The 72,089-nt window shown below is 45.4% G+C and overlaps 2 protein-coding genes and 1 long non-coding RNA gene across 24 annotated transcripts in view; 1 reads left to right on the forward strand and 2 right to left on the reverse strand.

Moving 5' to 3' along the window:
- The first annotated feature begins 14,302 nt into the window (after positions 1-14,302).
- Positions 14,303-23,129, forward strand: LOC118387062 (galectin-3-like). 2 transcript variants are annotated; one of them, XM_052523957.1, is made up of 7 exons: positions 14,303-14,443; positions 14,722-14,794; positions 17,274-17,347; positions 17,636-18,328; positions 18,447-18,535; positions 18,838-19,009; positions 22,538-22,685. In XM_052523957.1, exons 3-7 carry the CDS (start codon positions 17,282-17,284, stop codon positions 22,562-22,564), a joined length of 1,047 nt encoding a protein of 348 aa, XP_052379917.1. In that variant the 5' UTR covers positions 14,303-14,443; positions 14,722-14,794; positions 17,274-17,281; the 3' UTR covers positions 22,565-22,685. The 2 variants fall into 2 exon arrangements, with proteins under 2 accessions (XP_052379917.1, XP_035631076.1); XM_035775183.2 differs by having other exon boundaries at positions 14,305-14,443; positions 22,561-23,129.
- LOC127931404 (uncharacterized) lies at positions 19,023-22,525 on the reverse strand. Of its 21 annotated transcripts, none has more exons than XR_008141000.1 (7): positions 22,219-22,525; positions 21,331-21,490; positions 20,865-20,964; positions 20,697-20,768; positions 20,246-20,449; positions 19,667-20,010; positions 19,023-19,451 (listed from the first exon to the last, which is right to left on the reverse strand). It is a non-coding gene; the product is annotated as an uncharacterized LOC127931404 (long non-coding RNA). The 21 variants fall into 21 exon arrangements; XR_008140994.1 differs by having other exon boundaries at positions 20,246-20,383; positions 20,697-20,805; positions 20,858-20,964; XR_008140997.1 differs by having other exon boundaries at positions 20,246-20,405; positions 20,697-20,805; positions 20,858-20,964.
- A 38,142-nt stretch (positions 23,130-61,271) lies between the features above and the next one.
- LOC118387063 (uncharacterized) overlaps positions 61,272-72,089 on the reverse strand; it is a 14,889-nt gene continuing 4,071 nt past the window's right edge. Inside the window, exons 6-14 of the mRNA XM_052523958.1 lie at positions 71,931-72,089; positions 70,956-71,845; positions 70,728-70,822; positions 70,585-70,624; positions 66,310-66,480; positions 65,993-66,104; positions 65,696-65,839; positions 64,896-65,048; positions 61,272-64,664 (exon numbers count right to left, since the gene is read on the reverse strand). The exon at positions 71,931-72,089 is cut by the window's right edge and continues 165 nt beyond it. Of these exons, the coding sequence (XP_052379918.1) occupies positions 62,989-64,664; positions 64,896-65,048; positions 65,696-65,839; positions 65,993-66,104; positions 66,310-66,480; positions 70,585-70,624; positions 70,728-70,822; positions 70,956-71,845; positions 71,931-72,089 (3,440 nt within the window). The 3' untranslated portion in view covers positions 61,272-62,988. The remainder of the gene's footprint in view (positions 64,665-64,895; positions 65,049-65,695; positions 65,840-65,992; positions 66,105-66,309; positions 66,481-70,584; positions 70,625-70,727; positions 70,823-70,955; positions 71,846-71,930) is intronic.

Here is a 72,089-nt window from a genome sequence, read left to right on the forward strand (position 1 = left end):
GCTTCCTGCAATCCTGCCAACAGATAGCCATTTGTCAGTGCTGCTCGTCAAGCACTATCATGAAAGAGTACGACACCAAGGACGTGGAATGACGATCAATGAGCTGCGATCCAACGGTATATGGATCCTAGGATGCAGCAGTGCAGTTTCCTCTCACATCTACAAATGTGTGAAATGCAGGAAATTCAGAATATGTACAGAAGAGCAAAGGATGGCAGATCTTCTGAAGGAACGCATGGAAACCACGCCTCCCTCTCGAGCAGTTTACATTGAAATGCTTGATGACTTAACCACCGATGCCTTTATCAATGCCCTTCGTTCATTTATTGCCATATGTGGTAATGTTCGTCAAATCAGATGTGATCAAGGCAGCAACTTCATTGACGCAAGACGCGAGTTTGTGGACGCCCTGAAAAAAATGGATCAAACACGAGTGAAGGAACTTGGGGTGTTCATGATAAACTCGCATCCATCTTCAAGTCACATGGGTGGTGTTTGGGAAAGGCAAATCCACACGATACGAAGTGTCTTAACATCCATTCTTGATCAGTGAGACGGATCAGTGACTTCTCTATGAAGTCATGCCGATTTTAAATAGTAGGCCCCTAACTACGGAATATCTGAAAGATCCATTTGGTCCAGAACCTCTCACACCAAATCACATCTTGACAATGAAGTCCACAATTATATTACCACCACCTGGACAGTTCATCAAGGAAGATCTTTATCTCCGCAAGAGATGGCGCAGAGTACAATTCTTAGCCAATGAATTCTGGACAAGGTGGAAGAAAGAATACCTCCTAAACCTCCAACACAGACAGAAATGGAATAAAGACAGAAGAAACGCAAGGATTAATGACATTGTCATCTTGCAAGATGATACTGCACCACACAACGAGTGGAAATTGGCAAAGGTTACAGAAGTGTACCTGGGACAGGATGGCCGGGTGAGAAGATTCAAGTTACTGATCAGCGACTCAACCCTAGATGAGAGAGGTAAACGCATCACCAAACCCACCTATCTGGAGAGGCCCATCCATAAGACAGTCACCCTCCTGGAAACCGATCAAGAAACCTGCAGACCCCTTTCACAGAAATCACCGGTGATTGGTGGGAGTGTAACTGACAGTTAACCTGTAAGTCTATGTCGTTGTTTTTTGTTTGAATTGTTTACGTGTTCGCTATGCGGTGGAAATGATAAAACAAGCGGAACGACGTAGCTAATAACTGTTGTAACAGGGATCATTATTGTAGCAACACACTTTTGGAGGGAAGGCAATCCCGCGCTGTGTTAGCTAAGTTTTCATGTCATCGGGTGTAGTTCGTAAAAGTTGAAGTGTGTATGTTAGGATGGTAACATTATAATAATTAAGGATGAAGTGTGAATTCATGCCAGGAATAATTGTGTGAAGTTTGAGTGTGAAGTTTGATTTCCTCCCTTCTGTAATAAGCAGCCAATTATGTATTTTTCCTTTATTCATGTGTTTAATCTGATACTGTTATAGCTCCAGCTAAACTGTTTATGTGTGTAAGCACTTCAGTGTGATACCAAGTTAATAAGTCACTTGTAAGATAAGGAGGTTGTAAGAGTGTGCTTAACTGTATTTTAATTTACTTTATAGTTCTCACGGAAGGTGATAATTCTGACTAAAACTACAGAATAAATCCGCCAGTTAAAATCAAGGAACAGTTGTGCACGTGGTTACTGGGAGGAGCTACAAGTGTTACTGCTGCAGCCTATACTGTCCTGACTAACAAATCAACTGTAATTGACACTTTTCGGTGTCTGCGGCTAAATTACACTTTATTTCAATCCGCTCCCCCTCTCCTCCCCTCTCTCCTGTTCCCCCCTCTCCTGTCTTGCAGATGAAGATTCTGATTATGTTTGAGGAAAATAAGGTGGCTGTAAATGGAGCTCAGCTGTTTGAGTTTAAACACTGTGTCAGAGAATTCAACCAGTTCGATCGCATCAACATCCTCCATGATGTCATCCTCACCTCTGTCAACATAGACACAATACCATGACAACCACACAGATGACATCCTTATATACATTATACAACAACCATCATCGGCTACATACATAGAAGTAACTCTTTGCACCTATTTTATGATGATGCTGATGAAGATAAAGATGATGATTTGTCGCTTTATCTGGACGTGGTTCGTCAGGACCTCCAACAGCCGAAGCTAAGTAGTAACATTAACATGATGCCTTCTAATTGCAGTCGCTGTACTCATAATATACAGGAGAACGATCGCCTTACGGCGAGGATAGTGGTGCTGCAAGCCCAGCTTCAGACGCAATCGTTAGGCAAGGGTCATTTCAGTGTAGGAAAGGATGAAACAGCGTCTGTGCCACCAGTAAGTACAGATAGTAACTTTAGTACAAATCCCCTCGCACGGTCCCCGCAGCCGGACAATTTTCTCATGGCTTCTGGAGGGAAATGCTGTAGGAATGCTCAACCGGTGTCGCTCATTCAGCCGCCAGAAACGAGTTGGAGTCTGAGGTCGAGCCTTCTCTGGTCTCTACTTCTCCCGTTACGGGGTCTGAGACGCCGAAGCTTCCCACCATTAGCTCTGACAAATTGAAAACCCTAGTCATTGGTGACTCCATTACCCGCAGTATTGTACTTAAAACGAATCATCCAGCGATCATGCACTGTTTACCAGGGGGCAGGGCTACTGACGTTAAGGCTAATCTGAAGATGGTGCTGGCCAAAGCTAAAACTGGCGAGTGTAGAGAGTATAGACATATTGTTATCCACGTCGGCACCAACGATGTTAGGATGAAACAGTCAGAGGTCACCAAGCGCAACATGCTTCAGCCTGTAAATCACCTAGAAAGATGTCGGCATCGACTATTTGTCTCTGGCCCCCTCCCAGTTAGGGGGAGTGATGAGCTCTATAGCAGTCTCACAACTCAATCGCTGGTTGAAAACTGTTTTCAGCCCCTCCCAAAAGATAGCATTTGTAGATAATTGGCCCTCTTTCTGGGACTCACCCACAAACAGGACCAAGCCTGGCCTGTTGAGGAGTGATGGACTCCATCCAAGCTGGAGTGGTGCTCTCATCTTATCTACCAACATAGACAGGGCTCTAACTCCTCTAGCTCCACAATGAAATAGGGTGCAGGCCAGGCAGCAGGCTGTTAGCCAAGCCGGCCAGCTTAGTGGAGCCTGCCACGAGCACAATCAGTGGAGTCAGCTCAGTTATCCCCATTGAGACCGTGTCTGTGCCTCAACCTAGTTTGGGCAAAACTAAACATGGCGGTGTTCGCCTTAGCAATCTCACTAGAATAAAGACCTCCATTCCGCCATTATTGAAAGAGATCATGATACCTCACATCTCAAAATAGGGCCACTTAATGTTAGATCCCTCACTTCCAAGGCAGTTATAGTCAATGGACTAATCACTGATCATAATCTTGATGTGATTGGCCTGACTGAAACATGGCTTAAGCCTGATGAATTTATTGTGTTAAATGAGGCCTCACTTCCTTGTTACAAGAGTGACCATATCCCCCGTGCATCCCGCAAAGGCGAGGGATCAAGAGAGACACTCAAGTGTTTTAGTACTATATCTCTTGACACAATGATGAAAATAATCATGGCCTCTAAACCGTCAAGCTGCATACTGGACCCTATTCCAACTAAACTACTGAAAGAGCTGCTTCCTGTGCTTGGCCCTCCTATGTTGAACGGCTCTCTATCCACCGGATGTGTACCAAACTTACTAAAAGTGGCAGTAGTAAAGCCTCTCTTGAAAAAGCCAAACCTTTACCCAGAAAATATAAAAAAAACTATCAGCCTATATCGAATCTTCCGTTCCTCTCAAAAAATTTAGAAAAAGCTGTTGCGCAGCAACTCACTGCCTTCCTGAAGACAAACAATGTAAACAAAATGCTTCAGTCTGGTTTTAGACCCCATCACAGCACTGAGACTGCACTTGTGAAGGTGGTAAATTACCTTTTAATGGCGTCAGACCGAGGCTCTGCATCTGTCCTCGTGCTCCTAGACCTTAGTGCTGCTTTTGATACCATCGATCACCATATTCTTCTGGCGAGATTGGAAACCCAAATTGGTCTACACGGACAAGTTCTGGCCTAGTTTAGATTTTATCTGTTTGAAAGATATCAGTTTGTCTCTGTGAATGGTTTGTCCTCTGACAAATCAAATGTACATTTTGGTGTTCCTCAAGGTTCTGTTTTATGACCACTATTGTTTTCACTATATATTTTACCTCTTGGGGATGTCATTTGGAAACATAATGTTAACTTTCACTGCTATGCGGATGACACACATTTCAATGAAACATGTTGAAGCCCCAAAATTGCCCTTGCTAGAAGCCTGTGTTTCAGACATAAGGAAGTGGATGGCTGGCAAACTTTCTACTTTTAAACTCGGACAAAACCCAAGATGCTTGTTCTAGGTCCCAAGAAACAAAGAGATCTTCTGTTGAATCTGACAATTAATCTTGATGGTTGTACAGTCATCTCAAATAAAACTGTGAAGGACCTCGGCGTTACTCTGGACCCTGATCTCTCTTTTGACGAACATATCAAGACTGTTTGAAGGACAGCTTTTTTCCATCTACGTAACATTGCAAAAATCAGAAACTTTCTGTCCAAAAATTATGCAGAAAAAGAAATCCATGATTTGTTACTTCTAGGTTAGATTACTGCAATGCTCTACTTTCCGGCTACCTGGATAAAGCACTAAATAAACTTCAGTTAGTGCTAAATATGGCTGCTAGAATCCTGACTAGATCCAAAAAATGTGATCATATTACTCCAGTGCTAGCCTCCCTACACTGGCTTCCTGTTAAGGCAAGGCTGATTTCAAGGTTTTCCTGCTAACCTAAGGCATTACATGGGCTTGCTCCTACCTAGCTCTCTGATTTGGTCCTGCTGTACATACCTACACGTATGCTACGTTCACAAGACGCAGGCCTCCTAACTGTCCCTAGAATCTCTAAGCAAACAGCTGGAGGCAGGGCTTTCTTCTATAGAGGTCCATTTTTAAGGAATGGTCTGCCTACCCATGTGAGAGACGCAGACTCAGTCTCAACCTTTAAGTCTTTACTGAAGACTCATCTCTTCAGTAGGTCATATGATTGAATGTAGTCTGGCCCAGGAGTGTGAAGGTGAATGGAAAGGCACTGGAGCAACGAACCCTTGCTGTCTCTGCCTGGGTGGTTCCCCTCTCTCCACTGGGATTCTCTGCCTCTAACCCTATTACATGGGCTGAGTCACTGGCTTACTGGTGCTCTTCCATGCCGTACCTAGGAGCGGTGCTCCACTTGAGTAGGTTGAGTCACTGACGTGATCTTCCTGTCTGGGTTGGCGCCCCCCCTTGGGTTGTGCCATGGCGGAGATCTTTGTGGGCTAAACTCGGCCTTGTCTCAGGATGGTAAGTTGGTGGTTGAAGATATTCCTCTAGTGGTGTGGGGGCTGTGCTTTGGCAAAGTGTGTGGGGTTATATCCTGCCTGTTTGGCCCTGTCCGGGGGTATCATCGGAGGGGGCCACAGTGTCTCAGCCTCCAGTATTTATGCTGCAGTAGTTTATGTGTCAGGGACTAGGGTCAGTCTGTTATATCTGGAGTACTTCTCCTGTCTTATCCGGTGTCCTGTGTGAATTTAAGTATGCTCTCTCTAATTCTCTCTTTCTTTTTCTTTCTTTCTCTCTCTCTCACTCTGAGGACCGGAGCCCTAGGACCATACCTCAGGACTTCCTGGCATGATGACTCCTTGCTGTCCCCAGTCCACTTGGCCGTGCTGCTGCTCCATTTTCAACTGTTTGCTCTGCGGCTATGGAACCCTGACCTGTTCACCGGCTGTGCTACCTGTCCCAAACCTGCTGTTTTCAACTCTCTAGAGACAGCAGGAGCGGTAGAGATACTCTTAATGATCGGCTATGAAAAGCCAACTGACATTTACTCCTGAGGTGCTGACTTGCTGCACCCTCAACAACTACTGTGATTATTATTAATTGACCATGCTGGTCATTTATGAACATTTGAACATCTTGGCCATGTTCTGTTATAATCTCCACCCGGCACAGCCAGAGGAGGACTGGCCACCCCTCATAGCCTGATTCCTCTCTAGGTTTCTTCCTAGGTTTTGGCCTTTCTAGGGAGTTTTTCCTAGCCACCGTGCTTCTACACCTGCATTGCTTGCTGTTTGGGGTTTTAGGCTGGGTTTCTGTACAGCACTTTGAGATATCAGCTGATGTAAGAAGGGCTATACAAATACATTTGATTTGATAATGAAGATGATGAGCTGCACTCTTTCTCTGGTGCACACATAATACCGCATTAATTCCCACTTACTAAAATAACCACTCCATGTGCAAATCTGTGTGATCTTAGCATTCATGTAGGACAACAAATTAAGCAATGTTCTTTAATGTAAACACATTGCTTTCATCAGAAGAGAGAAGGTTGCAATTTTTGTATTTTTTATTTTTATGACGCAGAGAATAAAGTTAGGTTACTTCTAAGTAACATTGTGACCTTCCATTAGAGACCTTTGCTTTGAAGCCTGTTCATTCATATCACTTGTGTTACTCCTCTGTATTCACCTTTCCTCCTTTGTATTGGGGATTGTTTTTCCACTTGCCGATGGAAGGCCTCCAGACATAGGAAGGGCATTTCATTGAACAACACTCACTTCTTTTGTACAGTGATTAAGATCAGATCAGATATTGCTCTATTTATGTTCCAAAGGGGAAATTTGATTGCACCAGCCAATACATTCAACACCAATACATTCACAATAAAACACAACAAAGGACACACATATACTAAAAGCAGCACCTCATCAGTTAATATAAAAAACAAAGTGTTTTCTCTGTTTCATACTTGTAATTACTTTCAATATCACTGGTTAAATAAAGGTTAAATAAAAAATATTGCTGTATTCCATATTGCTTTTGCAGTTGCTCAATCCTACTAGGAGGTCTTTGTCATCTAAGCCTTGCAGTACACAGTAGGCCTTAGTATCTGACAGTAACGTGTTGGGTTACTAGTTCCATAACTACCTGCGTGGTTGTGAGTACTTCAGACAGACTTGATTTGATTTATGTTTGCCTTATTATAAAACATTTAAAACAGCATTACCATACACAGCATTTATTAACATGTAAACAATTCCAAACCATATATTTTATTTGACCTTTTAGTAAAATTCCTGCTGCTTTCGTATTTGGTTATAATTCAGAAAACAAGAATAGCTCACTTCTATAAAATGTTTGATTACCATCTCTTACCATTTTACTATTTTTCATAGAAAATGATGATCTATTGATGGCTATAGCGAGTATTTTTGGAGCCATTATCAAATGTATAATATGATGACAAATTATACTGTTTTGATGGATTTTGCAATTTTGTTACATGTATTCTAAGTTTTGTGGGTGTTCGTTTATTTAGCATTTTGACAAATTATACTATTTTGAAAAAGTTATTTTATTTTGTGGTATGCATTTAAAGTTTTGATGGTGTTAGTGCATTTCGCAAGAAACATGTGTTGAATGTACACTGAGTATACAAAACATTATGAACGCCTGCTCTTTCCATGACAGACTGACCAGGTGAATCCAGGTGAAAGCTGTGATCCCTTATTGATGTCACTTGTTAAATCTACTAGAGGCCAAGGGTTACAGCTAGAGGTCAGGGGTTACAGCTAGAGGTCAGGGGTTACAGCTAGAGATCAGGGGTTACAGCTTGAGGTCAGGGGTTACAGCTAGAGATCAGGGGTTACAGCTAGAGATCAGGGGTTACAGCTAGAGGTCAGGGGTTACAGCTAGAGATCAAGGGTTACAGCTAGAGGTCAGGGGTTACAGCTAGAGATCAGGGGTTACAGCGAGAGGTCAGGGTTACAGCTAGAGATCAGGAGTTACAGCTAGAGGTCAGGGGTTACAGCTAGAGGTCAGAGGTTATAGGTGCAAGGAGTTTCGATACCTACAGATAATCTAATCATGGATGGAGCGAAGATTGAAGATAAGTGTTTCCAATGACATCATCAACCAATTAGTAGACAATTAGTTGGCAATGTCTACTCATAATTGGTTATATTTACACAACGCACACCGATGATGTCATTGACATTTGATTTTACTACATAACATAGAAACACGCAATTTTTACATATTTGATGTTGGGGTGGTGCTGAAGATAATGAATATGTAGTTGAACATTTTAAATTAACATTGTTTACATTTGAAATCAAATCAAATTGCATTCGTCACATTGACGAATACAACAGGACATTACCATGAAATGCTTACTTACAAGCCCTTAACCAACAATGTGCTTTAAGAAAATAGAGTTAGGAAAATATTTACCATAAAAACGAAAGTAAAAATAATAATAGTAACACAATAAAACAACAATAATGAAGCTATATACAGGGGTACCGGTACCGAGTCAATGTGTACAGGTGACAGGGGGTACCAGTACAGAGTCAATGTGTACAGGTTACAGGGGGTACCGGTACAGAGTCAATGTGTACAGGTTACAGGGGGTGTACAGGTTAGGTTACAGGGGGTACCGGTACAGAGTCAATGTGTACAGGTTACAGGGGTACAGGTTACAGGGGGTACCGGTACCGAGTCAATGTGTACAGGTTACAGGGGGTACAGAGTCAATGTGTACAGGTTACAGGGGGTACCGGTACAGAGTCAATGTGTACAGGTTACAGGGGGTACCGGTACCAATGTGTAGGTTACAGGGGGTACAATGTGTACAGGTTACAGGGGGTACCGGTACCGAGTCAATGTGTACAGGTTACAGGGGGTACCGGTACAGAGTCAATGTGTACAGGTTACAGGGGGTACCGGTACAGAGTCAATGTGTACAGGTTACAGGGGGTACCGGTACAGAGTCAATGTGTACAGGTTACAGGGGGTACCGGTACAGAGTCAATGTGTACAGGTTACAGGGGGTACCGGTACAGAGTCAATGTGTACAGGTTACAGGGGGTACCGGTACAGAGTCAATGTGTACAGGTTACAGGGGGTACCGGTACAGAGTCAATGTGTACAGGTTACAGGGGGTACCGGTACCGAGTCAATGTGTACAGGTTACAGGGGGTACCGGTACAGAGTCAATGTGTACAGGTTACAGGGGGTACCGGTACAGTCAATGTGTACAGGTTACAGGGGTATCCGTACAGAGTCAATGTGTACAGGTTACAGGGGGTACCGGTACCGAGTCAATGTGTACAGGTTACAGGGGGTACCGGTACAGAGTCAATGTGTACAGGTTACAGGGGGTACCGGTACAGAGTCAATGTGTACAGGTTACAGGGGGTACCGGTACCGAGTCAATGTGTACAGGTTACAGGGGGTACCGGTACCGAGTCAATGTGTACAGGTTACAGGGGGTACCGGTACCGAGTCAATGTGTACAGGTTACAGGGGGGCTCAATGCACATAGCCCAGGTGGCCATTGGATTAGTTGTAGCAGTCTTATGGTTTGGGGGTAGAAGCTGTTAAGGAGCTCCGGTACCGCTTGCCATGCGGTAGCAGTGAGAACAGTCTATGACTTAGGTGACTGTAGTCTTTGACAATTGTTTTGGGCCTTCCTCTGACACCGCCTAGCATATAGGTCCTGGATGGCAGGAAGCTTGGCGCCAGTGATGTACTGGGCTGTACGCACTACCCTATGTAGCACCTTACGGTCAGATGCTGAGCAGTTGCCACATCAGGCAGTGATGCAACCGTTCAGGATGCTCTCAATGGTGCAGCTGTAGAACTTTTTTAGGCTCTGGGGACCCATGCCAAATCTTTTAATTCTCCTGAGGGGGAAAGGTGTTGTCGTGCCCTCTTCACAACGTTCTTGGTGAGTTTGGACCATGATTGTTTGTTGGTGATGTGGACACCAAGGAGTTTCAAACTCTCGACCCGCTCCACTACAGCCCCATTGCTGTCAATGACGGCGTGTTCTGCCCTCCTTTTCCTGTAGTCCACGATCATCTCCTTTGTCTTCCTCACGTTGAGGGAAAGGTTGTTGTCCTGGCATCGCACTGCCAGGTCTCTGACCTCCTCCCTATAGTTTCATTGTTGTCGCAGTCGTGGGTGAACAAGGAGTACAGGAGGGGACTAAGCACGCACCCATGAGAGGCCCCCGTGTTGTGGGTCAGCGTTACCTACCCTTACCACCTGGGGGCAACCCGTCAGGAAGTCCAGGATCCAGTTGCAGAGAGAGATGTTTAGTCTCAGGGTCCTTAGCTTAGTGATGAGCTTTGTGGCCACTATGGTGTAGAACACTAAGCTGTAGTCAAATGAAAATCATTCTCACATAGGTGTTCCTTTTGTCCAGGTGGGAAAGGGCAGTGTGGAGTGCGATTGAGATTGTGTCATCTGTGAATCTGTTGGGGCGGTATGTGAATTGGAGTGGGTCTAGGGTTTCCGGGATGACGGTGTTGATGTGAGTCATGACCAGCCTTTCAAAGCACTTAATGGCTACTGACGTGAGTGCTACAGGGCGGTAGTCATTTAGGCAGGTTACCTTTGCTTTCTTTGGCACAGGGAGAGCTATTGATTTCAGCTAATGGATTTCATTCAGTTATTAAAATCAAATCCAGGAATAGCTTTACTGCTTGTTGGGAGGGTTAGGCTACACTTTACTCTAATGCTCTGTCATAAAGGCTACATAACACTGTCTTAACACTGTTATAACACTGTCATAGCAGATGGGGAAAAACTTTGACTTTGAGAGATGGATAAACAGAGTTGATGATGTTTATTACCGTTACCGGGTGAACGGTTAGACTGGCCCCTCTTATGGTGTGTTACAGACTCAATGTTGTGAGACAGACTTTCAGCCTGACTGCAATGGGAACCAACCCCAGGTCTGACACAGCGAAGGTATCTGTCTGTTGTAATGACATTACTGTCCCTGGCACAGAGACCATGTCAGGGAGTTAGTTATTGTCTGTGAGACACAGTCTCATGACTGGCTGCTGAGCAATGAAGTCAACCACGTTACCAACAGCAGCCTCAGAGCCCATCACACTGTGTTCGTTGTGTTTGGAATGGAGGCACATACTCAAACGTGTTGCTTTTGTGCTAAATGAAAACCATGGCTGTCTTGAGAGACACTTTGGGTTTGAGAGTTATGCACCCTCTGGTTACCCCTTCTCACTTGTAACACCCACACACGTAAGCATGTGCATACACATATGTACACATACATTCACATACAGACACGCGCACGCACAAACATGCACACACACACACATACACAGACAAGATTCCCTGGTTTCTATGGCAACATTTAAATATTGTGTTTCTCATCTCTCTCTATCTGTCCTATCTCTCTCTCATCTCTCTCATCTCTCTCTCTGTCCCCACTCTCTCCCTACCTGTCCCATCTCTCTCTCTCTCCCTGTCCCATCTCTCTCTCTCCCTGTCCCATCTCTCTCTCTCTCTCCCTGTCCCATCTCTCTCTCTCCTCTCTCTCATCTCTCTCTCATCTCTCTCAATTCAATTCAATTCAATTCAAGGGCTTTATTGGCATGGGAAATGTGTTAACATTTGAGGTAGATAGTATATAAAGTGAATATATAAAGTGAAATAAACAATAAAAATTAACAGTAAACATTAGACATACAGAAGTTTCAAAACAATAAAGACATTACACATGTCATATTATATATATACAGTGTTTTAACAATGTACAAATGGTAAAGGACACAAGATAAAATAAATAAGCATAAATATGGGTTGTATTTACAATGGTGTTTGTTCTTCACTGGTTGCCCTTTTCTCGTGGCAACAGGTCACAAATCTTGCTGCTGTGATGGCACACTGTGGAATTTCACCCAGTAGATATGGGAGGTTATCAAAATTGGATTTGTTTTCGAATTCTTTGTGGATCTGTGTAATCTGAGGGAAATATGTCTCTCTAATATGATAATACATTGGGCAGGAGGTTATGAAGTGCAGCTCAGTTTCCACATCATTTTGTGGGCAGTGAGCACATAGCCTGTTTTCTCTTGAGAGCCATGTCTGCCTACGGCGGCCTTTCTCAATAGCAAGGCTATGCTCACTCTCTCTCTGTCCCCCCTCTCCCTTTTCCTTTTTCATCTCTCTCTCCTCCTCTCCTCTCCCTCTCTCTCTCTCTCTCTCTCTCCTCTCCCATCTCTCCTCTCTCTTTCTTTCTCTCTCTCTCCATCTCACTTTCTCTCTCTCTCTCATCTCTCCCTCCCTCTTTCCCATTTCTCACTCTCCCTCCCATCTCCCTCTCTCCCTCTCTCTCTCCCTCTCCCTCTCTCTTTCTCTCTCTCTCTCCCTCTCTCTTTCTCTCTCCCATCTCTCTCTTCCATCTCACTCTCTCACATCTCTCCCTCTTTCTCTCTCTCTCTCTCTCTCTCTCTCTCTCTCTCTCTCTCTCTCTCTCTCTCTCTCTCTCTCTCTCTCTCTCTCCCTCTCCCTCTCTCTCTTTCTCTCTCCCATCTCTCTCTCTCTCTCTTCCATCTCTCTCTCTCTCTCTCTCTCTCTCTCTCTCTCTCCCATCTCTCCCTCTTTATCTCTCTCCCATCTCTCCCTCTTTCTCTTTCTCTTTCTCTTTCTCTTTCTCTCTCTCTCTCTCTCTCTCTCTCTCTCCTTCTCCCTCTCCCTCTCTCTTATCTCTCTCTATCTCCCATATCTCCCTCTTTCTCTCTCTCTCTCTCTCCCATATCTCCCTCTTTCTCTCTCTCTCTCTCTCTCTCTCTCTCTCTCTCTCTCTCTCTCTCTCTCTCTCTCTCTCTCTCTCTCTCTCTCTCTCTCTCTCTCTCTCTCTCTCTCTCTCTCCCTCTCTCTCTCTCTCTCTCTCTCTCTCTCTCTCTCTCTCTCTCTCTCTCTCTCTCTCTCTCTCTCCCATCTCTCCCTCTTTCTCTCTCTCTCTCACCCTCTCTCTCCCATCTCTCCCTCTCTCTCCCATCTCTCCCTCTCTCTATCAATTCAATTCAATTCAATTCAAGGGCTTTATTGGCATGGGAAACATGTGTTAACATTGCCAAAGCAAGTGAGGTAGACAACATACAAAGTGAATATATAAAGTGAAAAACAACAAAAATTAACAGTAAACATTACACATACAGAAGTTTAAAAACAGTAAAGACATTACAAATGTCATATTATATATATATATATACAATGTACAAATAGTTAAAGGACACAAGATAAAATGAATAAGCATAAATATGGGTTGTATTTACAATGGTGTTTGTTCTTCACTGGTTGCCCTTTTCTTGTGGCAACAGGTCACAAATCTTGCTGCTGTGATGGCACACTGTGGAATTTCACCCAAAAGATATGGGAGTTTTTCAAAATTGGATTTGTTTTCGAATTCTTTGTGGATCTGTGTAATCTGGGGGAAATATGTCTCTCTAATATGGTCATACATTGGGCAGGAGGTTAGGAAGTGGAGCTCAGTTTCCACCTCATTTTGTGGGCAGTGAGCACATAGCCTGTCTTCTCTTGAGAGCCATGTCTGCCTACGGCGGCCTTTCTCAATAGCAAGGCTATGCTCACTGAGTCTGTACATAGTCAAAGCTTTCCTTAATTTTGGGTCAGTCACAGTGGTCAGGTATTCTGCCACTGTGTACTCTCTGCTTAGGGCCAAATAGCATTCTAGTTTGCTCTGTTTTTTTGTTAATTCTTTCCAATGTGTTAAGTAATTATCTTTTTGTTTTCTCATGATTTGGTTGGGTCTAATTGTGCTGTTGTCCTGGGGCTCTGTAGGGTGTGTTTGTGTGTCTCTCTCTCTCTCTCTCTCTCTCTCTCTCTCAATTCAATTCAATTCAAGGGCTTTATTGGCATGGGAAACATGTGTTAACATTGCCAAAGCAAGTGAGGTGGACAACATACAAAGTGAATATATAAAGTGAAAAACAACAAAAATTAACAGTAAACATTACACATACAGAAGTTTAAAAACAGTAAAGACATTACAAATGTCATATTATATATATATATATATATATATATACAATGTACAAATAGTTAAAGGACCGCTCCTGCTGTCTCTCTCTCTCTCTCTCTCTCTCTCTCTCTCTCTCTCTCTCTCTTTCAAGCTCTCTCTTGAAAATTTTTTTTTTATTGCATTCCAGAAACACCCGTGACAGTTTCAGAGCAGAAACATTATTTTGCTAAAGTATATTTCCGCAACCTGTCACCAGTCTTGTCTTTTATCCTACGTCCGATTGATGGATTTTCATTTAAGACAGAACATTTATATATATTGATTTACTCTTAAGAATGAAGAACATTTTGATAAGGGAAATGTTGTGACAGGGAATCTTTCCCCCTGGGTGTGGTTTACCCAGTAGAGGAAAGTTGGGAATAAAGGAGTGGCCAAATAAAGAAGGAATGTATAAGGAGTACATAAAGGAGTGTGTGTGAATTCCTACTGTAGCTGTCTAGCTGTCACCTCAACAACACAACAACAACCGGTAATGTAACGTTTTATTCATGTATATATCTCTTATTTCTCCAGGTTAGTCCCTGAGATCCAGAAAATCTGTGTTGTCCCATTGGTGAATTTGACTTATCTTTGACAAGGGAGCTTTTACCTTATTTTATTGTTTTACTGTTTTACTTTACTGTGTGTTGCATTTTTAAATGCACTTTAAATAAAGTTTGATTTGATCTATCTAGCTCCAGCTGTCTGGTATCATAGTTGATGAAACATGGAATATTCAAATACAATTTTGGCTGATCTCTGTCATAGGCTTGCTGCTTCCCCCTCCAAAAGCTGGTACTTACTCTGATCTGCAGCAGGGCCAATTTAGTCCTGGGCTAAGGTTGGTGTTCTGCACTTTACAGTGTGAAAGTATTACATGTTTCTTAGCTTTGCTGCAGTCTAAAAGAGGTCATTTGCCAAACCAACATTTTGCAGTGTGAAAAGCCCTGGCTTATAGAGTGTCTCTTCCACTAACCTACATTTTGGCTGAATAGAATCATTCATTGTACGATGATCCACCTACATTTTATAGACAGATTTGACATGTTCTGCATACTGCAGGTCTATGGGATGTTCAAAAGTAGGCCACTTACTGAGGGAAAGCTAGATTCAATCCGATCACCACTTTTTGGTGGTCATGGCTCGAATTGATGCAGCTAATGTCAAAGTGATGTCAAAAGTAGCATGTTTGAGTCCCTTTGGGGAGAATTTTGCAATTTTAGTTAACCCTAATTATTTCCCTAACCTTAACCTAATTCTCCTAATTTGCAACGTTAATTATCCTAACCTGGCGTGTAAATTCTCCTAACCTGCTACGAAAAGTCGGTTGGTATGGCAACTGCTTGGCATTTGACCACAACGAGGAGCTACAGAACCTACAGAGGGAACATCCCTGGGGCCGAGCTCCCTACCATCCAAGACCGGTGGCCTGGCGGGTAGATGCGTTGGCCCAGTAACCGAATGGTTGGTGGATTGAATCCCCGAGCTGACAAGGAAAAAAATCTGTTGTGGTGTTCTGTCCCTGAACAAGGCAGTTAACCCATTGTTCTCCGGGCGCTGATGACGTCGCTGTCGATTATGTCAGCACCCGCACCTCACTGATTCAGAGGTGTTGGGTTAAACGTGGAAGACACATTACAGTTGAATGCATTCAGTTGTACAACTGACTAGGTATCCCCCTTTCCCTCTATACCAGGCAGTGTCAGAGGAAGGCCCTACAAATAGTAAAATACTCCAGCCACCCAAGTCATAGACTGTTCTCACTTCTGGCTGCAATGCTACCTCACGACAAGCGGTACCGATGCCACAAGTCTGGAACCAACAGGACCCTGAACAGCTTCTACCCCCAAGCCATAAGACTGATAAATAGTTGACCATATACCTACCTGGACTATCTGCATTGACTCTTTTCGCACTCACTTTTTTTTTGACTCATCGCACACTGTATGTTGCTGCTGCTGTTTACTCTCTGTCCCTTTATTCATAGTTCTCCCTATATAGCCTACATCTCTGCCTCAATTACCCCTGCACATGGACATGGTACTGGTATTCCTTGATTATAGCAAGTTATCGTTGCTCATTGTGCCTGCTTTTATTATGACCTGTTTTACTTTTCTATTGCGTCTATATTGTCTTTCTCTCTGCATAGTTGAGAAGTAAGTAAGCATTTCACTGTTAGTCCACACCTGTTCACAAAGCATGTGACAAATGACATTTGATTTGATTTGAAAGTCCCTTCTGCCATTAGCTGCATCCCATCTAGTCAAACCCCTTTTGGGCTATGCACCTTTTGAAGGTTCTGTCTGGAAGAGATACAGCTTTTGTTAGAACTGACTTTTCTTAGCAGGTTTTAGGAGAACTTACGCAGCAGGTGGGAAGAATTAACGTAGCAGGTTACTAGAATGAAATGAAGGTCAGGAAAATGGTTAGGTTTAGGGTTAGCTAAAAATGCACACAAAAAAACGTTGACAATGGTTGTTTAAGATGGCGCCGACAGATATGGCAGCTCTGCTTCTAGCTCCTAAGCAACTTTGCAGTATTTTGTTTTTTACAAGCACTTCGCTACACCCGCAATAACATCAGCTAATATGTGTATGTGAACAATAACATTTGATTTGACGTTAAATTGGACAAAAGCTGTATCCCATCTAAACATCAACCCACTTTTGAAGGCAATGTTTCTGTGTTCGTGGATTCTGCAATTGAAAACGAGTCCAGACTTAATCTAGGCCTAAGAACTTTTAGACATTATGGCTTGAACATTCCATTCTGAATGACAAAGAAAGAAATATGGAGGGCAGATGTGTTACACTGAATTGTTTCTTTTAATAGTGTGTACTTAGAACATGTATGGTTTGGAGGCCTATTGCAGAGTCATCATGTATTGTCTATAAACACCATGCACAACATATAGGCTATACAGACTGAGGGCAGGTAATCAGGTAATGATGTTATTAGTGAGTAGCTATCTGTACAATCTGCTGTGCTAAGAGAAGACAGTCACTTGTGTGACTGTGGCAGAATGATTACAGACAACAGATTCACAATTCCATACACATTCCTTACGAAGGGCTTTATTATGAATTATGTTCCATATGACATGGCCTTCTACCGTCATACTCTGTGTATGAGTACTGAGTAGTGTGGGACTTATAATAATCACGGGAGTGAGGTAATTCACTGGGGCCATCTAGTGGTCATCTCAGTATCAGCTGGTGTAATCAGCAATGAAACTGGAGCAAATAAGTTCCTAAAGTGAAAATCTTCTTAACCTGTGATCCAACAGTGGTGAGTTGCTATAGTGATTTGTGTTTTGTTAGGGCTTCTAATGCTTCCGTTTCTGATGAAGATGAAAAAACGTGCTGTTCTCTCTTTACTTACAGATACTATGGAAGTAAGTACCTACCCTCCTTCAACCTCTACACTGACAACTAGCAGCGGAGAACTCAATGATAGGAACTTGCTTAGAATTCTTGAAGTATTGTGTGGAAATTGTCTCTGTATTTGTCTCATTCTGTGTTATTTGTCTGTGTCTGTGAGTATGGGAGTGTGTGCAAAAGTGTCGGTGCCTGTGTGCATGTACGAATGTGTGTATCTTTGACTGTATGTGTGTGTACTTATTTTGTCCCCCCAGCTCTCTGATGCTCTGTGTGGCTGTCCGTCCTCTGGTTCTACCCCCCAGGGAAGCAACAGTATCTGGCCCAGTCAACAGCAACCAGGGGGTCCAGTCTGGCCGACACAGCCCAGCCAACAGCCCACCCAACCCCAACCTCCATCCTGCTGGCCTGAGCAGCCCAGCATCCCCTGCTGGCCTGGTCCTCAATCATCCCAACCAGCCCCAGCTCAACCTCAGCCCATGCCTTGCTTTCCTGGGAACCCGAACACCCCCTGCTGGCCTGGGCAACAGCCATCCCAACAAGCCCCAGGTCCGGCCCAAAACTGGCCTGGGCCACAGCCATCACAACCATCCCCAGCTCCAGCCCAAAACTGGAACTGGCCTGGTCCTCAACCATCCAAACCATCCCCAGCTCCAGCCCAAAACTGGCCTGGTACTCAACCACAACATACCCATCCAGCCCCAACCCATCCCTGCCAGCCGTGCTGGCCTGGACCCCAGCCCCAGCCTCCCCAATTACAGCCCCAGCCTACACCCCAGCCTTATCAACCTCCAGCCTCAATTCAAGCCCAGGCCCAGGGCCCCAGCCAGCCCAGTCCCCCAGGGTGGCCAGTCCCAGGCTTTAACCCAGGCGTTAACCCAGGGTCTGGATGGCCATTCGGCCCTGGTCAGGACCCAGGTGTACAATCTAATTGGCCTGATCAGGACCCAGGTGGCTTCCCACCTGCTACACAGTGGAATCCGACACCAACTGGACAGGTGAGAGACAGGGAGGGAAGGAGCGTCAGTAGATGGAGGAAAGGAATTGGCATAATCATTGTGTTGGTGTGAAGATAGCGCCATATCCTAAATGTCTGTGTGTTGTGTTGGTGTATAGAATGTGCCCTACAACCTGAACCTACAAAGAGGCATCTACGACAAGATGATGCTCACCATCATGGGCCAGGTCAAACCAAACGCTAAGCAGTGAGTTCATCAACTACCATAGTCTACTAGGGTCTTTGTTGTCTACTGGGATGAATATGATCCCTGAGATACCCAGTGGAAGCATTGGATGTACAGTACACATTACCAGTATGCTATTTGAATACAACTGATGTAATAAGTCATTTTACTATATTGAATGCCAGCTGCTTTCAATACATCACGATCCTGGAAGAGTGGGCCTATTAACCTGATTGATGACTGTAGTTTTTCACTATATAATATCTTGACCTGTGTTTTTATCAATATGATCAATTAAACTGTTTTGATCCTAACTTGTTTAGGTTCACAGTGAACTTTCTGCGAGGTAATGACATTGCCTTCCACCTCAACTCTCGGTTCAATGAGGGGGGCAAGCAGGCAGTGGTGAGGAACCACAAGATGGGAGAGCACTGGGGGAAGGAGGAGAGGCACACACAGGGAGGCTTCCCCTTCATGGCCGGTCAGTCCTTCGAGGTCAGTGGGAAAATTCTTTATAGCAGTGCAACTTTAACCTATACTGTACTGACTAACAACCTATACTGTACTGACTAACAACCTATACTGTACTGACTAACAACCTATACTGTACTGACTAACAACCTATACTGTACTGACTAACAACCTATACTGTACTGACTAACAACTCTAACCTATACTGTACTGACTAACAACCTATACTGTACTGACTAACAACCTATACTGTACTGACTAACAACTCTAACCTATACTGTACTGACTAACAACCTATACTGTACTGACTAACAATCTATACTGTACTGACTAACAACTCTAACCTATACTGTACTGACTAACAACCTATACTGTACTGACTAACAACTCCAACCTATACTGTACTGACTAACAACCTATACTGTACTGACTAACAACTCTAACCTATATTGTACTAACTAACAACCTATACTGTACTGACTAACAACTCTAACTGCACTGACTAACTGTACTGACTAACAACCTATACTGTACTGACTAACAACCTATACTGTACTGACTAACAACTCTAACCTATACTGTACTGTACTGAAACAACCTATACTGACTACAACTCTGTACTAACAACTCTAACTAACAACTAACCTACTGACTAACAACTCTACTGTACTGACTAACAACCTATACTGTACTGACTAACAACTCCAACCTATACTATACTGACTAACAACCTATACTGTACTGACTAACAACTCTAACCTATATTGTACTAACTAACAACCTATACTGTACTGACTAACAACTCTAACCTGTACTGTACTGACTAACAACCTATACTGTACTGACTAACAACCTATACTGTTCTGACTAACAACTCTAACCTATATTGTACTAACTAACAACTCTAACCTATATTGTACTGACTAACAACCTATACTGCACTGACTAACAACCTATACTGTACTGACGAACAACCTATATTGTACTGACTAACAACTCTAACCTATACTGTACTGACTAACAACCTATACTGTACTGACTAACAACCTATATTGTACTGACTAACAACCTATACTGCACTGACTAACAACCTATACTGTACTGACTATATTGTACTGACTAACAACTCTAACCTATACTGCACTGACTATATTGTACTGACTAACAACTCTAACCTATACTGTACTGACTAACAACCTATACTGTACTGACTAACAACCTATACTGTACTGACTAACAACCTATACTGTAACTAACAACCTATACTGTACTGACTAACAACCTATACTGTACTGACGAACAACCTATATTGTACTGACTAACAACTCTAACCTATACTGTACTGACTAACAACCTATACTGCACTGACTAACAACCTATACTGCACTGACTAACAACCTATACTGCACTGACTAACAACCTATACTGCACTGACTAACAACCTATACTGCACTGACTAACAACCTATACTGTACTGACTAACAACCTATATTGTACTGACTAACAACTAACCTATACTGTACTGACTAACAACCTATACTGCACTGACTAACAACCTATACTGTACTAACAACCTATACTGCACTGACTAACAACCTAACTGTACAAACAACCTATATTGTACTACTAACAACTCTAACCTATACTGTACTGACTAACAACCTATACTGTAACTAACAACCTATACTGACTAACAACCTGACTAAACAACCTATACTGCACTGACTAACAACCTATACTGTACTGACGAACAACCTATATTGTACTGACTAACAACTCTAACCTATACTGTACTGACTAACAACCTATACTGTACTGACCTATATTGTACTGACTAACAACCTATACTGCACTGACTAACAACCTAACAACTAACAACCTATACTGTACTGACGAACAACCTATATTGTACTGACTAACAACTCTAACCTATACTGTACTGACGAACAACCTATATTGTACTGACTAACAACTCTAACCTATACTGTACTGACTAACAACCAACCTATACTGCACTGACTAACAACCTATATTGTACTGACTAACAACTCTAACCTATACTGTACTGACGAACAACCTATATTGTACTGACTAACAACTCTAACCTAACCTGACTAACAACCTATACTGCACTGACTAACAACCTATACTGACTGAAACAACCTATACTGCACTGACTAACAACCTATACTGTACTGACGAACAACCTACTGACTAACAACTCTAACCTATACTGTACTGACTAACAACCTATACTGTACTGACTAACAACCTATACTGACTAACAACCTATACTGTACTGACTAACAACCTATACTGTACTGTAACAACCTATACTAAACAACCTATATTGTACTGACTAACAACCTATACTGCACTGACTAACAACCTATACTGCACTGACTAACAACCTATACTGCACTGACTAACAACCTATACTGTACTGACGAACAACCTATATTGTACTGACTAACAACTCTAACCTATACTGTACTGACTAACAACCTATACTGTACTGATAACAACCTATATTGTACTGACTAACAACCTATACTGCACTGACTAACAACCTATACTGCACTGACTAACAACCTATACTGTACTGACTATATTGTACTGACTAACAACTCTAACCTATACTGTACTGAACAACCTATATTGTACTGACTAACAACTCTAACCTATACTGTACTGACGAACAACCTATACTGCACTGACTAACAACCTATACTGCACTGACTAACAACCTATATTGTACTGACTAACAACTCTAACCTATACTGTACTGACGAACAACCTATATTGTACTGACTAACAACCTAACCTATACTGTACTGACTAACAACCTATACTGCACTGACTAACAACCTATACTGCACTGACTAACAACCTATACTTGACTAACAACCTATACTGTACTGAAACAACCTATACTGTACTGACTAACAACTCTAACCTATACTGTACTGACTAACAACCTATACTGTACTGACTAACAACCTATATGACTAACAACTCTAACCTATACTGTACTGACGAACAACCTATACTGTACTGAACAAACAACCTATACTGCACTGACTAACAACCTATACTGCACTGACGAACAACCTATATTGTACTGACTAACAACTCTAACCTATACTGTACTGACTAACAACCTATACTGTACTGACTAACAACCTATATTGTACTGACTAACAACCCTAACCTATACTGCACTGACTAACAACCTATACTGTACTGACTAACAACCTATATTGTACTGACTAACAACCTATACTGTACTGACTAACAACTCTATTATTAATGTTACCAATGGCCAGTTGTTTTTTTTCATTATCTCTACTAGTAATGGTGAATACATGGATAAAGTAGTTAAAGTGCGTTAAGGATCAGCACTGTCGGATGTCCTCTACATCAAGCATTTGTATTTTTCTGATGAAAGCTTTTGCTGAGTCCATGTACAGTTGAGTGTCCGAGAGGTGGTCAGATGTAGCTTTCAGACTTTTACCTAACCAGGTTATTTTGTAAAGACAATCTGGCCACCAGTGTTTGTCCGTCCTGCGTTTCAGATGAAGATTTTGGTTACGTCTGGCGAGTTTAAGGTGGCTGTGAACGGAACTCAGCTGTTTGAGTTTAAACACCGCATCAGAGAACTCAACCAGATCGATCGCATCAACATCCTCCATGATATCATCCTCACCTCTGTCAACGTAGACACAATACCATGACAACCATACATATGACATCCCTATATTATACAACACTCAGCATAGGCTACATGCATAACATGGTATCAATCTGCAGTTATAGTCTTTGCAACTTTTTTATGATGATGGTGATGATGATTATGATGGTGATAATGGTGATGATGATTAAGATGGTGATAATGGTGATGATGGTGATGATGATGTTTCCCATGCCAATAAAGCCCTTGAATTGAATTGAATTGATAATGGTGACGAGCTGCAAACATAATAATGAATTTTAATACCCACTAACTCCACAAAAAAACAAATGTGTGTAATTTACAAAGTATGAAGGACTAAGAATTAAGCAATGCCATTTCATTTAAATGTGTATAATATTTTATATCTATTTTCTGTTGAACGTCTATGTAAATAAACATACTTTATGCTTATGATGTCTTCCTGACTCAAAGTATCAGTAGATACAGTGCATTACACTGATTCACTGAAGGTCTCCCCATATGAGGGCATTCAGTGCCCTACAAGGGTAGTAAATAACAAAAATTGTATGAAATAAAACCATTAAATTGAATGAAGTTTTACACATTTTATTGTATCAGACCTCAATATCAGTAATATGAAGACTGACTTGACCGTCAGGATTCAATGCACACAACATCCCATTACAATCAGAGGGCTAATATGAATACTATGCATGCCATGTCTCTCTTGGCTAAGAGTTGAGGAGACTGACCGCGTCACTTCTTGTTTTTATAAGAAACATTGTTTTGTAAATGACTAATTGTTTGCATAGTCAACTTACACACAGCACTGACATGCACACTTACCCCACCAGACATGCCACCAGGGGTCTTTTCACAGTCCCCAGGTCCAGAACACACTTACCCCACCAGACATGCCACCAGGGGTCTTTTCACAGTCCCCAGGTCCAGAACACACTTACCCCACCAGACATCAAATCAAATCAAATCAAATTTATTTATATAGCCCTTCGTACATCAGCTGATATCTCAAAGTGCTGTACAGAAACCCAGCCTAAAACCCCAAACAGCAAACAATGCAGGTGTAAAAGCACGGTGGCTAGGAAAAACTCCCTAGAAAGGCCAAAACCTAGGAAGAAACCTAGAGAGGAACCGGGCTATGTGGGGTGGCCAGTCCTCTTCTGGCTGTGCCGGGTAGAGATTATAACAGAACATGACCAAGATGTTCAAATGTTCATAAATGACCAGCATGGTCGAATAATAATAAGGCAGAACAGTTGAAACTGGAGCAGCAGCACAGTCAGGTGGACTGGGGACAGCAAGGAGCCTTCATGTCAGGTAGTCCTGGGGCACGGTCCTAGGGCTCAGGTCAGTTGAAACTGGAGCAGGAGCATGGCCAGGTGGACTGGGGACAGCAAGGAGTCCTCATGTCAGGTAGTCCTGGGACATGGTCCTAGGGCTCAGGTCCTCCGAGAGAGAGAAAGAGAGAAGGAGAGAATTAGAGAACGCACACTTAGATTCACACAGGACACCGAATAGGACAGGAGAAGTACTCCAGATATAACAAACTGACCCTAGCCCCGACACATAAACTACTGCAGCATAAATACTGGAGGCTGAGACAGGAGGGGTCAGGAGACACTGTGGCCCCATCCGAGGACACCCCGGACAGGGCCAAACAGGAAGGATATAACCCCACCCACTTTGCCAAAGCACATCCCCCACACCACTAGAGGGATATCTTCAACCTTCATGCCACCACGGGTCTTTTCACAGTCCCCAGGTCCAGAACACACTTACCCCACCAGACATGCCACCACGGGTCTTTTCACAGTCCCCAGGTACAGGACCAATTCAAGGAAACATACTATTATGTTATTCAGAGCCATGAGAACAGAGAACTCCCATCTTATATAGCGCAAGTGAACAGCAAATATGGGTTCAAAAAACAAATAAAGCAACACCTCACGGCACCACGCCTCTCCCCCATGTGACCTACTGGTTGTCTGTACTGACAGGTATGTGTACCTGACACCCACGCACACATCTAACTGATAGATGCACACACACTACATGTTAATCTTTCTACATGTATGTAAATTGCAGTCTTTTGTCTGTAATGTAATATTGCCATTTGCGTCGGCTAATGGAGATCCTAATCAAATCAGTAAAATCAGGAGAAATAGACATTCAGCATCCATTTTGAAACACAAGTAGAGTAAGGAAACAGTAGGATCAGTTAAGAAAAGTGTCAGTTAATGTAAACTTTCTCCTCTATCACTGGAGGGGTTGGGGGAGCGGGGAGCTACAGAGGGGTTGGGGGAGCGGGGAGCTACGGGTGGGGGGGGGGTCATTGACAAAGTAGAAATACACTGGCTAGATAGAAGTACAATGATTTCACTGCTTACTGTCAATTAAGAAGAATGTCAGTGTTAGACAGGTGTTCACAAATATCACCAAGATCATGTGTCTTGTGAAGCTGTTGTACTCCTCCTCTGAGGCTAGGTTATTATTACCTACAGTAGTAGAATGTACTGTATGTGCTGTACTGAACATCAGAGGTACTGAGCAACATCCTCTGTGGCCAGGTTCTGTGCAGACTGGGACTTCTGTAGTCCAACTTTTCTCGGTTCAGAAAGGCTGGAGCTCTGTCCAGGGGGCTTGACATCCTTCACAGGTGTGCCCCAAGAGACCTCTTCTTCTGGGGGTGGGAGCGCAACACAGGGCCTCTCTCTGGAGTACACACCTCCAGCCTGACTCATGGAGGGTAGCTTAAACAATCCATTGTTGTAAATTGTTATTGTTGTCGTTTTAATTGCATTGAGTGCATGTGTGGTGTCGGTCTTGCCTTCCTGTCATCTTGCTGAAAAATGAGATCATTTTTTATGCATCCGGCTGGAGCAGCTTACTACTTTTAAATATCCCAAAAATTCAGTCAATCAAGCAATCAATCACATTTCCTTTGTATAATGCTTTATTTACCAATATATTATACATTTTTTACAACCAAACAAATAACCTGTGTAAAGAGTCTTTTATCCTCTATAGACACTTACTTTCTCCCCTTCTGCCTTCTCCCTGGGGACAGGGACCTCTCTCTGTCCTCATGGCCCTTCCCTTGTGCCCCCTCGATCAGGGGCCTCACCTTGGACACCAAAGGCAAACAGAGGGATTATCCTGTAGAGAGTAGAACATCACCTGGTTACCGTGTACAGCTCTGTACTAGGCAGTGTGAATGCAACTCGAGATAATGAATAAAAGCATTGTCAAATCGTTTGAACGTTCCCATACAACAGTTTAAGGGGTAAAATATCACCTCTACGTACAAAATATGAGTGTGTGCCTGTGTCCCCTCTTACCCATATTGCGCGGCTCAGCCAGTTTTTCAAAGTGCTGTTTAAGGAAGGCCTCATGGTGACTGTCATCTAGTGGGTCATAGACTTTCCTCATCGCCTCGTCGTTACTAGACACTTCCATCTTCCTCTGTAGGGTAGCACCATGGTGTAGGTAGCCGGAGGACAGCCAGCTGTTCTGGGTACGATGACTTTAATACAAAACCTAGGAGGCTCATGGTTCTCACCCCCTTCCATAGACTTACAGTCATTATGACATCATCCAGCCTATCAGAGCTCCTGCAGTATGAACTGACATGGTTTCCACCTAATCAAACGATCAGAGAATAAATCTAGTACTGAAAGAGTAAGCTATAGCTAGCTAGCACTGCATCAAATGTGGTGAGTAGCTCACTCAAAGAGAGAGCAAGACAACAGTTAAACAGTTTTGAACAAATTCATTTCTTCCAAAATTAAGGAGAAGCAAATCAGAGAGAGAGAAAGAGATATATATATATATATATTTTTTTTTTTTACTTATCTTGCGAATAAGGCTAGTTAGTTTAGCCTACTCAAACACCCAGCTCAAACAGAGAGGGATGCTATGTTAGCTAGCTATCCAACACTGGAAGTCTTCCAAGGCAAGGTAAGCTGTTGGTTTAATTCATTTATTGCCACCGGTGCAGCCGGTGTAACTGATAAACTGCTTTCTGACTGTATAGTGTACTGCATGATTGTAGCGAATTTACTAACGTGATAGTTCTAGCAGCTATGTTGACTTACGTGACAACAACGTAGGCTTTGTGTAGTGGTTAGCGGTCATGATATGAAGGTTTGGAAAGGTTTTTTTTACCTGGTCACAGACAGCTGATGTGTTGTGTACTGAAGTCCACAAGCAAAGGGAAAAGGTGAGAGGAAGAGAGCACATAGATAGTTGCGAGAAGGAACTATATATACACAAATGTAGCTGCTATGCAAGTGAACTGTGTTTGCGTGTGTTCAGGGGTGAATTCATTCCACTGATTCTGTTGAAAAATGTTTCTTAAATGGAAGCAAATGGAATGAAATGGGGATAAACATACCTGAATTTGTCCAATAGAAACTCACATTTACAGCCTAGATCAACTAATGATTACACCCTAGATCAGCTAGATGCAGGCAGGAGTGTGCAAGGCGGCTGTAACGATGTGCGCTGAGAGTCGGGTAGCAAGTTCAGGGAGTGAGTGTTTTAAATAATAAATTAAACATAATACAAAACAAGAGCAGCCTGGTGACCTAGAGGCCAGAGAGGGGGCACACGTGACAGTACCCCCTCCCGACGTGAAAGCCAGATGAGCCGGCTGAGACCTCCCCGGTTGCCTTGGTCGAGGCATGGGAGCCTATCGAACCCGCTGAGGCATGGGAGCCTATCGAACCCGCTGAGGCATGGGAGCCTATCGAACCAGCTGAGGCATGGGAGCCTATCGAACCAGCTGAGGCATGGGAGCCTATCGAACCAGCTGAGGCATGGGAGCCTATCGAACCAGCTGAGGCATGGGAGCCTATCGAACCAGCTGAGGCATGGGAACCTAGCGAACCAGCTGAGGCATGGGAGCCCTGTCGAGCCAGCTAAGGCAGGGTAACCCGTTGAACCCACCGAGGCATGGGAATCCGACAAATTGGCTGAGGCCTCCCAGGTAGCTCCGGTTCTGATACCGGACCCGACATCACCTCCAACACCAAGACAAACCAATTGAGAGAAGAGAGAACAGTGAAAAGGCAGAAGGAATATTTAGGCACCACATTGGTACAGCAGGGCAAAAAAATAGAGAGAGACACAGAGACAGCAAGAGGACAGATAGAGGAAAATAAAAGGAGGAATTCTGAAGGTAGAAGTGGTGTATAATATGTGTCCTTATGTTTGATTGAGGATTACCTGCTACGTCCCACTGGCAGCGTCTTCGCTCCCCTCGGGGTACAGCACACCTCCATCAGTCCCTGGGAGTCCAGGTCAGGGTCAGGGTTAGGGGTGTTGGGGTTAGGGGTCAGCCAGGCAGCAGAGTGGTGTCACGAACCGGCTCAAAGCCCATAACAAAGGGAGACAACGTGGAGATAAGGAGTAGCAAAATATATATTTATTAACTAAAGCAACTAAGTATAATATACAATGGTGTGTGTAATCAGTAGTGTAAGTGAGTGTTTTGCATGCATGAATGTGATAATGCAGGGTGATGAAAGGTGCCAAAGCAAACAAACAAAAGGCTACCAAGAACCACAACACAATCTACAAACGGTGTCTGCATGGAGAGAGTCTCTTCCATGAATGTGGAAGAGGTCTATTTATCCTGGGAGACACCTGGCCCAGGTGTTTCCCATGTAGCTGACGACCCTCCCAACTCCGCCCACCGGCATCCTAATAAGGAAACAAGAACAAAGAGAGAATACGGCAGACAGAGTGGGAGGGTCGTCACAGTGGGGTTGAGGACGACGTCTCTTAACCAGCTCCTTAAAGTCCTGCTTATCACAGAACAGAGGCATGTAAGGCCATCTACCTGTCTATAATCTATTAGTAATCTATTGGCTATAGATATGACCTCTATTAAGGTACCTCCCCTTCTCTCTCCCTCTTTACTCACAGAGGCCCCATGCAGGCTGGAGGTGCTCCCTGGTTCTCTCTCCCTCTTTACTCACAGAGGCCCCGTGCAGGCTGGAGGTGCTCCCTGCTTCTCTCTCCCTGATTACTCACAGAGGCCCCGTGCAGGCTGGAGGTGCTCCCTGCTTCTCTCTCCCTGATTACTCACAGAGGCCCCGTGCAGGCTGGAGGTGCTCCCTGCTTCTCTCTCCCTGATTACTCACAGAAGCCCCGTGCAGGCTGGAGGTGCTCCCTGCTTCTCTCTCCCTGATTACTCACAGAGGCCCCGTGCAGGCTGGAGGTGCTCCCTGCTTCTCTCTCCCTGATTACTCACAGAGGCCCCGTGCAGGCTGGAGGTGTTCCCTGCTTCTCTCTCCCTGATTACTCACAGAGGCCCCGTGCAGGCTGGAGGTGCTCCCTGCTTCTCTCTCCCTGATTACTCACAGAGGCCCCGTGCAGGCTGGAGGTGCTCCCTGCTTCTCTCTCCCTGATTACTCACAGAGGCCCCGTGCAGGCTGGAGGTGCTCCCTGCTTCTCTCTCCCTGATTACTCACAGAGGCCCCGTGCAGGCTGGAGGTGCTCCCTGCTTCTCTCTCCCTGATTACTCACAGAGGCCCTGTGCAGGCTGGAGGTGCTCCTGCTTCTCTCTCCTGATTACTCACAGAGGCCCTGTGCAGGCTGGAGGTGCTCCCTGCTTCTCTCTCCTGATTACTCACAGAGGCCCTGTGCAGGCTGGAGGTGCTCCCTGCTTCTCTCTCCCTGATTACTCACAGAAGCCCCGTGCAGGCTGGAGGTGCTCCCTGCTTCTCTCTCCCTGATTACTCACAGAAGCCCCGTGCAGGCTGGAGGTGCTCCCTGCTTCTCTCTCCCTGATTACTCACAGAGGCCCCGTGCAGGCTGGAGGTGCTCCCTGCTTCTCTCTCCCTGATTACTCACAGAGGCCCCGTGCAGGCTGGAGGTGCTCCTGCTTCTCTCTCCCTGATTACTCACAGAGGCCCTGTGCAGGCTGGAGGTGCTCCCTGCTTCTCTCTCACTGATTACTCACAGAGGCCCCGTGCAGGCTGGAGGTGCTCCCTGCTTCTCTCTCCCTGATTACTCACAGAGGCCCCATGCAGGCTGGAGGTGCTCCCTGCTTCTCTCTCCTGATTACTCACAGAGGCCCCGTGGAGGCTGGAGGTGCTCCCTGCTTCTCTCTCCCTGATTACTCACAGAGGCCCCGTGCAGGCTGGAGGTGCTCCCTGCTTCTCTCTCCCTGATTACTCACAGAGGCCCTGTGCAGGCTGGAGGTGCTCCCTGCTTCTCTCTCACTGATTACTCACAGAGGCCCCGTGCAGGCTGGAGGTGCTCCCTGCTTCTCTCTCCCTGATTACTCACAGAAGCCCCGTGCAGGCTGGAGGTGCTCCCTGCTTCTCTCTCCCTGATTACTCACAGAAGCCCCGTGCAGGCTGGAGGTGCTCCCTGCTTCTCTCTCCCTGATTACTCACAGAGGCCCCGTGCAGGCTGGAGGTGCTCCCTGCTTCTCTCTCCCTGATTACTCACAGAGGCCCCGTGCAGGCTGGAGGTGCTCCCTGCTTCTCTCTCCCTGATTACTCACAGAAGCCCCGTGCAGGCTGGAGGTGCTCCCTGCTTCTCTCTCCCTGATTACTCACAGAAGCCCCGTGCAGGCTGGAGGTGCTCCCTGCTTCTCTCTCCCTGATTACTCACAGAAGCCCCGTGCAGGCTGGAGGTGCTCCCTGCTTCTCTCTCCCTGATTACTCACAGAGGCCCTGTGCAGGCTGGAGGTGCTCCCTGCTTCTCTCTCCCTGATTACTCACAGAGGCCCTGTGCAGGCTGGAGGTGCTCCTGCTTCTCTCTCCCTGATTACTCACAGAAGCCCCGTGCAGGCTGGAGGTGCTCCTGCTTCTCTCTCCCTGATTACTCACAGAGGCCCTGTGCAGGCTGGAGGTGCTCCCTGCTTCTCTCTCCCTGATTACTCACAGAAGCCCTGTGCAGGCTGGAGGTGCTCCCTGCTTCTCTCTCCCTGATTACTCACAGAAGCCCCGTGCAGGCTGGAGGTGCTCCCTGCTTCTCTCTCCCTGATTACTCACAGAAGCCCCGTGCAGGCTGGAGGTGCTCCTGCTTCTCTCTCCCTGATTACTCACAGAAGCCCTGTGCAGGCTGGAGGTGCTCCCTGCTTCTCTCTCCTGATTACTCACAGAGGCCCCGTGCAGGCTGGAGGTGCTCCCTGCTTCTCTCTCCCTGATTACTCACAGAGGCCCCGTGCAGGCTGGAGGTGCTCCCTGCTTCTCTCTCCCTGATTACTCACAGAGGCCCTGTGCAGGCTGGAGGTGCTCCTGCTTCTCTCTCCCTGATTACTCACAGAGGCCCTGTGCAGGCTGGAGGTGCTCCCTGCTTCTCTCTCCCTGATTACTCACAGAGGCCCCGTGCAGGCTGGAGGTGCTCCCTGCTTCTCTCTCCCTGATTACTCACAGAGGCCCCGTGCAGGCTGGAGGTGCTCCCTGCTTCTCTCTCCCTGATTACTCACAGAGGCCCTGTGCAGGCTGGAGGTGCTCCCTGCTTCTCTCTCCCTGATTACTCACAGAGGCCCCGTGCAGGCTGGAGGTGCTCCTGCTTCTCTCTCCCTGATTACTCACAGAGGCCCCGTGCAGGCTGGAGGTGCTCCTGCTTCTCTCTCCCTGATTACTCACAGAGGCCCCGTGCAGGCTGGAGGTGCTCCCTGCTTCTCTCTCCCTGATTACTCACAGAGGCCCTGTGCAGGCTGGAGGTGCTCCCTGCTTCTCTCTCCCTGATTACTCACAGAAGCCCCGTGCAGGCTGGAGGTGCTCCCTGCTTCTCTCTCCCTGATTACTCACAGAAGCCCCGTGCAGGCTGGAGGTGCTCCCTGCTTCTCTCTCCCTGATTAAGATACGCTGATGTTCTTATCAGAGCAGCTAGTGGCAACATACTGTGCAGACGGATCAGTCTGCACCTACATGGGGCACAACAAAAAGGTTGAAAAGTGGTGGATACCCATACCAATAATTAAATTTAATATCGATATGAGCAAGGAATGTTGTGAAATTGGTTCATCCTTGCTGTTAACCAACATTATTATGTAAAAGAGCATACATACATGTTCCTAAATACATGACTGTTCTCACAGGTTCCCATTGTATTCTAACTTGTTTGGTAAGCCCCCAGAACATTCAAACTTGGTCCAATGGGCAACCAACAAGCAGTTGTATGAAGTTCACAAAGCTGTGGAAGTAAAGTTCACACAGTTGCAATGTTATTCAATCAAACTTATATGATATTGATATCGGATCGAATCAATCAAACTGATATGATATTGATATTGGATCGAAAAAACGCAAGTGATATCGATATAGATTTTCCATACCAGTTCTCATCACTAGTTGAAACGTTGTGACTATCACAAGCTTCATAAATAACTTATTTGACGAGCAGCAACAGTGAGATGATATTTTCTTTCTATCATTGATAGAGTTTTAGATAGAGTTGAATGATACTAAACCTTAAGCAGGCTGCCATCCTCATTCTGTGAACCCTTGTAGATTTTCTTCTGTTTCCCACTGCTGATGTTGAAGATCCTGATGCATCGGTCCTGGCAGCCCACAGCAGCGTACTTACAGCTGGGCTCTACACCCATGTCATACAGAGTGGTCTTCCTCATCACTTAGTGAGCTCTGCACCTCTGTCTGTCTGAGGGGGAAGAGAACAACACAACTAATGATATCATTTGTTTGTTTATCTAGCTTACCGTTGTTTGACTCTTGAACTGTAATGTCAACATCATCTTAAGTTACTCTCCATGTCTGCAGGACATATACAAGCAGAGCTACATTACATTCTAGACACTAAGGGATGTTTTTAATACTCGTGAAAAACAAGACAGTGGCCGTGTGTACAGGACCATTCAGCAATTTCTCTAAGTTAAATACTGACACGCAACCATGGTAAAAACAAAGAGCCTGTTAATAGATGAAACAGAGAGCAAAGGGCCTGTTAATAGATGAAACAGAGAGCAAAGAGCATTGCCAGAGAAGAGCCTATTGCGAGGGGAGAGATGGCTGTGTTTGTTTCCTCAATGGCCACTCAATTAAAGTAATGTATATTCACATCAGAAAAGCAGCAGGAAGCTAACAAGACATTGTTTGGTCTGGAAGTGGAACCCTGCCCTCGTGATGGACTCTCTCATGTTCCAGAACTTAACAGTAGTTCCATTCCTCTATCCATTATCCTAATAGGCACGTTTGTAATAGGAGGAACATATGAAAAGGGCACAGGAGATTGGTGGCACCTTAATTGGGGAGAACAGGCTCGTGGTAATGACTGGAGCGGAATGAGTGTAATGGTATCAAATACATCAAGCACATGGTTTCCATGTATTTGATGTCATTCCATGTACTCCATTCCAGCCATTATTATAAGCGGTCCTCCCCTCGGCAGCCTCCTGTGGAAGAGTGGATGATGACGGTTGTCTCTTATGCAACTGAGATCAACTCAGCTGACCTGGGCTCAAGGGAATCAGGCATAACATTCCACTAAGGCAGGGTTCTCAAACCTCTACTCGGAGACCCCTAGCCTATTCCATAGCTAGCACACCTGATTCAAATTGTCAACTCATCATCAAGCCCTTGACTAGGTGAATCAGGTGAGTTAGTTCAGGGCTACAACCAAATTGAGAAAGGGGTCCCCAAGGGGTCCCGAGGAGAGGTTTGAGAACCACTGCCCTACGGTCCCATTTAGTTACATAACTTTACATTTTTTTTTAATTCTGGAATTGTAACATGGCACTATAACATGTTTCTTACCCTGTGTACCCTGACTAAGTGGTGAGTGTCTTACCCTGTGAGCCGTACGGAAATAGATGCTCTTGTCTGCTCCACAGCTGATCATCCTCACCTTGTTGTCATTGGCTGAGGAAGGAAAGGTAATGTCACCATAGCCATGAGACCAATCACAGAGCTTTGATCATAACAAAGATCTTCATATCCTTTATTCTACTTTCAAACCTTACGACATAGACTGTTTCTGTTCTACAGAGTGAGGTCTTCCTCTCTGATGTCGAGTGGTCAGAACAAAGGTTCTCCTGTGTTATACACCTCTAACATCCAGTTAGATACATTGGAAACCCCATCCCCATTCCATCCCCATCCCCATCCCCATTCCATCCCCATCCCCATCCCCATCCCCATCCCCACCCCCATCCCATTCCACTCCCATCCCATTCCATCCCCATCCCATTCCACTCCCATCCCATTCCATCCCCATCCCCATTCCACTCCCATCCCATCCCCATCCCCATCCCCATCCCATTCCATCCCATTCCATCCCCATCCCATCCCAATTCCATTCCCATTCCATCCCCATCCCATTCCATCCCCATCCCATTCCATCCCCATCCCCATTCCATCCCATCCCAATTCCATCCCATCCCAATTCCATCCCCATCCCCATTGCATCCCCATCCCATCCCAATTCCATTCCAATCCCCATTCCATCCCCCTCCCCATTCCATCCCAATTCCATCCCCATCCCCACCCCTTCCCCATCCCATCCCATCCCATTCCATCCCCATCCCCATCCCTATCCCATTCCATCCCCATCCCATTCCAATTCCATCCCCATCCCCATCCCCATCCCCATTCCATTCCATCCCCATTCCATCCCATCCCAATTCCCCATTCCATTCCCATCCCCATTCCATCCCCATCCCAATTCCATCCCCACCCCCTTCCCCATCCCATCCCCATCCCCATCCCTATCCCATTCCATCCCCATCCCATTCCAATTCCATCCCCATCCCCATTCCATTCCATCCCCATCCCATCCCATCCCCATCCCATCCCCATTCCCATCCCATTCCAACCCCATCCCATTCCACCCCACCCCATCCCATCCCCATCCCCATCCCCATCCCACCCCATTCCATCCCCATCCCATCCCATCCCCATCCCAATTCCATCCCCATCCCAATTCCATTCCATCCCCATCCCCATCCCCATCCCCATCCCATTCCATTCCATCCCCATTCCATTCCACCCCCATCCCCATCCTAATTCCCATCCCCATCCCATTTCATCCACATCCCATCCCCATCCTAATTCCCATCCCATCCCCATCCCCATCCCATTCCACCCCCATCCCATTCCACCCCACCCCCATCCCATCCCCATCCCCATCACAATCCCCACCCCCACCCAATCCCATTCCACCCCATCCCCATCCCATTCCATCCCCATCCCATCCCAATTCCATTCCCATCCCAATTCCATTCCATTCCCATCCCCATCCCCATCCCACCCCATTCCATCCCCATCCCCATCCCCATCCCATTCCATCCCCATCCCATCCCAATTCCATTCCATTCCCATCCCCATCCCAATTCCATTCCCATCCCCATCCCCATCCCCATCCCACCCCATTCCATCCCCATCCCATCCCAATTCCATTCCCATCCCAATTCCATTCCCATCCCCATCCCCCCCATCCCCCCATCCCACCCCATTCCATCCCCATCCCATCCCATTCCATTCCCATCCCATCCCCATCCATCCCATCCCCATCCCATCCCCATCCCATCCCAATTCCATTCCCATCCCAATTCCATTCCCATCCCCATCCCCATCCCACCCACCCCATTCCATCCCCATCCCCATCCCCATCCCATTCCATCCCCATCCCATCCCAATTCCATTCCATTCCCATCCCAATTCCATTCCCATCCCAATTCCATTCCATCCCCATCCCATCCCCATCCCATTCCACCCGCATCCCATTCCACCCCATCCCCATCCCATGGGGCGGCAGGGTAGCTTAGTGGTTAGAGCGTTGGACTAGTAACCGGAAGGTTGCAAGTTCAAATCCCCGAGCTGACAAGGTACAAATCTGTCGTTCTGCCCCTGAACAGGCAGTTAACCCACTGAAAATAAAAAAATAAAATAACCCATTGAAAATAAGAATTTGTTCTTAACTGACTTGCCTAGAAAAATAAAGGTCAAATAAAAATTCCATCCCCATTCCACCCCCATCCTAATTCCCATCCCCATCCCATTTCATCCAACGCGACTCTAACCAGAGCATAACGGACCTATTTATTTTTCATCCGGGCCCACGACCGGTCTATCGATGTCACCGCATGAAGAGGAATAAACAGACTCAGCCCATCGCGCCGTCCCCCAAAGGCTAACTCTCTAGCCCTCACTATCTCCCTGCTTGCTAATTCGGCCTGCTAACTGCTAGCTTGTCGAGCTCCGGTCCGCTAACTGCTACCTTGTCTAGCCCGGGCCTACGAACTGTTAGCTTGTTAGCACAGGCCTGCTAACCGTCTGAATCGCCGCGTCCCAAACACTCACTAGACCCATATTTACTCTCTATCTCTTTTTGATTTTTAATTTGTTTATACCTTCCGGAAACCTGCCTCAACCAATGTGATACGGAATCGCTATTATTTTTTATAACACACTCAAGAACCTCCAGACACAAACCAGCTAACTAGCTACAAGCTATTTAGTCATTGTTCGTTTTTTTTAACCTGGATAACACTCGCCAGTCCAGCTTCCCTGCCCATCCACCGCTGCCCCCTGGACACTGATCTCTTGGCTACATAGCTGATGCACGCTGGACTGTCCATTAATCACGGTACTCCATTCTGCTTGTTTGTTCTACTCGTCGACGCCATTTTACCTGCTGTTTGTTGTGCTAGCTGATTAGCTGTTGTTGTCTCACCTACTGTTTTAGATAGCTTTCCCAATTCAACACCTGTGATTACTGTATGCCTCGCTGTATGTCTCTCTCAAATGTCAATATGCCTTGTATACTGTTGTTCAGGTTAGTTATCATTGTTTTAGTTCACAATGGAGCCACTAGTTTCACTCTTCATACCCCTGTTACCTCCTTTGTCCCACCTCCCACACATGCGGTGACCTCACCCATTACAACCAGCATGTCCAGAGATACAACCTCTCTCATCATCACCCAGTGCCTGGGCTTACCTCCGCTGTACCCGCACCCCACCATACCCCTGTCTGCGCATTATGCCCTGAATATATTCTACCATGCCCAGAAACCTGCTCCTCTTATTCTCTGTCCCCAACACTCGAGGCGACCAGTTTTGATAGCCTTTAGCCGCACCCTCATACTACTCCTTCTCTGTTCCGCGGGTGATGTGGAGGTAAACCCAGGCCCTGCATGTCCCCAGGCACCCTCATTTGTTGACTTCTGTGATCGAAGAAGCCTTGGTTTCATGCATGTCAACATCAGAAGCCTCCTCCCTAAGTTTGTTTTACTCACTGCTTTAGCACACTCTGCTAACCCTGATGTCCTTGCCGTGTCTGAATCCTGGCTCAGGAAGGCCACCAAAAATTCAGAGATTTCCATAACCAACTATAACATCTTCCGTCAAGATAGAACTGCCAAAGGGGGAGGAGTTGCAGTCTACTGCAGAGATAGCCTGCAAAGTAATGTCATACTTTCCAGGTCCATACCCAAACAGTTCGAACTACTAATTTTGAAAATTACTCTCTCCAGAAATAAGTCTCTCACTGTTGCCGCCTGCTACCGACCCCCCTCAGCTCCCAGCTGTGCCCTGGACACCATTTGTGAATTGATCGCCCCCCATCTAGCTTCAGAGTTTGTTCTGTTAGGTGACCTAAACTGGGATATGCTTAACACCCCAGCAGTCCTACAATCTAAGCTAGATGCCCTCAATCTCACACAAATCATCAAGGAACCCACCAGGTACAACCCTAACTCTGTAAACAAGGACACCCTCATAGACGTCATCCTGACCAACTGGCCCTCCAAATACACCTCCGCTGTCTTCAACCAGGATCTCAGCGATCACTGCCTCATTGCCTGTATCCGCCACGGAGCCGCAGTCAAACGACCACCCCTCATCACTGTCAAACGCTCCCTAAAACACTTCTGTGAGCAGGCCTTTCTAATCGACCTGGCCCGGGTATCCTGGAAGGACATTGACCTCATCCTGGTCATTCTTTAAAAGTAACTTCCTCACCATTTTAGATAAGCATGCTCCGTTCAAAAAATGCAGAACTAAGAACAGATACAGTCCTTGGTTCACCCAAGACCTGACTGCCCTCGACCAGCACAAAAACATCCTGTGGCGGACTGCAATAGCATCGAATAGTCCCCGTGATATGCAACTGTTCAGGGAAGTCAGGAACCAATACACGCAGTCAGTCAGGAAAGCTAAGGCCAGCTTCTTCAGGCAGACGTTTGCACCCTGTAGCTCCAACTCCAAAAAGTTCTGGGACACTGGGAAGTCCATGGAGAACAAGAGTACCTCCTCCCAGCTGCCCACTGCACTGAGGCTAGGGAACACGGTCTCCACCGATAAATCCATGATTATCGAAAACTTCAATAAGCATTTCTCAACGGCTGGCCATGCCTTCCGCCTGGCTACTCCAACCTCGGCCAACAGCTCCGCCCCCCGCAGCTCCTCGCCCAAGCCTCTCCAGGTTCTCCTTTACCCAAATCCAGATAGCAGATGTTCTGAAATAGCTGCAAAACCTGGACCCGTACAAATCAGCTGGGCTTGACAATCTGGACCCTCTATTTCTGAAACTATCCGCCGCCATTGTCGCAACCCCTATTACCAGCCTGTTCAACCTCTCTTTCATATCGTCTGAGATCCCCAAGGATTGGAAAGCTGCCACAGTCATCCCCCCTCTTCAAAGGGGAGACACCCTGGACCCAAACTGTTACAGACCTATATCCATCCTGCCCTGCCTATCTAAGGTCTTCGAAAGCCAAGTCAACAAACAGGTCACTGACCATCTCGAATCCCACCGTACCTTCTCCGCTGTGCAATCTGGTTTACGAGCCGGTCACGGGTGCACCTCAGCCACTCTCAAGGTACTAAACGATATCATAACCGCCATCGATAAAAGACAGTACTGTGCAGCCGTCTTCATCGACCTTGCCAAGGCTTTCGACTCTGTCAATCACCATATTCTTATCGGCAGACTCAGTAGCCTCGGTTTTTCGGATGACTGCCTTGCCTGGTTCACCAATTACTTTGCAGACAGAGTTCAGTGTGTCAAATCGGAGGGCATGCTGTCCGGTCCTCTGGCAGTCTCTATGGGGGTGCCACAGGGTTCAATTCTCGGGCCGACTCTTTTCTCTGTATATATCAATGATGTTGCTCTTGCTGCGGGCAATTCCCTGATCCACCTCTACGCAGACGATACCATTCTATATACTTTCGGCCCGTCATTGGACACTGTGCTATCTAACCTCCAAACAAGCTTCAATATCATACAACACTCCTTCCGTGGCCTCCAACTGCTCTTAAACGCTAGTAAAACCAAATGCATGCTTTTCAACCGATCGCTGCCTGCACCCGCATGCCCGACTAGCATCACCACCCTGGATGGTTCCGACCTTGAATATGTGGACATCTATAAGTACCTAGGTGTCTGGCTAGACTGCAAACTCTCCTTCCAGACTCATATCAAACATCTCCAATCGAAAATCAAATCAAGAGTCGGCTTTCTATTCCGCAACAAAGCCTCCTTCACTCACGCCACCAAGCTTACCCTAGTAAAACTGACTATCCTACCGATCCTCGACTTCGGCGATGTCATCTACAAAATGGCTTCCAACACTCTACTCAGCAAACTGGATGCAGTCTATCACAGTGCCATCCGTTTTGTCACTAAAGCACCTGATACCACCCACCACTGCGACTTGTATGCTCTAGTCGGCTGACCCTCGCTACATATTCGTCGCCAGACCCACTGGCTCCAGGTCATCTACAAGTCCATGCTCAGTAAAGCTCCGCCTTATCTCAGTTCATTGGTCACGATGGCAACATCCATCCATAGCACGCGCTCCAGCAGGTGTATCTCACTGATCATCCCTAAAGCCAACACCTCATTTTGGCCGCCTTTCGTTCCAGTACTCTGCAGCCTGTGACTGGAACGAACTGCAAAAATCGCTGAAGCTGGAGACTTTTATCTCCCTCACCAACTTCAAACACCAGCTATCTGAGCAGCTAACCGATCGCTGCAGCTGTACATAGTCTATTGGTAAATAGCCCACCCATTTTCACCTACCTCATCCCCATACTGTTTTTATTTATTTACTTTTCTGCTCTTTTGCACACCAATATCTCTACCTGTACATGACCATCTGATCATTTATCACTCCAGTGTTAATCTGCAAAATTGAAATTATTCACCTACCTCCTCATGCCTTTTGCACACATTGTATATAGACTCCCCCTTTTTTCTACTGTGTTATTGACTTGTTAATTGTTTACTCCATGTGTAACTCTGTGTTGTCTGCTCACACTGCTGTGCTTTATCTTGGCCAGGTCGCAGTTGCAAATGAGAACTTGTTCTCAACTAGCCTACCTGGTTAAAAAAGCACTCACAAACTTCTACAGATGCACAATCGAGAGCATCCTGGCGGGCTGTATCACCGCCTGGTACGGCAACTGCTCCGCCCTCAACCGTAAGGCTCTCCAGAGGGTAGTGAGGTCTGCACAACGCATCACCGGGGGCAAACTACCTGCCCTCAAGGACACCTACACCACCCGATGTTACAGGAAGGCCATAAAGATCATCAAGGACATCAACCACCCGAGCCACGGCCTGTTCACCCCGCTATCATCCAGAAGGCGAGGTCAGTACAGGTGCATCAAAGCTGGGACCGAGAGACTGAAAAACAGCTTCTATCTCAAGGCCATCAGACTGTTAAACAGCCACCACTAACATTGAGTGGCCACTGCCAACACACTGACACTGACTCAACTCCAGCCACTTTAATAATGGGAATTGATGGGAATGATGTAAATATATCACTAGCCACTTTAAACAATGCTACCTTATATAATGTTACTTACCCTACATTATTCATCTCATATGCATACGTATATACTGTACTCTATATCATCGACTGCATCCTTATGTAATACATGTATCACTAGCCACTTTAACTATGCCACTTTGTTTACATACTCATCTTATATGTATATACTGTACTCGATACCATCTACTGTATCTTGCCTATGCTGCTCTGTACCATCACTCATTCATATATCCTTATGTACATATTCTTTATCCCCTTACACTGTGAATAAGACAGTAGTTTAGGAATTGTTAGTTAGATTACTTGTTGGTTATTACTGCATTGTCAGAACTAGAAGCACAAGCATTTCGCTACACTCGCATTAACATCTGCTAACCATGTGTATGTGACAAATAAAATTTGATTTGATTTAAAGGTGAAATAAAAAAATATATTTAAAAAAATCCCATCCCCATCCTAATTCCCATCCCCATCCCCATCCCCATTCCATTCCCATCCCCATCCCATTCCACCCCCATCCCATTCCACCTCCATCCCATTCCACCCCACCCCCATCCCATCCCCATCCCCATCACAATCCCCACCCCCATCCAATCCCATTCCACCCCATCCCCATCCCCATCCCCATCCCAGTCCATCCCCACCCCATCCCCATCCCATCCCATTCCATCCCCCAGCCCCATCCCCATCCCATCCCATCCCATTCCATCCCCATCCCATTCCATCCCATTCCATCCCCATCCCAATTCCATTCCCATCCCAATTCCATTCCCATTCCCATCCCCATCCCCATCCCCATCCCATCCCATTCCACCCCAGCCCCATCCCCATCCCATTCCATCCCATTCCATCCCCATCCCATCCCATCCCAATTCCATTCCCATCCCAATTCCATTCCATCCCCATCCCATCCCCATCCCATTCCACCCCCATCCCATTCCACCCCCATCCCCAACCCATCCCCATCCCATCCCATCCCATCCCATTCCACCCCATCCCCATCCCCATCCCCATCCCATCCCCATCCCATTCCATCCCCATCCCCATCCCCATCCCCATCCCATTCCATCCCCACCCCATCCCCATCCCATCCCATTCCATCCCCAGCCCCATCCCCATACCATTCCATCCCCATCCCAATTCCATTCCATCCCATTCCATCCACATCCCAATTCCATTCCATCCCCATCCCATCCCATCCCAATTCCATTCACATCCCCATTCAATTCCATCCCATCCCATCCCAATTTCATTCCCATCCCCATTCCATTCCATCCCCATCCCATTCCATCCCCATTCCATCCCCATCCCATTCCATTCCCATCCCATCCCCATTCCATCCCCATCCTAATTCCCATCCCCATCCCAATTCCATTCCATCCCCATCCTAATTCCCATCCCCATCCCAATTCCATTCCATCCCCATCCCCATCCCAATTCCATTCCATCCCCATCCCATTCCATCCCCATCCCAATTCCATTCACATCCCCATTCCATTCAATTCCAACCCATCCCATCCCCATTCCAATTTCATTCCCATCCCCATTCCATTCCATCCCCATCCCATTCCATCCCCATTCCATCCCCACCCCCATACCACCCCCATCCCCATCACAATCCCCACCCCCATCCAATCCCATTCCATCCCCATCCCATTCCATCCCCAGCCCAGCCCCATCCCCATGCCATCCCATCCCATCCCATTCCACCCCATCCCAATCCATCCCCAGCCCCATCCCATTCCATTCCATTCCATCCCATTCCATCCCCATCCCAATTCCATTCCATCCCATTCCATCTCCATCCCAATTCCATTCCATCCCCATTCCATTCCATCCCCATCCCAATTCCATTCACATCCCCATTCCATTCCATTCCATCCCATTCCATCCCAATTTCATCCCCATCCCCATCCCCATCCCATCCCATTCCATCCCCACCCCATCCCCATCCCATCCCATTCCATCCCCAGCCCCATCCCCATCCCATTCCATCCCATTCCATCCCCATCCCAATTCCATTCCCATCCCAATTCCATTCCCATCCCACCCCACCCCATCCCAATTCCATTCCCATCCCAATTCCATTCCATCCCCATCCCATTCCCCCCCCATCCCATTCCACCCCCATCCCATTCCACCCCATCCCCATCCCATCCCCATCCCATCCCATTCCACCCCATCCCCCATCCCCACCCCATCCCATTCCATCCCCAGCCCCATCCCCATCCCCATCCCATTCCATCCCCATCCCAATTCCATTCCATCCCATTCCATCCACATCCCAATTCCATTCCATCCCCACCCCCATACCACCCCCATCCCCATCACAATCCCCACCCCCATCCAATCCCATTCCATCCCCATCCCATTCCATCCCCAGCCCAGCCCCATCCCCATTCCATCCCCATCCCCATCCCCATCCCCATCCCCATCCCAATTCCATTCCATCCCCATCCCATTCCATCCCCATCCCAATTCCATTCACATCCCCATTCCATTCAATTCCAACCCATCGCATCCCCATCCCAATTCCATTCCATCCCATTCCATCCACATCCCAATTCCATTCCATCCCCACCCCCATCCACCCCCACCCCCATCCAATCCCATTCCATCCCCATCCCATTCCATCCCCAGCCCAGCCCCATCCCCATTCCATCCCCATCCCCATCCCAATTCCATTCCATCCCCATCCCATTCCATCCCCATCCCAATTCCATTCCATTCCATCCCCACCCCCATACCACCCCCATCCCCATCACAATCCCCACCCCCATCCAATCCCATTCCATCCCCATCCCATTCCATCCCCAGCCCAGCCCCATCCCCATTCCATTCCATCCCCATTCCATTCCATCCCCATCCCCATCCCCATCCCCATTCCATACCCATCCCCATCCCATTCCCATCAAATTCCATCCCCATCCCAGCAATGTTCCAACATCTAGTGGAAAGCCTTCCCAGTGGAGGGTGTTATAACAGCAATAGTGTATCTACCTGACTACATTGTGAGATGTGGAACACTCACCTTACAGAGAACATGGTGTGTTTTAGTGTGTCCTTGACCCTCTGAACTCCACAGTCTGACTGTGTTGTCTGCTGAACAGCTGAGGAACATCCCAGAAGACAAGCCAGACTCTGGGTCCTCTGAGACCTCTGGGAACATCTGGAGAACAGAGAGCATAGCCGCGGGAAGTAGAATTACTTTATTACTCCTGTATGAGCGGACCAAAATAGCCATCAGCAGTGCGGGGAGAGAAAAAGTAAAGGAGAAGAATACGATAGAAAAGTATAGTAACACAATCTGTATGTGAGGTACTTCCCTATACCCTCAACCACAGCACAATGAATCATTTCTACAGCCGACACGTCACTCTGATATCTTGCCATTCTGTGGGCACGTCAGAGTTCAGGACAGGGTCAACCGAGGATACAGAGACTCTATGAAAAACATTTTGTGTGGATCAGCTCCTCTGTGTGTGTGTTGTCAGATCATCCTCTCAGGGATACAGCGACATCCTCAAATTTATCTCTGACACATCCTACTGATTGTTCTTCTTCCAGTAACAGATTTATCATCACCTCATAGTAGGGGACTTCAATCAATATAATCACAGAGTCAATTAGTGATATTCTAGTCTTCAACCATGACCCAAATGAAAAGAACACTTAAGAAGCATTCACTTGACATATCCTCCTCAAAATAACCAATAGCTGTCCTATGGGCATGGTACTTGGTACTTTGACCCCTGTTGCTATGGCAACTCCGGAGCACTCACCACTGACAGCGAGAGAGATTTAATCGGCTCTGATTGGTTAGCAGGTGTTAATATATATATATATATATATATATATTTCACCTTTATTTAACCAGGTAGGCCACTGTTATTTAACCAGGTAGTCCATTTGAGAACAAGTTCTCATTTACAATTGTGCCCTGGCCAAGATAAAGGAAAGCAGTGCGACACAAACACAGAGTTACACATGAGATAAACAAACGTACAGTCAATAACACAATAGAAAAATATATATACAGTGTGAGCAAATGTAGTAAGATTAGGGAGGTAAGGCAATAAATAGGCCAAAGTGGCAAAATATTTCCAATTTAGCAATTAAACACTGGAGTGATGGATAGTGCAGAAAATGAATGTGCAAGTAGAGATACTGGGGTGCAAAGGAGCAAAAAACAAACAAACATGGGGATGATGTAGTTGGGTGGGCTATTTACAGATGGGCTGTGTACAGGTGCAGGTAGCTCTGACAGCTAATGCTTAAAGTTAGTGAGGGAGAGTTATTTTTGCAATGCGTTCCAGTCATTGGCAGCAGAGAAGTGGAAGGAAAGGCGGCCATAGGAGAAGTTGGTGTCACGCTCGTGATTAAAGACAGACCAAGGCGCAGCGTGTGTAGAGTTCCACATCTTTATTTCGGTGAAACTTCAAAACAAAACAATAAAGCAACAACAAAACATGAAAGTAGGGGTGCACATGCACAAACATCCCACAAACACAGGTGGGAAAAAAGGCTACCTAAATATGATCCCCAATTAGAGGCAACGATTACCAGCTGCCTCTAATTGGAAACCATACAAAACATCAACATAGAAATATTGAGCTAGAACACCCCCTAGTCACAACTTGACCTACTACACCATAGACAACCAAGGGCTCTCTATGGTCAAGGCGTGACAGAGGAAGACTCCGGCCTCGGAGCTGGCACTGGAAGTACCGGGCTGGGGAGATGCACTGGAGGCCTGGTGCGTGGAGCCGGCACAGGTGGCACCGGACTGGTGACACGCACTTCAGGGAGAGTGCAGGGAGCTGGCACAGGACTCACCAGACTGGGGAGGCGCACTGGAGGCCTGGTGCGTGGAGCCGGCACAGGTGGCACCGGACTGGTGACACGCACTTCAGGGAGAGTGCAGGGAGCTGGCACAGGACTCACCAGACTGGGGAGGCGCACTGGAGGCCTGATGTGTGGAGCCGGCACAGGTGGCACCGGACTGGTGACACGCACTTCAGGGCTAGTGCGGGGAGCTGGCACAGGACTCACCAGACTGCTGACAGGCTCGCGAGGTCGGATGCCGTGCAGAACACACCTACATAACATTTCTCTCATCTCTCTTTCTCCCAACTTGTCCATCGCCTCCCTAACGGTCTCTGGCTCTTCAGGGTGAGTACGGGGAGCTGGTACAGATGGCACCGGACTGATGACCCGCTCTTCCACTCTCTGCTGCTCCGCCGACCACCCCTCGTGCCTCCCACAAAATAATCGGGGTTTCTATGGCTGCGGTCCCCGGCATCGTTGTTGTCCTTCCACCTTCCTTGGTGTCTCCTTCCAAGGAAGGGTCTCACAATCTCCCATAATTTCTTCCCAGGTCCAAAACTCCTTTACCTCCTTCACACGCTGCTTGGTCCTTGCTTGGTGGGATATTCTGTCACGCTCATGATTAAAGACGGACCAAGGCGCAGCGTGTGTAGAGTTCCACATCTTTATTTCGGTGAAACTTCAAAACAAAACAATAAACCAACAATGAAACGTGAAAGTAGTGGTGCACATGCACAAACACAAAACAATATCCCACAAACACAGGTGGGAAAAATGGCTATCTAAATATGATCCCCTATTATAGGCCATGATTACCAGCTGCCTCTAATTGGGAACCATACAAAACACCAACGTAGAAATATTGAGCTAGAACACCCCCTAGTCACGCCCTGACCTACTACACCATAGAGAACCAAGGGCTCTCTATGGTCAGGGCGTGACAGTTGGCTTTGGGGATGACCAGTAAGGTATACCTTCTGGAGCGCTTGCTACAGGTGGGTGCTGCTATGGTGACCAGTGAGCTGAGATAAGGCGGGGCTTTACCTAGCAAAGACTTACAGATGACCTGGAGCCAGTGTGTTCAGGGACAGATATGAAGCAAGGGATCTAGTCAAGATTCTAGCAGACGTATTTAGCACTAACTAAAGTTTATTTAGTGCTTTATCCGGGTTGCCGGAAAGTAGAGCATTGCAGTATTCTAACCTAGAAGTGACAAAAGCATGGATTCATTTTTCTGCATCATTTTTGGACAGAAAGTTTCTGATTTTTGCAATGTTACGTAGATGGAAAAAAGCTGTCCTTGAAACAGTCTTGATATGTTCGTCAAAAGAGAGATCAGGGTCCAGAGTAACGCCGAGGTCCTTCACAGTTTTATTTGAGACGACTGTACAACCATCAAGATTAATTGTCAGAGCCAACAGAAGATCTCTTTGTTTCTTGGGAAATAGAACTAGCATCTCTGTTTTGTCCGAGTTTAAAAGTAGAACATTTACCGCCATCCACTTCCTTATGTCTGAAACACAGGCTTCCAGGGAGGGCAATTTTGGGGCTTCACCATGTTTCATCGAAATGTATAGCTGTGTGTTGTCCGCATAGATGTGAAAGTTAACATTATGTTTCCGAATGACATCGCCAAGAGGTAAAATATATAGTGGAAACAATAGTGGTCCTAAAACGGAACCTTGAGGAACACCGAAATGTACAGTTGATTTGTCAGAGGACAAACCATCCACAAAGACAAACTGATATCTTTCCGACAGATAAGATCTAAACCAGGGCAGAACTTGTCCGTGTCGACCAATTTGGGTTTCCAATCTCTCCAAAATAATGTGGGGATTGATGGTATCAAAAGCAGCACTAAGGTCTAGGAGCACAAGAACAGATGCAGAGCCTCGGTCTGATGCCAATTAAAGGTCATTTACCACCTTCACAAGTGCAGTCTCAGTGCTGTGATGTGTTCTAAAACCAGACTGAAGCGTTTCGTAAACATTGTTTGTCTTCAGGAAGGCAGTGAGTGTCTGCGCAACAGCTTTTTCTAAAAAATTTGAGCGGAATGGGAGATTCGATATAGGCCAATAGTTTTTAAAATATTTTTGGGGTCAAGGTTTGGCTTTTTCAAGAGAGGCTTTATTACTGACACTTTTAGTGTGTTTTGTACACATCCGGTGGATAGAGAGCCGTTTATTATGTTCAACATAGGAGGGCCAAGCACAGAAAGCAGCTCTTTCAGTAGTTTAGTTGGAATAGGGTCCAGTATGCAGCTTGAAGGTTTAGAGGCCATGACTATTTTCATCAATGTGTCAAGAGATATAATATTAAAAGACTTGAATGTCTCCCTTAATCCTACGTCCTGGCAGTGTTGTGCAGACTCAGGACAACTGAGCTTTGGAGGAACACGCAGATTTATAGAGTCTGTAATTTGCTTTCTAATGATTATGATATTTTCATCAAAGAAGTTAATGAATTTATCACTGCTGAAGTAAAAGCCATCCTCTCTTGGGGAATGCTGCTTTTTAGTTAGCTTTGCGACAGTATCAAAAATACATTTTGGATTGTTCTTATTTTTCTCAATTAATAAGTTGGAAAAATAGGATGATCGAGCAGCAGTGAGAGCTCTTCGATACTGCACGGTACTGTCTTTCCAAGCTAGTCGGAAGACTTCCAGTTTGGTGTGGCGCCATTTCCGTTCCAATTTTCTGGAAGCTTGCTTCAGAGCTTGGGTATTTTCTGTATACCAGGGAGCTAGTTTGTTATGACAAATGTTTTTTGTTTTTAGGGGTGTGACTGCATCTAGGGTATTGCTCAAAGTTAAATTGAGTACCTCAGTTAAGTGGTTAACTGATTTTTGTACTCTGACGTCCTTGGGTAGGTGGAGGGAGTCTGGAAGGGCATCTAGGAATCTTTGGGTTGTCCGATAATTTATAGCACGGCTTTTGATGATCCTTGGTTGGGGTCTGAGCAGATTATTTGTTGCGAATGCAAACTTAATAAAATGGTGGTCCGATATTCCAGGATTATGAGGAAAAACATTCAAATCCACAACATTTATTCCATGGGACAAAACTAGGTCCAGAGTATGACTGTGGCGGTGAGTAGGTCCAGAGACATGTTGGACTAGAGTGACCAGATGTCCCCGTTCTCTGGGGACAGTCCCCGTTTTTGGTGGCCTGTCCCCAGCTGGAGCTGTCCATGGAAATGTCCCCGTTTTTAACTGTGTGTTAAAAACAGACTGCAAAGTGAAATATTTTACTTGGCAAGAATGACCGGCCAGTGGAGCCTACCGGTTGACGTCTCAATCGCGTTGTGCTTGTTTTGGCCAACAGAGGGGGCTGCTCGCTATAGCAGCTTCATTCACGCTTCTTCTTCTACTAACTACTTGCTCACGCTAGTTTTAGAGAAAACTGCTTTTGAAAACTCGGCCAGAAGATAACAAGTGTCAAGTGAATCCACAACATCACCACAAACGGCTTTTCAAGCCAGGTGAATTACAATCGTTTGAGATACTAGCTGATGATGTTATGTCACAATTTATTATATAGATAAATGATCTGCTCTATAGGGTTTTAAATAGGTTATACTAGCCTATGTTAGCTATGTAGACTAAGTTAGTTAGCTAGGTTAGCTCGCTACTGATATGGTTGCTAGGTTAAAAAACGTTCACATGTAAACATGCAGTGGACGGGCTATTTTGAATATATGATTATATTAAATGATTGCACAATTAATTATGAGAATATTTTTGTAGATTACAATTTGAATGGTTTGGCATTATAATAAGTGTAGTGTGAAAATATATTTAGAAATTTCCATGGATAACATTAGCAGTGGAGAGGAGGAAGACTGGATAGGAAGAAGAATGAAGGAGACAGAGGAGGAAGACTGGATAGGAAGAAGAATGAAGGAGACAGAGGAGGAAGACTGGATAGGAAGAAGAATGAAGGAGACAGAGGAGGAAGACTGGATAGGAAGAAGAATGAAGGAGACTGGCCTGGGCCCTAGACCATGTCCCAGGACTACCTGACATGAGGACTCCTTGCTGTCCCCAGTCCACCTGGCCATGCTCCTGCTCCAGTTTCAACTGTTCTGCTTACTATTATTCAACCATGCTGGGTCATTTATGAACATTTGAACATCTTGGCCACGTTCTGTTATAATCTCCACCCGGCACAGCCAAAAGAGGACTGGCCACCCCACATATGCTCTCTCTAATTCTCTCTTTCTTTCTCTCTCTCTCGGAGGACCTGAGCCCTAGGACAGTGCCCCAGGACTACCTGACATGATGGCTCCTTGCTGTCCCCATTCCACCTGACTGCTGCTGCTCCAGTTTCAACTGTTCTGCCTTATTATTATTCGACCATGCTGGTCATTTATGAACATTTGAACATCTTGACTGTTATAATCTCTACCCGGAAGCCAGAAGAGGACTGGCCACCCCACATAGCCCGGTTCCTCTCTAGGTTTCTTCCTAGGTTTTGGCCTTTCTAGGGAGTTTTTCCTAGCCACCGACACCTGCATTGTTTGCTGTTTGGGGTTTTAGGCTGGGTTTCTGTACAGACTTTGAGATATCAGCTGATGTACGAAGGGCTATATAAATAAATTTGATTTGATTTGATTTGAAGGAGACAGAGGAGGAAGACTGGATAGGAAGAAGAATGAAGGAGACAGAGGAGGAAGACTGGATAGGAAGAAGAATGAAGGAGACAGAGGAGGAAGACTGGATAGGAAGAAGAATGAAGGAGACAGAGGAGGAAGACTGGATAGGAAGAAGAATGAAGGAGATAGAGGAGGAAGACTGGATAGGAAGAAGAATGAAGGAGATAGAGGAGGAAAGGTAAAGATATGATTACAGAGCCTGCCAATTTATTATTCCAAACAATGTTTTTGAGATAAAAATACAAAAATGAGGCAAGCAATGGGAATCTGTTAACCAAAGTATTTTATCTAATAGTGTACTATTTATTATTAAAGATTGGAGAGGAAGTAGAAGGAAAAATTAAGGGAGTAAAAAGAATGACACAAGGAGTGTAGAAGAGTGAGGTGGAAAGGTAAAGAGAAGGAAAGGAAGAAAGACAAGGAGAGAGATTAGGGGAGAATAAAAAGAGAGTAAGAAGAGTGACACAAGGAGAGTGAAGAAGAGCAGACAGAGGTACAATGAACAATTTCCAAGAAACGGAAATGCACTTTTTATGACAACATGATGAGAGAATTTCCATTTATACACTCAGGTCAAGACGATAGAATGGTTCACTGCACCCTTTGTAATTCCTCTCTTTCAATTGGCAGCCGGAGAAGAATGGTAGTGATAGAACATCGACAGACTAAAAAGCATAAAAGCCTCTGATATCCGTGTTGGTTTGCCCTCTGTCACCACATTCTTCAAGAAGGTAGAGCCTTCCCAAGAAGAATATGATTTAGCTGTGCAGGAGGGTGTCTTTGCATACCACACTATGCAACACAATCATAGTTACATATATATGGACTGCACAGCACAACTGACACGGAAGCTTTATGAGCCAAAGTTTACATGTGCTAGGACAAAATTTGACGCCATAGTGAGTAACGTGTTAGCAACATGGGCAACTACTTTGGTAACACAGGACCTAGACCAGGTTAGGTTACACTTAGGTTGGAGTCATTAAAACTTGTTTTTCAACCACTCCACAAATTTCTTGTTAACAAACTATAGTTTTGGCAAGTTGGTTAGGACATCTACTTTGTGCATGACACAAGTCATTTTTCCAACAAATGTTTTATAGACAGATTATTTCACTTATAATTCACTGTATCACAATTCCAGTGGGTCAGATGTTTACATACACTAAGTTGACTGTGCCTTTAAACAGCTTGGAAAATTCCAGAAAATGATGTCATGGCTTTAGAAGCTCCTGATAGGCTAATTGACATCATTTGAGTCAATTGGAGGTGTACCTGTGGATGTATTTCAAGGCCTACCTTCAAACGCAGTGTCTTTTTGCTTGACATCATGGGAAAATCTGAATGTGAAGGCACCACATTCATCTGTACAAAGAATAGTATGCAAGTATAAACACCATGGGACCACGCAGATGTCATACCGCTCAGGAAGCAGGCACACTGCAGGAAAAATGCCCCAATGTGACCATCAATGAGGATGCATTGTTTGACGAGGTTACTGGCCTGCAAGAGTTCCTAAAGGGGGGATCGCTTGAAGAATGCAAAACTTCTGAGACACCGCTCAGTCAGAGATGGAGCACGGTCGTTATCCACTTCAAAGAGAACGACATCCCACACACTAACCTTGCTAGATTAGCGTCTGTTGTCATGTGCTTTCCTGGAAGTAATGCACCAGTGAGGAATGCTGTATATGGCCCAGGAGGCCTGTAAACAGTAGCTATAAAATTGTTTGAGTAAGCTGCATAGATTTCATGACTAGAAGCTCAGAAGACGAAAACGTCAGTTTTGTTTTTTTGTAAATTGAAATTTGCTATTGTAAATGTTGGCAACACCTCCGCCTTTGCAGGATTCGGGGGGATATGGTCACTAGTGTAAACAGTAAATTCATCAGGCTTAAGCCATGTTTCAGTCAGGCCAATCACATCAAGATTATGATCAGTGATTAGTTCCTTGACTATAACTGCCTTGGAGGTGAGGGATCTAACATTAAGTAGCCCTATTTTGAGATGAGGCTGCTAACAGCCTGCACCCTATCTCATTGTGGAGCTAGGGGAGTTGGAGCCCTGCCCCTCCAGCTAGGATGGAGGGGTGTTCTCATCTTATCTACAAACATAGACATGGCTCTAACTCCTCTAGCTCCACAATGAAATAGGGTGCAGGCCAGGCAGCAGGCTGTTAGCCAGCCTGCCAGCTTAGTGGAGTCTGCCACTAGCACAGTCAGTGTAGTCAGCTCAGCTATCCCCATTGAGACCGTGTCTGTGCCTCGACCTGGGTTGGGCAAAACTAAAAATGGCGGTGTTCGCCTTAGCAATCTCACTAGGATAAAGACCTCCTCCATTCCTGTCATTATTGAAAGAGATCGTGATACCTCACATCTCAAAATAGGGCTACTTAATGTTAGATCCTTTACTTCAAAGGCAATTATAGTCAATGAACTAATCACTGATCATAATCTTGATGTGATTGGCCTGACTGAAACATGGCTTAAGCCTGATGAATTTACTGTGTTAAATGAGGCCTCACCTCCTGGTTACACTAGTGACCATATCCCCTGCGCAACCTGCAAAGGCAGAGGTGTTGCTAACATTTACGATAGCAAATTTCAATTTACAAAAAACCCCCCAACATTTTCGTCTTTTGAGCTTCTGGTCATGAAATCTATGCAGCCTACTCAATCACTTTTTATGGCTACTGTTTACAGGCCTCCTAGGCCATATACAGCATTCCTCATTGAGTTCCCTGAATTCCTATTGGTCCTTGTAGTCATAGCAGATAATATTCAAATTTTTGGTGACTTTAATATTCACATGGAAAAGTCCACAGACCAACTCCAAAAGGCTTTCGGAGCCATCATCGACTCAGTGGGTTTTGTCCAACATGTCTCTGGACCTACTCACTGTCACCGTCATACTCTGGACCTAGTTTTGTCCCATGGAATAAATATTGTGGATCTTAATGTTTTTCCTCATAATCCTGGACTATCGGACCACCATTTTATTACGTTTGCAATTGCAACAAATAATCTGCTCAGACCCCAACCAAGGAGCATCAAAAGTCATGCTATAAATTCACACAACACAAAGATTCCTTGATGCCCTTTCAGACTCCCTTTGCCTACCCAAGGACGTCAGAGGACAAAAATCCGTTAACCACCTAACTGAGGAACTCAATTTAACCTTGCGCAATACCCTAGATGAAGTTGCACCTCTAAAAACTAAAAACATTTCTCATAAGAAACTAGCTCTCTGGTATACAGAAAATACCCGAGCTCTGAAGCAAGCTTCCAGAAAATTGGAACGGAAATGGCGCCAAACCAAACTGGAAGTCTCCCGACTAGCTTAGAAAGACAGTACCGTGCAGTACCGAAGAGCCCTTACTGCTGCTCGATCATCCTATTTTTCCAAGGAAAATAAGAATCCTAAATGTATTTTTGATACTGTCACAAAGCTAACTAAAAAGCAGCACTCCCCAAGGGAGGATGCTTTCACTTCAGCAGTAATAAATTCATGAACTTCTTTGAGAAAAAGGATCATGATCATTAGAAAGCAAATTACGGACTCCTCTTTAAATCTGCGTGTTCCTCCAAACCTCAGTTGTCCTGAGTCTGCACAACTCTGCCAGGACCTAGGATTAAGAGAGACACTCAAGTGTTTTAGTACTATATCTCTTGACACAATGATGAAAAATAATCATGGCCTCTAAACCTTCAAGTTGCATACTGAACCCTATTCCAACTAAACTACTGAAAGAGCTGCTTCCTGTGCTTGGCCCTCCTATGTTGAACATAATAAACTGCTCTCTATCCACAGACTGTGTACCATACGCACTAAAAGTGGCAGTAATAAAGCCTCTCTTGAAAAAGCCAAACCTTGACCCAGAAAATATAAAAAACTATCGGCCTATGTCGAATCTTCCATTCCTCTCAAACTTTTTGGAAAAGGCTGTGGCACAGCAACTCACTGCCTTCCTGAAGACAAACAATGTATACAAAATGCTTCAGTCTGGTTTTAGACCCCATCATAGCACTGAGACTGCACTTGTGAAGGTGGTAAATTACCTTTTAATGGCATCAGACCAAGGCCCTGCATCTGTCCTCGTGCTCCTAGACCTTAGTGCTGCTTTTGATACCATTGATACACACATTATTTTGGAGAGTTTGGAAACCCAAAATGGTCGACACGGACAAGTTCTGGCCTGGTTAAGATCTTATCTGTCGGAAAGATATCAGTTTGTCTCTGTGAATGGTTTGTCCTCTGACAAATCAACTGTACATTTCGGTGTTCCTCAAGGTTCCGTTTTAGGACCACTATTGTTTCCACTATATATTTTACCTCTTGGGGATGTCATTCGAAAACATCATGTTAACTTTCACTGCTATGCGGATGACACACAGCTGTACATTTCAATGAAACACGGTGAAGCCCCAAAATTGCCCTCGCTAGAAGCATGTGTTTCAGACATAGGGAAGTGGATGGCTGGCAAACTTTCTACTTTTAAACTCAGACAAAACAGAGATGCTTGTTCTAGGTCCCAAGAAACAAAGACATCTTCTGTTGAATCTGACAATTAATCTTAAGGGTGTTACAGTCGTCTCAAATAAAACTGTGAAGGACCTCGTCGTTACTCTGGACTTTGATCTCTCTTTTGACAAACATATCAAGACTGTTTCAAGGACACCTTTTTCCCATCTACGTAACATTGCAAAAATCAGAAACTTTCCGTCCAAAAATGATGCAGAAAAATTAATCCATGCTTTTGTCACTTCTAGGTTAGACTACTGCAATGCTCTACTTTCCGGCTACCCGGATAAAGCACGAAATAAACGTCAGTTAGTGCTAAATACGGCTGCTAGAATCCTGACTAGAACCAAAAGATTTGATCATATTACTCCAGTGCTAGCCTCCCTACACTAGCTTCCTGTCAAGGCAAGGGCTGATTTCAAGGTTTTACTGCTAACCTACAAAGCATTACATGGGCTTACCCCTACCTATCTCTCTGATTTGGTCCTGCCGTACATACCTACACGTACGCTACGTTCCCTAGAAAAGTCTAAGCAAACAGCTGGAGGCAGGGCTTTCTCCTATAGGGCTCAATTTTTATGGAATGGTCTGCCTACCTATGTGAGAGATGCAAACTCGGTCTTTCAGTGGGTCATATGATTGAGTGTGAAGGTGGCCCAGGAGTGTGAAGGTGAACGGAAAGGCTCTGGAGCAACGAACCGCCCTTGCTGTCTCTGCCTGGCCGGTTTCCCTCTTTCCACTGGGATTCTCTGCCTCTAACCCTATTACAGGGGCTGAGTCACTGGCTTACTGGTGCTCTTTCATGCCGTCCCTAGGAGGGGTGCGTCACTTGAGTGGATTGAGTCACTGATGTGATCTTTCTGTCTGGGTTGGCAACCCCCTTGGGTTGTGCCGTGGTGGAGATCTTTGTGGGCTATACTCGGCCTTGTCTCAGGATGGTAAGTTGGTGGTTGAAGATATCCCTCTAGTGGTGTGGGGGCTGTGCTTTGGCAAAGTGGGTGGGGTTATATCCTTCCTGTTTGGCCCTGTCCGTGGGTATCATCGGATGGGGCCACAGTGTCTCCTGACCCCTCCTGTCTCAGCCTCCAGTATTTATGCTGCAGTAGTTTGTGTCGGGGGGCTAGGGTCCATTTGTTATATCTGGAGTACTTCTCCTGTCTTATCCGGTGTCCTGTGTGAATTTAAGTATGCTCTCTCTAATTCTCTCTTTCTTTCTCTCACTCTGAGACCCTGAGCCCTAGGACCATGCCTGGCATGATGACTCCCTGCTGTCCCCAGTCCACCTGGCCGTGCTGCTGCTCCAGTTTCAACTGTTCTGCCTGCGGCTATGGAATCCTGACCTGTTCACCGGACGTGCTACCTGTCCCAGACCTATTATTTGACCATGCTGATCATTTATGAACATTTGAACATCTTGCCCATGTTCTGTTATAATCTCCACCCGGCACAGCCAGAAGAGGACTGGCCACCCCTCATAGCCTGGTTCCTCTCTAGGTTTCTTCCTAGGTTCTGGCCTTTCTAGGGAGTTTTTCCTAGCCAATGTGCTTCAACACCTGCATTGCTTGCTGTTTGGGGTTTTAGGCTGGTTTTCTGTACAGCACTTTGAGATATCAGCTGATGTACGAAGGGCTATATAAATACATTTGATTTTGGAGTCGTCACTCCTCAACAGGCCAGGCTTGGTCCTGTTTGTGGGTGAGTCCCAGAAAGAGGGCCAATTATCTACAAATGATATCTTTTGGGAGGTGCAGAAAACAGTTTTCAACCAGCGATTGAGTTGTGAGACTGCTGCAGAGCTCATCACTCCCCCTCACTGGGAGGGGGCCAGAGACAATTACTCGATGCCGACATCTGTTTTACAGGCTGAAGCTATGACGCGCTTGGTGTCCTCCGACTATTTCATACTAACATCGTTGGTGGCGACGTGGATAACAATATCCCTACACTCGCCAGTTTTAGCTTTAGATCTTCAGATTAGATTTAACGTCAGTAGCCCTGCCCCCTGGTAAACAGTGTACAGTCATGGCCAAAAGTTTTGAGAATGACACAAATATTAATTTCCACAAAGTTTGCTGCTTCAGTGTCTTTAGATATTTTTGTCAGATGTTACTGTGGAATACTGAAGTATAATTACAAGCATTTCATAAGTTTCAAATAATTTTATTGACAATTACATGAAGTTGATGCAGAGTCAATATTTGCTTTGTTGACCCTTCTTTTTCAAGACCTCTACAATCCGTCCTGGCATGCTAACAATTATCTTCTGGGTCACATCCTGACTGATGGCAGCCAATTATTGCATAATCAATGCTTGGAGTTTGTCAGAATTTATTTTTTGTTTGTTTGTCCACTCGCCTCTTGAGGATTGACCACAAGTTCTCAATGGGATTAAGGTCTGGGGAGTTTCCTGGCCATGGACCCAAAATATCTGTTTTGTTCACAGAGCCAAACAAGTTATCACTTTTGCCTTATGGCGAGGTGCTCCATCATGCTGGAAAGGCATTGTTCAACACCAAACTGTTCCTGGATGGTTGGGAGAAGTTGCTCTCGGAGGATGTGTTGGTACCATTATTTATTCATGGCTGTGTTATTTGGCAAAATTGTGAGTGAGCCCACTCCCTTGGCTGAGAAGCAACCCCACACATGAATGGTCTCAGGATGCTTTACTGTTGGCATGACACAGGACTGATGGTAGCGCTCACATTGTCTTCTCCGGACAAGCTTTATACCGGATGCCCCAAACAATCGGAAAGAGGATTCATCAGAGAAAATGTCTTTACCCCAGTCCTCAGCAGTCCAATCCCTGTACCTTTTGCAGAATATCAGTCTGTCCCTGATGTTTTTCCTGGAGAGAAGTGGCTTCTTTACTGCCCTTCTTGACACCAGGCCATCCTCCAACAGTCTTCTACTCACTGTGTGTGCAGATACACTCACACCTGCCTGCTGCCATTCCTGACCAAACTCTGTACTGGTGGTGCCCCGATTCCGCAGCTGAATCAACTTTAGGAGATGGTCGGTCCTGGCGCTTGCTGGACTTTCTTGAGCGCCCTGAAGCCTTCTTCACAACAATTGAACCGCTCTCCTTGAAGTTCTTGATGATCCGATAAATGGTTGATTTAGGTGAAATCTTACTGGCAGCAATATCCTTGCCTGTGAAGCCCTTTTTGTGCAAAGCAATGATGACGGCACATGTTTCCTTGCAGGTAACCATGGTTGACAGTGGAAGAACAATGATTCCAAGCACCACCCTTCTTTTGAAGCTTCCAGTCTATTATTCGAACTCAATCAGTATGACAGAGTGATCTCCAGCCGTGTCCTCATCAACACTCACATCTGTGTTAACGAGAGAATCACTGACATGATGTCAGACGGTCCTTTTGTGGCAGGGCTGAAATGCAGTGGAAATGTTTTGGGGGATTCAGTTAATTTGCATGGCAAAGAGGGACTTTGCAATTAATTGCAATTCATCTGATCACTCTTCATAACATTCGTGAGTATATGCAAATTGCCATCATAGAAACTGAGGCAGCAGACTTTGATAATTAATATTTGTGTCATTCTCAAAACTTTTGGCCACGACTGTATGAGTGCTGGATGATTCGTGTTAAGTCTAATACTGCATGTAATAAAGTCGCCAATGACTAGTGTTTTCAATTTGTCAGAGCTAATGTTGGGAGGCTTCAGCATCTCAGAGCCCGTAACGGGAGGAGTAGAGTCCAGAGAAGGCTCGGCCTCAGACTCACTGCTTAATGAGGAAAACCATTTGAAAGTTTCTGTCGGCTGAATCCTTCCAGAAGCCATGAGAAAATTGTCCGGTGGCGGTGACTGTGCGAGGTCATTTATACTACTATCTGTACTTACTGGTGGCACAGACGCTGTTTCATCCTTTCCTACTCTTAAATTACCCTTGCCTAAAGATTGTGTCTGAAGCTGAGCTATCCTCGCCGTAAGGCGATCGTTCTCCTGTATATTATGAGTACAGCGACTGCAATTAGAAGACATCATGTTAATGTTACTACTTAGCTTCGGCTGTTGGAGGTCCTGACGACTCTAGAAGAAAAAGAAACGCACACCTATTTAGGCGAGGTGCTGGCTAGCGGAGTAGAAAACTTGAAAATAAAAGAGAGCCGCACACTCTCTAGGAGCTCAGATGCAAAAATTTTATTACCAACGTTTCGACAGCCAAGCTGTCTTCTTCCGGGTATAATCACAAACACTGCGGGATGACTCGTTTTATATAGTGTCAAAAGACACAGGTTTCTGTAATCACGGCCAAGAGTGGCCTAATATCATTGGTTATTTATCAAATATTAAAATGGCATACACAGAACAGCATACAAACAACAAATGGATAGCATACGATCATAAATTCATTTGACTACACAAGCTTACAAACAATTACAATGGCAAAGTCACAATAATGGCTTCAGATCAAAGTCTACGTTGAGACCGAAGGGACCCCGTTTTGTAGGCCTGCGGACCAATTTCACTCAGGTCTCAATTTACTGTTGACTTAGAATAAACATGGTGCAATTTCGACATTTGTTTGTTCAACAGCAGTCACTCAGTTAGCCCATGTCAGCAATTATTTTTAACGTTTGATTGGTAAGTTAGTCTAGCGGCCAGCTATGTAAACTTTAGTAAAACCGACTGAATTGGGGCCCATTGATCATCAGTTATGATATTAAAAACTGCAAACATTTTCTTCCACCTTATGGCAATATGTGTAGAATTGCAAGAAATTTGCTGTAAAACAGCACATTTTTCTTTCCTTTCCATAGCAAAATGTAAAATAAGTAGAATTGCAACATTCTCTATCCACCCCAAGGCAAAATGTGTAGAAGTTCAGGAAATTAACTTTAAAACTCAAATGTTTTGTTCACAAGTTGGGCATGGTGTGGGTACGCAGACCCACTGCGGCCCCCCATGATGAATTATGTTTTTTTGTGGCCCCCATCCCTATCAGTTGCCCATCTCTGGCTTCGGTTGCTACGAGTGTATTGATATAAGTAGGACACGTGACAACTTTGAGAAAAACACTTTATACCCAAGTTGTGCACACACGTATCTGACCTCTCATTGGACATTGTGTTAATTAACTAACCTCCAGACGAGCTTCAATGCTATACAACTCTCCTTCCGTGGCCTCCAACTGCTCTTAAATGCAAGTAAAACTAAACGCGTTCAACGGATCGCTGCCCACCCGCCTAGCATCACTACTCTGGATGGTTCTGACTTAGAATATGTGGACAACTACAAATATCTAGGTGTCTGGTAAGACTGCAAACTCTCCTTCCACACTCACATTAAGCATCTCCAATCCAAAATTGGACTAAACTGACTATTCTACCGATCCTTGACTTCGGCGATGTCATTTACAAAATAGCCTCCAACACTCTACTCAGCAACTCACAGTACCATCCATTTCGTCACCAAAGCCCCATATACTACCCACCACTGCGACCTGTATGCTCTCGTTGGCTGGCCCTCGCTTCATATTCGTCGCCAAACCTATTGGCTCCAGGTCACCTATAAGTCTTTGCTAGGTAAAGCCCTGCCTTATCTCAGATCAATGGTCACCATAGCAGCACCCACCCGTAACACGTGCTCCAGCAGGTATATTTCACTGGTCATCCCCAAAGCCAATTCCTCGTTTGGCAGCCTTTCCTTCCAGTTTTCTGCTGCCAATGACTGGAACGAATTGCAAAAATCACTGAAGCCTCATATCTCCCTCACTAACTTGAAGCATCAGCTATCAGAGCAGCTTACAGATCATTGCACCTGTACATAGCCCATCTGTAAATCCCTACCACTGAGGAAGTACAGTTCCCGCTCAGCCCAGTCAAAACTGTTCGCTGCTCTGGCCCCCCAATGGTGGAACAAACTCCCTCACGACGCCAGGACAGCGGAGTCAATCACCACCTTCCGGACACACGAAAGAAACCCCACCTCTTTAAGGAATACCTAGGATAGGATAAAGTAATCCCTCTCACCCCCCTTAAAAGATTTAGATGCACTATTGTCAAGTGGCTGTTCCACTGGATGTCATAAGGTGAATGCACCAATTTGTAAGTCGCTCTGGATAAGAGCGTCTGCTAAATGACTTAAATGTAAATGTAATGTAAATAGCCCATCCAACTACCTCATCCCCATATTATTTATATATTTTTGCTCCTTTGCACCCCAATATCTATACTTGCACATCTATCACTCCAGTGTTAATTTGCTAAATTGTAATTATTTCACCACTATGGCTTATTTATTGCCTTACCTCCCTAATCTTACTTCATTTGCACACACTGTAGACTTTTCTATTGTGTTATTGACTGTACGTTTGTATATTCCATGTGTAACTCTGTGTCACACTGCTTTTCTTTATCTTGGCCAGGTCACAGTTGTAAATGAGAATTTTTTTCAACTGGCCTACCTGGTTAAATAAAGGTGAAATAAAAAATTGGCTAGAATGGTCCCACCTGATCTTGCCTCCTCCTGACTGATTTATTTTCAAAGATATTGTCATTGTTAGAGCCACTTGAGTACCTGGTCAATATAATGGATAATCTGTGCTACAATGCAATCATTACCCGTATTCGCCAGTGTAACAGATGTTTAAAACATCAGTTTAAGATTTGTGCCATTAGAACCAATAACAAAACCACAATAATTCATTCCTATGATAGCTGCAATAATTACTTGCCAATTACAGCTAGAATGACTAGTCAAATTATGATTCTTCTATAATATTCTACACCATCACATTGTGAATTGGTTGAGTTTCATGGAGGTTAAGACAACTGCCACAGCAAAGAAATGCATGTACAGGTTTATTTATTTTCAAGGCCACAGTATCTTGCCAGCACATCTGAGTGACTGAAGTAAAACGGTCATTTCTTTACAAAAAAGGAAAGAGGAACATTATACAACAAGACAGACTTATAAAAAATAAAACACATTTACAAAAGGTTATTTTCATAGATTACAGTATAGCTTAGATTGAGTCATGATGAGTCACACGAGGTTGAAATACAAATGTCTCAACTACAAATAATGTTTTTTTTGTTGTGTTTTTTTGTTTTGTTTTACATGTTATGCATAAGTTCCTCAAAAATCAGACATAGGAATCATTGAAAAACAGATGGGGAAGCAATCCATAAGGCAAACCAAAATATTCAACATGGTTGTGACAGTGTAGAAGTTACAGAAGATTTAAAGTGCTGATTCAGATTTTTTTTAAATTCATAGGCCTGGGAACCAAGAGTGTATTTGAAAGACTGGACGCACCAACCACAGCTAAAATACAAAAAGTCTTTACAGTGGCATAGAAAGAACATTTACAGTGTTTTTGACATGAACAAACATGAATGCTGTACATCTCAAATGAATGATTTTCAGAGCCTATTGATAATGTCTATTTGGGCCAGAAAGTAATTGATCTGTTTTGTTGTCATGTTCATGCATGTCCATTATTTTGTAGGTTAAATCGAAGACAACATACCCCTACATTAATAAAGACACAGGGAGTGAAGTCATGAACAAACCGTGATACTGGAGAGAAAAAAATACAGACCTTCCCTATACCGTAATCTTCAAAAAGTAGTGGTTTGATGATTAAATAACAAGAAATCAACTTTCTAGAACATAATAACAATAGTCTTCATCAAAAATGCATGACGTGTCACATTCACCCCAATATGGGGCTAACGTCCTATGTACCTGTACAACGGCTCAAACGGCAGTCAAACCTGCAGTACATTCATACAGTACATTAATTTAATGTTTTGCTCAAAGATTTAGGATGTTGGGAAAACGGACTGTCCCTTAGGTGTAAGTTATTGTCTACTTTGTTGTGTTCCAGAGAAGGCAGATGAGTGCTAAAGCTAAGAGAGGGTCAACTCACACAGGCATAACTGTCCAGGGTCCTTTGGATTTGTGAACAGGCACATGCGGTGGTCTCAATGGGATTTCAGGACAACTTTCCACAAATTAAAACTTGAATCCTTAATTGAAACAATAACAAAGCGATTCCCCACCTCTGCTTTTGTAAAAAAAAACAACACAAAAAAACAGCTGAGGGACAGGCCTGGAGAAATGTAACCACTCAAATTCATAGAAAAAACTATGGATGCAATGACTAACCATCCAAGACATAAAAAATGTTAACCGTGTTGAGGCTATACAGTGTTTGTTTACATTTGCTTTGTTTACAAACATTGGAGTAAAACAAGCTTATATTTTGGGTTCTGATGAGGTACGACAGTTGAACTAAGCTCATGAGGAATTTAATTATAAAGTTATATTCTTCAAGAATCAATGGATGCAGCAACTAAGGATTCTAGCTTTAAATGACAGTTAATGGCACGTCTGTCAGGAGTACGATTCTCTTGATCCTCTGGTTAGAGCTAGGCTGAAATGCAGCATCATCGGAGTGGAAGGAGAAAAAACAAGTTGTGGACGCCATTTTAGACTACTACAGTATTGAGATGCACCAATGGAAACAGTGTGGAAATGCAGCCTTAGTCTCAGTTTCACTAGGCCTTATCAGACCTTGTTGTCCTCTTCCCACTGACAAGGCCCTTCACCGATACAGCGCGAGTCACATGTCGTGTTCCAGGCCGACCCACAGCCTGTGGCGTTTTACCTGGGCTTCCTTTAGTCGTCGCGACAGGGCTAGTAACCTCAGCCCCTCCTCGTGGAGGTTTGGTTGGGCTGCCCTCAGTCTTCACCACAGGGATACCCCCCCCAGCACGAGTCCATCTCACCGGGTTTAACCCAGCCCGAGTTACAGGGCTAGTAACCTCAGCCCCTCCTCGTGGAGGTTTGGTTGGGCTGCTCTCAGTCTTTAACACAGGGATACCCCCCCCAGCACGAGTCCATCTCGCCGGGTTTAACCCAGGCCGAGTTACAGGGCTAGTAACCGCATCCTTAGTCACCTTGGCCGGACTAGAACTATCTCCAGCTCTCCGCACCTTTGGTGCCCTACCCCAAGTTGCAGGGCTACCGGTAGCACTCTTCACAGTCCTACCCCCAGCCTGAGTCACTGGGGTAGGGGTACGACCCCCAGCCACCCTGGCTGGGCTACCCCCAGGCCCAGTCGTAACCACAGGGTTAGTAGTAACCCCAACCTGTGATACTTTAGGCCTTCTACCCCGCCTCGTAGGGCTTAGGCTACGTTCCCTTGGTGTTAGTTGGATTTCACCACCCCCAGTATTAGTGTCTCGACCTGGGGGTATTCTTGTGACTAAGGTAGGGTTACAAGCACTACCTGCGGTTTGTGTCACGTTGGCCTGGTCGTTGCCACCGGTCGTTACCACAGGGATATTCACCCCAATCCGTGATACTTTACGGGGCCGACCCCGCGGCGCAGGGTTAGTAGTGATATCTCCAGTTGGTGGTGTTTTGATGTCCAAGCGAGGCCTTCCACGTTTTCTCTTCAGTAGTTGAGCCTCTGAGCTGTCTGTCGAGCCTCCCTCTCCCTTTTGTGTCAACAAACAATCCTTTTCCTTTGATGTCACCAAGCCAACCTCTGCCTTTTCCTTTGGTGTGACTGAGCTATCCTCTCCTTTTTGTGGGACAAAGCTATCAGTTTCTTTCTGTGACACTGTGCTATCCTGTTCTTTTTGTAGTTCTGAGCTATCCTTGCCCTTTAGTGTCACAGAGCTCTTCTTTCCATTGTGTTGTACCGGGCTATCCTTGCCCTTCCGCCCCACTACTATGCCCTGGTGTTCAGAGAGCGCCTTCACCAGTATGGCTGCCTCTCCCTTGGTCAGAGACAGGCCCCAGCCTCCAGCATCACTCTCACCCCCCATCTGTGGTTCCTCCAACGGCCTCCAGATGGCACTGTTTAGGGGAGCGATCTCCACAAGGGGACACTTCATACCAGAAAGCCTCTTGATTGAGTTTTTATTGATTAGTGACTTCTTCTTTTTGGGAGATGAGCCGTTATCCTTCTCTGTGGAAGTCTCTTCTTCCATGGATCCATTACAGACAGGGGCCTGTGGTTCCTCCTTACCTAGTTCTGGCCTCTCTGCTGCTGGGCTATCGGAGGGCTGCTCAGCCTCCACAGACACTCTCTCCTGGTCCTTCTCAGGGGGAGAGGCAGCTCTCTCCTTCTCCACAACCTCCTTGGCTGCTGAGGAGGTGGGGGTTAAGAGGGAGGTGACTGTTGGTCTCTTCATTACTTTCACTGTGTAGACCGATCTTCCTGCTGTGGATAAAGGAAATACTCAACCGTTAGAATGAGACTCACAACAAAATATTCTAGTCAGAATGCCAGTCTAACGATTGGCACATTTTACCCATATAGTGAACCTCAAGAGTTATTACGCTCTTCCAAATCAGCATCGTTGATATTTCATATCGAGATATAGAACTTGCATAACCAATTAAACAAGAGTGTGAGACCAAATATGGATGTCCTGTTCCTGTATGAACTCACCTGGTTTGGAAGCACGAAACATGGAAGGGGGAAGCATGGAAGCAGGAAGAATAATCTTGCCACTCTTGGTGCGTAAAACAGCAGCCACTGGTTTCACAGAGCCACTAGCTGCTCCTGCCTGACCCAGAGAGCTAGCTTGAGATACCTGGGACACTGGGATATATAGATAAATATACTTATAAATAAAAGCTGTATCTAAATGGTTTATCAAAGTTAGCTGGCTAACCCATTGATCCTGCTTAAGAGTCCATACTACCTTGGGACACTGGGAAACAGAAAAAGGTGAATCAGGTGCATAGGTGTAGGGATGGTACAAAAGCATGCAGACACTAGCTATCTAGGGGTCTGGCATGGCCATACCTCATAGCCTTTCTTGCAGTCAAATGACCAAATTGCCCTCTAGTGGCCTCATGGGTGGAACATTATTAATCAACATTATTTCAAAAAACGTGCAGAAAATCTGGTGTTTCTAGGTTAAGCGGTTTTGTTATATTTTGTATTCTGTGATGTATAGAACGTGTAATATTGGGATGAAACCTCTAAAGGTGTCTTCTTTGTTTTAAGACCATAACCATGTGTGTGATGTGTATACTTTAGTTTCAAAGTAGATTTATTTAAGACTACCAAGAAGCACTCTGTGTGACCCTGATTTAGCCCACTGCAGTAAAAGGATCATTATTAAAAGGTGTCACAAATCCAAAGCGGTATCTGAATGTTTATTTAAGTGAACTGGCTAATTCATTGATCCAGCTTAGTGCTATACCTCCTGTTGTCAGACATAAGAAGCAGGTTATAATTACCCGTCATGGTGTTGGGACTAGGGGTGGAAGTAGAGGAGGTGGGGCTAGAGGTAGGGGGGACAGTTGCTCTCCTCTGGGCAGCTAGAGTCCGTTTCTTCTCCCAGATCTCCTTCAGCTTGGCCTTGATCAGCTCCTCTGGCTTTCCTACAATACAAATTAAAAAACACACCAGAGTTCACATGAATATGCTTCTTGCAATCACATAATAAGAGTATCTCAAGTAAGTCCGTGTGAAGTAAGTAATGTTTAAGTAAGAAAGGGATTAAATAAGTGATAAGTAGCTACAGTCAGACGCACCAGACATGTATGCGATCTCCTTGACATAGACAGTCTGGATCTCAGTCAGCATCCTCTTCTTCTCCTCCAGAGACTCAGAGTCCACCGACAGGGTACGAATCTCCTTCAGAGCCTGATGAAATAATACATGTTAAAATCCCTTTTATATACCTGTATTTTTAACCATCTATTCCAAAAAATGTGTCCATGAAAAAGTTGACTTTATTTATTAAAAGGATATGAAAATAACGTATAGTTCTTGTGTCTACCACAGTACAGCACAAAATTAACCATAACAAATAGCCGGTTACTCAGCCACATAACATACAATCCCATACCTGTGAGAGGAGGTGTAGCTTGGAGACCTTGGGGTCCAGTTCTTCCATGAACAGCACCTGTTTGAGTCTGGTGAAGAGCTTCTGGTGCTCGCCGCGACGCAGCCTCTCCGTCAGGGTGCGGTTCTTACGACCCCCTCCCTCACCAGACCCCTCCTCCTCTCTCATATCCCTCTGATGTTTCAGGGAACAGGAGTCAAAGGTTAAGGGTTGAGAGTTATTGAGCATTCTATTGGGTATTCCAAGGTATTCTTAGACCTCTTAAAGGGGAATGGAAACACTTTAGGAAGTAAAACTAAGAAAAGAGATTAAACCAATATTAAACATGTGCATTTAACATATATACCTCTATTTTTAGGATTTTGATATTGAACAACATTTATTAGTTATGGGTAGCGCCATCTTGAATTGCCATAGTAGCGAATGACGCCAATCCGTCATTGGAGCAAATTGTGAGTTTTGGCATGGGACTGAAAGTGAATGTTGCCACCAGGAGGCGACTCGCCCCACTGGCTCTGAAAGGTTTCTCACAACTTTTGACAGATTTGTCATTGAGATCAGGACAACAATATTAAGGTAAGAAACTGTGTGATAATTTGTAAATTTTAGAGTATTTTTCCCCAATTAATGAGTATGTGACTTGCCAACAAGCCAAGTAGACAGTCAGCTAGAATGAAGCAAGGTAGCAAGCTAGTTGATTTAGCTCCTATCTTGTCTTGTCGTTTTGATGTAACTGTACAAAATAAAATTATCATATTGACAATTTGTAACCACGCCAGCCCAGGACCTCCACATTCGGCTTTGTCACCTGTGGGATTGTCTGAGACCAGCAACCCGGACAGCTGATGAAACTGGGTTTGCACAAATGAAGAATTTCTGCACAAACTTTCAGAAACCGTCTCAGGGATGCTCACCAGGGTCTTGACCTGTAGTTTGGCGTTGTAACTGACTTCAGTGGGCAAATGCTTACCTGCAATGGCCACTGGCACGCTGGAGAAGTGTGTTCTTCACGGATTCATCCCCTTTTCAACAATACCAGGCTGAAAGCGTGTATGGTGTCGTGTGGGCGAGCGGTTTGCTGGTGTCAACGTTGTGAACAGTGCCCCATGGTGGCGGTGAGGTTATAGTATGGGCAGGCATAAGCTACGGACAACGAACACATCTGCATTTTATTGATGGCAATTTGAATGCACAGAGATACTGTGATGAGATCCAGAAGCCCATTGTCGTGCCATTCATCCACCACCATCACCTCATGTTTCAACATGATAATGCATGGTCCCATGTCTACATCTGTACACAATTACTGGAAGCTGAGAATATCCCCAGTTCTTCCATAGCCTGCATACTCAGATATGTCACCCATTGAGCATGTTTGGGATGCTCTGGACCGACAGGTTATTCCAGTTCCCGCCAATATCCAGCAACTTCGCACAGCCATTGAAGAGGAGTGGGACAACATTCTACAGGCCACAATCAACAGCCTGATCAACTATGTGAAGGAGATGTGTTATGCTGCATGAGGCAAATGGTGGTCACACCAGATACTGACTGGTTTTCTGATCCACGCCCCTACTTTAACAACAAAAAAGTTCTGTGACCAACAGATGCATATCTGTATTCCTGTTCATGTGAAATCCATAGATTAGGGCCTAATGAATATACACTGCTCCAAAAAATAAAGGAAACACTAAAATAACACATCCTAGATCTGAATGAATGAAATATTCTTATTAAATACTTTTTTCTTTACATAGTTGAATGTGCTGACAACAAAATCACAAAAATTATCAATGGAAATTACATTTATCAACCCACGGAGGTCTGGATTTGGAGTCACACTCAAAATGAAAGTGGAAAACCACACTACAGGCTGATCCAACTTTGATGTAATGTCCTTAAAACAAGTCCAAATGAGGCTCAGTAGTGTGTGTGGCCTCCAGGTGCCTGTATGACCTCCCTACACCGCCTGGGCATGCTCCTGATTAGATGGACTCCTGGACAGTCTGTGGTGCAACGTGGCGTTGGTGGATGGAGCGAGACATGATGTCCCAGATGTGCTCAATTGGATTCAGGTCTGGGGAACGGGCGGGCCAGTCCATAGCATCAATGCCTTCCTCTTGCAGGAACTGCTGACACACTCCAGCCACATGAGGTCTCGCATGGTCTTGCATTAGGAGGAATCCATGGCCAACCGCACCAGCATATGGTCTCACAAGGGGTCTGAGGATCTCATCTCGGTACCTAATGGCAGTCAGGCTACCTCTGGCGAGCACATGGAGGGCTGTGCGGCCCCCCAAAGAAATGCCACCCCACACCATGACTGACCCACCACCAAACCGGTCATGCTGGAGGATGTTGCAGGCAGCAGAACGTTCTCCACGGCGTCTCCAGACTGTCATGTCTGTCACATGTGCTCAGTGTGAACCTGCTTTCATCTGCAAAGAGCGCCAGTGGCGAATTTGCCAATCTTGGTGTTCTCTGGCTAATGCCAAATGTCCTGCACGGTGTTGGGCTGTAAGCACAACCCCCACCTGTGGACATCGGGCCCTCATACCACCCTCATGGAGTCTGTTTCTGACCGTTTGAGCAGACACATGCACATTTGTGGCCTGCTGGAGGTAATTTTGCAGGGCTCTGGCAGTGCTCCTCCTGCTCCTCCTTGCACAAAGGCAGAGGTAGCGGTCCTGCTGCTGGGTTGTTGCCCTCCTACGGCCTCCTCCACGTCTCCTGATGTACTGGCCTGTCACCTGGTAGCGCCTCCATGCTCTGGACACTACGCTGACAGACACAGCAAACCTTCTTGCCACAGCTCGCATTGATGTGCCATCCTGGATGAGCTGCACTACCTGAGCCACTTGTGTGGGTTGTAGACTCCGTCTCATGCTACCACTAGAGTGAATGCACCGCCAGCATTCAAAAGTGACCAAAACATCAGCCAGGAAACATAGGAACTGAGAAGTGGTCTGTGGTCACCACCTGCAGAACCACTCCTTTATTGGGGGTGTCTTGCTAATTGCCTATAATTTCCACCTGTTGTCTATTCCATTTGCACAACAGCATGTGACATTCATTGTCAATCGGTGTTGCTTCCTAAGTGGACAGTTTGATTTCACAGAAGTGTGATTGACTTGGAGTTACATTGTGTTGTTTAAGTGTTTCCTTTATTTTTTTGAGCAGTGTATTTCAATTGACTGATTTCCTTATATGAACTGTAACTCAGTAAAATCTTTGACATTGACATTCTTTTGTGAGCTGGCTACTCGTTCTAAATAGTATAATCTAATCTCTTCAAAACAGTGGCAGCATGTGCAGCACTGGTCATTTGGTTTTCAACATGCAAAAGTGAAACAGGTGTATTTATGCCGTTAAACAGCAACTGCTCCGCCCACAACCGTAAGGCTCTCCAGAGGGTAGTGAGGTCTGCACAACGCATCACCGGGGGAAAACTACCTGCCATCCGGGACACCTACACCACCCGATGTCACAGGAAGGCCATAAAGATCATCAAGGACAACAACCACCCGAGCCACTGCAGGTGCATCAAAGTGGGGACCCGGGAGACTGAAAAACAGCTTCTATCTCAAGGCCATCAGACTGTTAAACAGCCATCACTAACATTGAGTGGCTGCTGCCAACACACTGACTCAACTCCAGCCACTTTAATAATGGAAATTGATGTAATAAATGTATCACTATTCACTTTAAACAATGCCACTTGTTAGATTACTTGTTAGATATTACTGCATGGTCGGAAGTAGAAGCACAAGAATTTCTCTACACTTGCATTAACATCTGCTAACCATGTGTATGTGACCAATAAAATTTGATTTGAAAAAATGCACAGATCGCATTACATATCTTAAAGAAACTATCAGTAGTTCGAAAACTTGGCATCATATTTTCTGTCATGCTGCTTTGTTGACAACTCCAACCAACTTCCGCCCGAGACATTCAGCCACCGTCGCTGTGATGTTTTCATTTATGGTTGGAAACCAGTCAATTTTGCTCATTAACGCACGCAGTGTTCATGGTCTTTCAGACAGTTTTGGGATTCAGCCATTTTAGGAAAATCCTGCCAGTTATGCAACAATGCCAATTTACAATTCCAGTTAGCTGGTGTTCTAAAGCCTAGTGCTTTCATTCCCTTTTAAACTATGTTTTTTGCAATACATGAGAGCTAAGACCTTAACTAGACAGCTCCGTAAGAGGGCCTAAGAACACTACAAAACAAGATGTTGCTCTGCAGTTATAATGGACAGATGGGAGACGTCTTACCTTTTCTTTTGGTGCCGTTTCCCCATCCTGACTAGTTTTTCTGTTAGGACAAAATATTAATTTTATTAACCCCAGCTTCCTTGAGACAGTCATACAAAATCATACAGCTAAATAGCCTACACACACACACACTCCAGTCTTACTGTGTGTGTTTGACAGCGGCCCTCATCTGAGCGATGGTGATTCCCTGTCTCCTCTCCTCCACCGTCTCAATGTCCACTGCTTCCTCCTCGTCCTCCTGGGGTGAGAGACAACAATCTGGCTTTACAAAACACTACACCACAACCCAACCTTGTGCAACTGCAGTGAACGTTTACACACAGAATACAAAAATTACTAAAATTAAACCATCAAAAATCAAGCTCGCTTACGTTGGCATATTCATCACTATCGGAATCCGAGTCATCCGAGGAGTCGTCCGAGGAGTTGTCCGAATCAGAGTCCTCAACCTTAAAATCAGGATGTCCGTTCTCATGCATTCTTAGAGTGGTAAACCGACTGAACTCAGTGTCTTTCTTCCATGATTCTGGGCTCCATAGTCCCGAGCCCTCCCCCACCTCCCCTCTCTCTGCATCACTCTCGTCCGACAGCATCTTCTCATCACAGGTCAGCTCATTGGGCTCCACGGGACAAGAGATGTTGGCTTTGGCTGATCTACGGTCAGATTTAAGGTCCTTTGACTGAGTCAAACTCTGCTTTTTCTGGGCTAGAGCTGATCTGGAGTCAGATGTATTGGTATTTAATCCTGGGGTGTAGGAGTGGTCTTCGGTTTTAACTGGTGTCAATGCCAGAGGCAAGGGAGAGGAAGAAGAGGTTCCTCTTGGGTTCTTCTGTGCCTTTACCTCTCCAGGTCCAGCAGAACCCACAGCTGTGCTTCTGATTAGTTCAGGTAGCCTGGGAGCACCTCCTCCAGTACCTCCAGGCTTAGGGAGCTGGATGAGGGTGAAGCCCCCAGGCAGGGACACTCCAGCTGAGCCTCCCACGGTGCCCTGGCCTGGACCCCTAGAGCCCTGGTCCCCTGCAGTCGGAGGACAGATCCTGAAGGAGTAGGTCCCAGTCTGGCCCAGGAAGCTGGGGGTCTTCAGGGAGGAGGAGACAGTGAGAGACAAGGGGGAGGAAGAGGATGAGGTCTGGGATGGGGTGATGGCACCCAACTGGCCCATGATGAATTTGATGAGGGGAGCGTGGGGAGGGGGGTGGATGGAGGTGAGAGGGGGGGGAGGTGGGAATGTCTTGGGAGTGGACAGCTTGGTAGCAAAACCTGTTGGGACAACACAAGACATTAGAGGGTGTTGAGGATGTGGTTGTGCATGTGCGTGTGTACATTCATCAGTACATGAACTCACGAGTGAGCTTGTCTTGATTCTTGGCCTTTATGTGACGCATACGATTCAGAGGTACCAGCTTGATCAACTGTCCGTTGGGCTGACGATACATTTTACAGCCCTGGGAGGAGGAGACTGTCTGTAGTAGCATCTTTCCAGCAGGGGGCGATACAGGAGGCG

Source organism: Oncorhynchus keta, chromosome 8, assembly GCF_023373465.1.
Source record: "Oncorhynchus keta strain PuntledgeMale-10-30-2019 chromosome 8, Oket_V2, whole genome shotgun sequence".
Taxonomy (NCBI): Eukaryota; Metazoa; Chordata; class Actinopteri; order Salmoniformes; family Salmonidae; genus Oncorhynchus; species Oncorhynchus keta.

Bases quoted from the DNA above. Each gene is read 5' to 3' on its own strand.
- LOC118387062 (XM_035775183.2), top strand. From the start codon at position 17,282: ATGCTTCCGTTTCTGATGAAGATGAAAAAACGTGCTGTTCTCTCTTTA. The intron at 18,329-18,446 runs GTGAGAGACAGG...GTTGGTGTATAG, and splicing joins ATCCGACACCAACTGGACAG to AATGTGCCCTACAACCTGAA. The intron at 19,010-22,560 runs GTCAGTGGGAAA...CCTGCGTTTCAG, and splicing joins TGGCCGGTCAGTCCTTCGAG to ATGAAGATTTTGGTTACGTC.